The 72,089-nt window shown below is 40.2% G+C and overlaps 1 long non-coding RNA gene and 1 other non-coding gene across 4 annotated transcripts; both read right to left on the bottom strand.

The window, feature by feature from the left end:
- Positions 1-30,052: 30,052 nt before the first annotated feature.
- On the bottom strand, positions 30,053-57,026 carry LOC147361078 (uncharacterized). Of its 3 annotated transcripts, none has more exons than XR_015139718.1 (3): positions 56,806-57,026; positions 34,580-34,689; positions 30,053-32,526 (listed from the first exon to the last, which is right to left on the bottom strand). It is a non-coding gene; the product is annotated as an uncharacterized LOC147361078 (long non-coding RNA). The 3 variants fall into 3 exon arrangements; XR_015139719.1 differs by having other exon boundaries at positions 56,892-57,026; XR_015139720.1 differs by lacking the exon at positions 56,806-57,026 and adding an exon at positions 35,300-35,429.
- Positions 35,789-35,862, bottom strand: TRNAN-GUU (transfer RNA asparagine (anticodon GUU)). Its single transcript has one exon. It is a non-coding gene; the product is annotated as a tRNA-Asn (tRNA).
- Positions 57,027-72,089: the final 15,063 nt, after the last annotated feature.

The following is a 72,089-nucleotide window of genomic DNA, read 5'->3' as shown; positions in this document are numbered from 1 at the left end:
GGGGTGGAAGTCCTTTGGAATCTCTCCCCAGTATGTACTGGATGCCATCCTCACTGAGCAGTCTGATTTCCTGTAGGAAGATTTTACCTAATCTTTCTCCTGCTCCACACGCTGCATTTTTAGAGGTCTCCAAATGCTGTGAATAGTCAATTAGATAAAACAAAATTTAATTAAACCTATGCGTGAAAAATTGAAAGCAGTATCTTAGAGCAGACTCTGCTCTAGTGCCAAAGGCAGTTCTATGGGGAAGCATATCAGGCACAGTGTTTTGAGTTGCTGGAAATTAATATGACAACCAATCAACCATGTAACATAAATAAGAACTCCCCATCACCCTGGGGGGATGGGTCGAGGCAGATTGAAAGGGTAGCGAGTTAGTCACATTTATTTTAGAAGAGTCTGATGAATGAAATGCAGGAATAGAGTTGGAATTTCCTATTTTCTATAATGAAAGTTTCAAGGGTTCCTCAGGAAGAACAAGGAGCTACAGTTTTATGAACACATTTCACAAAACTATAATTGCAATTATAATTTCTTCCTGGTAAAGATCTGGAGAGAGAGCTAGGGAAAAGTTCTCACTAGGTATACAGGCAATGATACTCTTTTTCCTATATATACTCCTGCAACTAATTGAGGGAGTACACCTGCTTAAAGGGAAGGCAATTTAGAATTGAAGGAAAGTCAAACTGCACAGTTTATTCATTAATAATCAGGGATACTACTATTTATCTTTCACACTGTTGAGATTCAATGATACCATGGATGCAAAGTCCTTAGCACAGTGCTTAGCATACAGCAGGAGCTCAGTAAGTGTGCATATATATATCATCCTGATCAAGAGCATCATCAAATGAACCACATCATCTTTGCCATCACACTCTTTTATTTGAGATATTTTATTCACAGAATTGAACAATGTTAATATAAGAAAGGGCTTCCCAGGTGGCTCAGTGGAGCCTGCCGGGCTATAGTCCAGGGACTACAAAGAGTCAGACATGACTGAGTGACTGAATTTGCAGGATTAAGAAATCTTTCAGAATCCAAACCCAAAATTTGTCCCCCAAATAAACTGCATTTTAATCTCCCTGAACTATAGAAAGCATGAGGCCAAACCAGCTTTAACACAGTTCCTCCTCTTCCATGGCACAGTTTCAGAAATTTTTCCAAATAAGTATTAATAATTTTTTTTAATTCAGGAAAATCAACTCCTACCTTAGTTCCTAAATAACTGGGTTTTTCCTATTAATCACCAGATAATTTTAGAGCCGGAAATGAATGATCTAGACCAGATTAGCAGTCATCTCCTGACCAAATGCCAGACTATCCTCAGCACCAGAGATGCATCCAGTTCAAATCCAACTACACAAAAGAGCGTCCCACTTATCATATTAAATAGCATTCTACCAAGGACTGTCCAGGCTTTCCCCCTTAACAAACGTGCTGTCGCTTCAGTTGTTCCCAACTCTTTGCAACCCTATGGACCGTAGCCTGCCAAGCTTCTCTGTCCATGGAATTCTGCAGGCAAGAATACTGGAGTAGATTGCCATGCCCTCCTCCAGAGGATCTTCCCCACACAAGGGTTGAACCCATGTCCCTATGTCTGCTGCATTGCAAGCAAGTTCTTTACCACTAGTGCCACCTGGGAAGCCCAAATACTTTTACACAAAACACTGAATCCTCTGAGCTTCTAATGAACCAAAGAGAGACTAAAAACACTAACTTAGGTATCTGAGTTGAAATATTTCCTATAAAAGAGTTAAAAAGTGTTTTTATATGTAAACACGACTAAGTCACTAAGTATATTTGAAGTATATAAATTATACACATCGGGTGGAAATATTTACTTTAATATTCATTTGTTTTACTGAGAATTCTGCGTACTAAGTCAATGTATTGACTCAGATTCCAAAGAGATACTGTAGGACAAAATTGTCTTTTTCACCAATGACCTAGTTTATTCTGCAAAAGAATTTAAAATAAATATTGTGATGCTTACCCAAGACAATCATTCCCACACTCATCTTCTAGCATCTAAAATACCTGCCCTTTTCCTAAAGTAAATTTACATTTGGAGAAAGGATTTTGACAACAGATTTTTTCTAGCCTGGAATTTGATAAGTTTATTGATTTAAGATAAAAATTCAAACTCCAATTTCACTAACTGGCTATAAAATTCAGTGCCATTCTGAGACAATAATAAATGCCAACTTTATTTGTACCTTCTCTGGTGTTTTTGTTCTTTATATGTAAATGAAAAGAATTCCCTTGATTTACATTGTCTCAGCAGTCAGCTTCCCTTTGTAGAGGAGTCTGTCACATACTGGACGCCTTCCGACCTGGGGGGTAGTGAAGGATAGGGGAGCCTGGCGTGCTGCAGTTCATGGCATCGCAAAGAGTCAAACACGACTTACTTAGCTATTGAACAACAACTATCACACATAGTCAAATTACTTCCTTGAGTAAATTCTGACTTTGCAATTTATCCCATCCACAGCAGAAGCTTCAGTGTAGTATCCTTCTTGTTCTTGTTTGTTTCTCTGTGCTCTCTTTTAAACTTGCTTACCTTGCTTAAATAGAAACATCAGTGAATCTAAGCTTAAAGGAAAAGAATAGCCAGTTATAAACCATAATGATGATTATTCTACAACCCTTCTTCAATTTTCAGAATCAAAAAAAATAATAAACTTCAGATTTTCTAAATTTCTTTCACATGTCAATTTTTTTTTTTGAACAAACACAAAACCTGGCAAGTTACTGTTTTGGTTCTTACAGGCTTCCCTGGTGGCTCAGAGGTTAAAGCGTCTGCCTGGAATGCGGGAGACCCAGGTTCGATCCCTGGGTCAGGAAGATCCCCTGGAGAAGGAAATGGCAACCCACTCCAGTACTCTTGCCTGGAGAATCCCATGGAGGGAGGAGCCTGGTAGTCGCAAAGCCATGGGGTCGCAAACAGTTGGACACGACTGAGCAACTTCACTCACTATGACGAAGAAAACAGAACCAAGCAGAGTAAAAAACAAACAAAATCAAAGAAACCAATAAAATTAAGAAATGGAAGAAAAAAAAGTCTAACCTTTCCAAAGAAGATTCAGTCTGAAGTATTTTTCTCAGTTTCATCCTCAGTTATGTCAAAGTTTAGAATAATACAGATTTTTTTGAAGCAACCGTTTGATTTCTGGTTTTCATACCAAGATGTGTTTTATGGAAAAAAAGATAATAAAACAAAAAATAATTCTTAATTAAAAAATTTTTACAGTTACATTTGAAACTTTACAAGGAGTAAAGCTGAAACTTCCCACTCTGGAATCTCACCCCAGAGGGGTACCACTCTCACCTTTCTGGCTTTCTTCTGTGTCTCCTGCATTGGCTGTTGGATTCTTTACCGGTAGCAGCACCTGGGAAGCCCCTAGTTTACTCTGCTATTCCTTGATTTTTGTTTGCTGTTCTTCATACTGCCTTTTGATTTCTTCCTACAGAAAATGAACTGCTCACCTATCCACCTCCACCAAACAAACGATATGATTACGGGTGGCCTTGGCCTGCCACAGCTTGAAGCCGGGCTTCAGGGCTGCGGCAGTGAGAGCACCAAATCCTAGCCACTAGATCAGCAGTCAGTGACAAGGTCCAGGCTTTGCAGAAAAGAATTCCCACAAAGACGGAAGGTAGTGAATTGAAATATTTATCAGGAGGAAAAGTATAGTATGTGTGGACAGACATAGGCACAGACTCAGAGAGTCCCTGAATCGCACCCTCGTGGCAGTGTGAATTACTTTTATGAGGCATTTCTTCCAGTTTTCCTTTGGCCAATCATTTTGATTTCTTGGTTCAGAGTCAGTACTTAGTAGACCTCAGGGTCCTCTAATGTGTGTGCACACATCTCTTAGCTAAGATGGATCCTACTGAAGAGACCTGTGAGTAGAGCATCCCTTAGCATCTCTTCCCTTTGACTTCCAAGGAGACTTTCTGTGCACGTATAGTCAGGGAAGTCTCCTGATTTTGAGAATGAGAAATATGTGGTCTGGCCAGGGCCCAGCCTTCTCTCGTAATTGTCCAGCCGATCCATAGGGAATAACCTCCTATCTATTTACCCTGGGGAGGGGGTGCCCATCTCCCTCCTGCCTCAAAACCATCTTCCCTCCTCTCAGTGTAGTTACAGCATAATCAATTAACCTTCTATGACTCATTATTAGCATCTTAAATCTAAATATCAAAGCCACACAAGGTTCTATCATACAGATTTTCCCAGATAATTTCCTTTGCTTTGTTTGCCTCTGAATCATCCATACACTGTCCTGAGCAAACAGCCAGTCTTTGGAGAGAGGTGGCTGACCTGCTCCGGAAGTCCAAGTAGAGCCTCTCAAGGAAGTCTGTGAATGTTGGTGCCACTTTGGGACCCCTGTCTGAGAGACTCCTACTTCCTGCCAATTCCTGGGGCTTTCTGGGGTTCTGCAGACAGAAGCTGGCTCTCTACCAGCAGTCTAGGGTTTCCACCTTATTCATACTGCTGAATCAGGTATCACTCCCCAACTTGTTCAGTCTTTGTTGACATCTTTTGTCTGTTGTCATTTCCTCCCATTCTCTTAGTTCTTGTGTGTTTGGTCTTTTTTAATCCTTCAATATCCTTTGAGTATGGTTTACAGAGGGAACACAAATAAATGCATTTACCCAAACCACCATGATTAACAAGAAGGATTTATGCTCATTATTTGTAAAGCATGATTTTCTATTTTTTTTTTAAACATAACTACTCCCATTTCTCTTTTGTCCACTTCAAGTTGTCTGCAGGTAAGTTTGATTAACTACTTGGATGGATTTTTTTTTTAAGTGGAGCAACATTCAGTCCCAAGTAAACTGTAAAGTAGATGAAATTCATGGTCAATGTTTTTGCCATTCTTTCGCCATTTTCCCCACTTGATGGCACCCTTCTTCAAGATCCATTATCTTCATGTTACTCTCCCTCTCTCTGTCTCTCTTACTCAAAAAGAAATTAGATCTTAGGGGCAAGAGAGAAACACATGAACTTATTCATACTAGGGTGTAAATGATTGATATTAAAAAGTGCTTCTTAGAATTTTAATACAATGAAAAATTCTACATTGATGTAAAGGTAAACTGGAATTTCAAAAGATGTAGTTTGGAAACTCTGGAAACAGGAATGTGTTGGGAGAAGAGTGGAGTTGAGCTAAAAATGAGAGAAGGGGAAGAGAAAAGGAAGTAAGAGGGATTGATGAAGAAGAAAAGATTGGTGATAATGTCCAATTTCAACAAATAATTTAACATCTTTTTTCCTAGGTATGCAGATTTGGAAGAAACCAGAATATCTATATTAAGAAAACAAAGTTCTCTATACTGGAAAGACTATGGATGGGAAGATTTGGGAGAATGGCATTGAAACATGTATAATATCATGTATGAAACGAGTTGCCAGTCCAGGTTCGATGCACGATACTGGATGCTTGGGGCTGGTGCACTGGGACGACCCAGAGGGATGGTATGGGGAGGGAGGAGGGTTCAGGATGGGGAACACATGTATACCTGTGGTGAATTCATTTCGATATTTGGCAAAACTAATACAATATTGTAAAGTTTAAAAATAAAATAAAATTAAAAAAAAAAAGAAGCTAGGAAACAAAACAAAACAAAAAAACAACAGACATGGCATTACGAAGATAACAATGTCACAAAAATCCTATTATGTTTTATAACAAAATTATAACAGTGTCCCCAATTCTACTTATACACCAACCTAGTTAATGTGAATACAGGACTTGACTTTTCTGGTTAACGACATCAGGAGCTAGAACAGCGTTCAGGTTTCACATCAGAGAAATAAATTTCTATGCACAACTGCAGTGCAAATGTAAAGGAAAAGAAGCCAGTGTTTACCAGAAAGATAGTACTGTTTTTGACATGATAGCAGGAAACTCTACAAAATACTAGAATTAAACCTTTTAAGATTCATTATCTCTAAGGTAAGGAAGGGGTCAGTATAAGCACAGAAACTGAAGTAGGACCCTCTTGCTTTAAAAAAAGTTTTTAAATAAAGAAAAGAAACAACAAAAACTATTTTGTGAATCAACTTAACTATGCATCTTAAAGGATGTTTGGATTTTTTTAAGGCTTTTTTTTTTTTTTATGTGAACCAACTTTTAAAAGTATTGATTTGTTACAATATTGTTTCTGTTTTGTGTGTGTGTGTGTGTGTATGTTTAGCTGCAAGGCATGTGGGATCTTGGCTCCTCCACCAGGGATTGAACTCACCTCCATTCCCCCTCCAACTCCCCACATTGGAAGGCAAAGTCTTTAACTACTGGACTGCCAGGGAAGTCCCATGTTTGGATTTACTTGGAGAGAAATTTTAATCTTCTCATCTGTAAAATGAAGCGATGGTCCTACATCCGTGGTTACCAATGCAAGTGTGTGAAGCTTGCATTAAATTCCCACCATTCCACAGGATAGTGAGAAAAGGAGCTTCATGAAGCCAGCTCTGCCCAATTTAAATGACTGTCCTTTATTCTGTGTTCCATCTTACGTGAAATAGTGATGACAACAGATGGTTATTTATCTCTTCATCCTCCTTCTCCCCTTCCTGTTCCTACTTCATCTTTGGATTTTTCTTATTAACAAAATTTAAAAGTTGATAAATATCAATTGGTCACCAACAACAAAAAAAAAAAATGGAGAAAAAAATGGAAAACACCTATGTTCAATTATATATATCTAAAGTCTCTTCCAATTTTGATGCAAGGGCTTCCCTGGTGACTCAGATGGTAAAGAATCTGTGTGCAAGGCGGGTGACCTGGGTTTGATCCCTGGGTCAAGAAGATCTCCTGGAGAAGGGAATGGCTACCCACTCCAGTATTCTTGCCTGGAGAATTTCATGGACAGAGGAGGCTGGCGGGCCACAGTCCATGGGGTCGCTAGGAGTCAGACACGACTGAGCGACTTCACTTTCACTTTTCACTTTCATGCATTGGAGAAGGAAATGGCAACCCACTCCAGTGTTCTTGCCTGGAGAATCCCAGGGACAGGGAGCCTAGTGGGCTGCCGTCTATGGGGTCACACAGAGTCAGATACGATTGAAGCGACTTAGCAGCACTGAGGTGCTTTTATTCATTCTGTAAATCAACTGTCCATATCAAAGAATAAGAATAATAATTACGTGAAATCACTTCAATGTGTAAGTTTTTCAAACAACATTGCTCACCTTGATTTTGTTCATATTTTAAGATTATGTATCATTCTCCCTCTCTCTGTCTTGCACGGATATTACAGCAGGTTCTCTCTGGCTGAGTACATCAAGTTAATATCCATTAGGAACTGGCAAATCCAGTACCAGTACCTAACTAGAACACACGTTTTATAATTTTTTATCATAAAGGTGAGTTCTGAGAGATTTAAGCTCCTGCCCTAGCTCTGTATTTCACTTTGGGACTCACTGTCCTGGTCTATAAGTGGGAAGAACATCTCATTAGGTTCTCAGGACACTCTTGTGAGATAGATAACAGTCAGGAAAGTCCTCTGTAAAATACAAAGCACTATAAAAATATTATAAGATATGTTCAAATTTAATAAACACTTACTAATGTGGAACTTCCAGACCTACTCTTATTTACTTACAGCATATAAGTCATATACCACAAATTACTAAAAATTTCCATTCTTCATACACCCACTAGCTTTTCTATTTTCTCCCAGTGGCCTTTATACAAAAAGTCTTTGCCTTCTCAGAACTTCCAGTGAGAGGTCCTTCTTTAGGTGGTCCAGTGGTTAAGATCCTGCACTTCCTATGTAGAGGGTATGGGTTGCATCCCTGGTTGGGGAACTAAGATCCCACATGCCAAATGTGGTGGTATGGTGTGGCCAAATTTTTTTTTTTAAGTCTTTGCCTTCTAAAAATGACTCCATGAAGCAATCTCATTATGGTGGATAATTAAGAGCTCTGTTACCTTATGGAAGCCACCTAAATTTCTTCTTGAACTTTTCTATGGAATTAATTTTCCTATACTTGTTCAGTTTATAGGAAGAAGTCAAGGTCCATAAAACCAAATGAACAGTAGACAGTGGTTAATTTGCTGTTGTTAATTGGTTTGAAGGAATCTTAGCAGCTACAAATCTATTAGTAGGTAGATATAGGGACTTCCGCCAATGGTTTTCCCAATATTTCAAATATAAAAACTCTGAATGTCAAAATACCACCAGAACTGAAAAATGAAAAATGACCAAAAAACTAGAAAATTAGTAACACTTTTAATTCATCTGTACATTCCTAATCATAACAGCATCTGTATACATTTGAGAATTAGCAGAGAGATGATAGTTGGTAAGTATGGAGATTAAGAGGCCTCAGTAATTTCTGACCCACAAGTAGGCAACCACTGACCTACAGCTGACCCTGCCTATGTTCTTCTGTCTTCCAGTAGGTGGCTCAGTGCTAAAGAATCCACCTGCAATGCAGGAGACGCAAGACATGGGTTTAATCCCTGGGTCAGGAAGATATCCTGATCCCTAGAAGTATTCTTGCCAGAGGAACCTGGCGGGCTATGTCCATGGGGTCGCAAAGAGTTGGACAAGACTGAAGTGAATGAGCACAGTAGAGAATAATGAACTTTTCACTTTAAAAAAAAAAAAATGAGAGGAAATAAGAAAAAGTCAGACATGGCTGTGACAAGTTTCTGGCTTATTGGTTCTCTTGTTAAATCCGGGAATTGATAAATTTTTTAATCCAAATTATCTTCAGTTAGAAAATACATTTTTGCAAGTTATTGAATCTTTTAAACATTCTAATTGTAAAGCATTTACTATCTGTGACAGTGATTCTCAACAATATCAGATTTTTAATTAATTAATTAAATTTGCTGTGCCAGGTCTGAGTTGCAGCATGTGAGATTTAGTTCCCTGATCAGGGATTGCATCCAGGCCCCCCTGCATTGGCAGTATGGAGTCTTAGTCACTGGACCCATCAGGGAAATTCCCCAATAGTATCAGATTTAACAACCCTTTTTATAAGGAATATTCCTAATGTCCCCCTTCATAGCCTACTTTGTTTATTTATGACACCAGAACGAACAAGCCCAAACAGCAATTTATTACTTTCATGATTCTGTGGGTTCACATGGCAGTTCTTCTGTTTGGTGTGATGTTAAGTGAGGCTCAGGACAGCTAAGATGTCAAAATCGTCTCACCCACACAACTGGAGTTGGTGCTGGCTGGAAGCTCAGCTGCAGATCAGCGCAGACCGTACCTCTCTTCCAGGTGAGTCCCTCTGCGTGACTTCTCAGGCCTCTTCACAGCATGGCAGCTGGTTCCAATAATCGGGGTACTTGAGACCTCCTTGGGGTCCAATGGTTAGTACTGCACATGTCCACTGCAGGGGGCGCAGGTTGGATCCCCAGTTGGGGAAGTATGATGCTGCATGCCACACGGCACAGTCAAAAAAGAAAAAAAAAAATCTGGCTACCTTACTAGATCTTTAGTGTAGTCATACCTGAGCATTTATATATTGAATACACATTTTATGAATTATTTTCTTCTATTCCTCTGTTAAATTACAGTTGGGGTGCTGCTTTCATTTTTTAAAACATTGGGCCTCAGATTCTATTATGTAAGAATTTCATTTCACGATATGTGATAGATGATGCTTTCAGAGACGGCTACAACAATCTCTCCCATCTCACAGGTTCTTTGACAATATAACCTCGCCACTCCAACACCAACAGATGAGGCTCTTTTGCCTTTCCTTGAATTCGGGCAGAATCCAGTGATCTGTTTTGACCAGTAGAATCCAGCAAAAAGATGCTGTGTAACTTTGGGGGTCTTAAGTTGTGTCATGGCTTAAGAGATTTGCAGTTTCTATCTTTGCTCCAGGGAACAAAAGATTTCATTGCCTTTGCAGTAACTGTACGACTGACTCCATTAATACCTTATTCAACTAACTGTGTACATCAGAGCCAGGACTAGGGTGAAGGGAGAGGGGTACTCACCTTGGGCACAAAATTTAAAAGTCTCCTTAAATTTAAACTCAGTAATCAAGATCAACAATATTTTGATACAATCTTTTAAAACATCCAATTAGTGCCAAAAAAAAACCCTTATGATGAAGAAAGTAACAAAGTTTTAAAGATAAGATACACAGAGTAAGTTTTCCAGTAATTCTGACACAATATCTTTATGTCATTTAATGACATTATGTCCATAACGACTTTTCCTAAATTATGAGTCTTTATGTGTAGCTTCTGATAGAACTTTTCAGTACTACTTTATAGTGAAGGGCCACTGATTTATACCAGTGTTAATGTACTATTAACATATTTGTAGTAGGATATGGCTCAGGGTGTCTTTTCTTTTTTTTTTTTTCCTATTGAAACAGAGTTGACATACAACATTGTGTTAGTTTCAGGTGTACTACATACTGATTTGACATTTGCACACATTAGGAAACAATCATCATGAGAAGTCCAGTAACCATCTATCCTCAGACTAAGTTATTATAGTATCATTGACCATATTCCTTAATTCAGTGCATGTTTTTTAAACTCCAGCAGCAGGGCTCCCCTGCTGGCTCAGTGGTGAAGAATCTGCCTGCCAATCTAGGAGACATGGGTTTGATCCCTGGTCCGGGAAGAACCCATGTGTTGCAGGACGATTAAGCCCATGTACCACAACTACTGAAGGCTCCATGCCCTAGAGCCTGTGAGCCACAAGAGAAGCCACTGCAATGAGAAGCTTGTGCAAGGCAACTAGAGAGTAAACCCCATTCACAGCAACGAGAGAAAAGCCCATGCACCAACGAAGACCCAGCACAACCAAAAATAAATAAAATAATACTTTTTTTAATAAAAGGGTAGGGGTTCCCAGTGGACCCATCTAATTAAAAGAAGAAGAAGAAGAAGAAAAAAAACTCTAGCAGGACTCAAGAGTATTTTTCATTGTGCAGAACAGAGTTAAGTTTGGGGTAACACCAAACAAACTGCCCCCTCTCTAAGGGCCAGTGGCACCCCACATATCAAATCATTCTATCAACCCTAAATGCGCCTCATTTCCAAACTCTCTGGCAGTGCAGGGGCTGCCCTGAGTGAGAACCACTGGAGATGCTCATCAGAGTATGAGTGAATCGTGATTATGATTATGAGTGAATCATACTCTGATGATCAGGCTGTATGTAAGCTGATACATACAGGCTATATGTAAGCGTGTTTTGAAAACTGTCTTGGATACACATTTAAGGTTGATGTGAACTTTAATTAAGTCACACATAAAGGCTCTCTGGGGTTTTTAAAAATTAAAGAGCTTTTAGATATGATAGTGCACGTCCTGCTTTAAAGACTAGACAACGATAAAAGGTTAAAGCTGAAGCAACCACACACTAATCACAATATATTCCATTTAAAGCCCTCCATTGGAAGAGATATAACAACTGTACTGTTATTCATCTCTTTCTTTTGTCTGGCCACAATTAAGGTAATTAAGGGTTATGAAGTTCTATTTAGTTGTGTCTTTCACAATTTTGTTCCAAATTCAGGCTTTTTGATTTGAATGGAATGTCGTGCATCTCAAGCAATTGTTTCCTCTGCGCTAATTCACAATGATATAGGCATACCTTGTTTTATTGTGCTTCACCTTACGGTCTTTCATAGATTTTATTGCACTGTTTACAGAGTGAGGCTTCTGGCAACCCTGCCTTGGGCAAGTCCATTGGGGTCATTTTTCCAAGAGCATTTGCTCACTTTCTATCTCTGCATCACATTATGGTAACTCTCACAGTAACTCGAACTTTTTCATTACTATTGTATGTTAGGTTATCCATGACCAGTAATCTGTGATGTTACCATTATACATTTTTTTAGCATTTTTCAGCAATAAAGTATTTTAAAATTAAGGTGTGTACATTTAGGCATAATGCTAGTGCACACTTAATAGTGTGCTACCACACACTTGAAAGTGTAAACATAACACTTATATGCAATGGAAAACCAAAAATTCATGTGGAATACTTTACTGCAGTAATCTAGAACCAAATGCATGATATCACTGACATATGCCTGTAATCAACTTTTTATTCCCATTTGTACAGAAAAAAAAATTTACAAGAAGAAATGTCCAAAACTCCCGTACATTAAAACAAAGTCCTAAAACTTACAGATTTTGTTATGATTACCAACTCTGAAAGCACATATAAATTCTAAGATGCTTTTATTTTGTTCTGTTTAGGAAATGGCAAAAATCTAATTAAGTCAGATTAACTGAAAACAATTTCAGGTGCACCCCTAAGATTTTCTCCCTCCACGTTAATGGTGGGTTACTTAATGCCACTTAAAGGTACATGCTTTTGAACACATCACTTCTTAACTCCGTGTCCCAAACATTTAATTATGCATTTAATTTAACTAAGGGCTTCCCTGATAGCTCAGTTGGTAAAGAATCTGCTTGAAATGCGGGAGACCTGGGTTCGATCCCTGGGTTGGGAAGATCCTCTGGAGAAGGGAAAGGCTACCCACTCCAGTACTCTGGCCTGGTTGCAAAGAGTCGACCAAGCGACTTTCACTTTCATTTTAATTTAACTAACAGCTATAATCATAATATTCTAGGCACTTCTAATTGCATATAGGTGTCTTAGATTATTAAAACAAAAAGACTTTACTAAAAACATCCCAGAATTCTTGGTTATTTGGATAATTAAGAATCAGGGGTGGTGTTCCCAGGGCCATCAACTATAATGTTCTGCAGACTTGACGGTTCCTTTGAGCTCTGTAGGATTTTGTTTTCCAAAAACTTGTTTCAGTTCCAACAAAGGCAGTTAACTAAGAAATAACTTGAACCGTCTATTTTTTCTGTTGTCCTACAACACCTTACATTAGAATTCAAAGACATTAAAGAATAAGGCAGATTGCCTACTGAGATTCCTAAAACATGTAGTTTTCAGATGGCCTATAAAAATCTGATCCCTTATTTTATAAAATGCTGTAATAGTAGAAAATATATGCCAAATAAACTGTCCTTTTTTTTTCCCTTTGTTTTTTAACTAGAAGTCTCCAGTGAGGCTTTTTAACCTAATTATTGATTTATGATCTCAAGACTCTTTCATTAGGAAGTTTTCTTCCCATTTTGGTAATCTATTTTTGGCACAAGAATCTAGGCCAAATACAAAGTTTCTTGAATAATTTCTGGAATGAAAACTGTTGAATGTTCTCTATAAATATACTCTGAGTTTAGAGCATTAAAATGGTATTAAAAACTCAGTCAATACAAAGTACGCTGTTATACACTCCAATAAAATATGTCTTCAAGGCAAATTTAATGGGACTGTTGGCTACATCCTACAGTATTGCAAAATTTTGTTTCATTTGAAGCATGAAATTTGGTGAGTATCAAATTCATCTTTCTGAGTCCTCTATGAATATAACTTTGGTGTTTATCATCCATCACTAACATTTATTAATTACAATCCTTTCTCTCAAGAAGTTTAAGACATGGGAAAAGGTATAAAAGATAATGTAAAGCCATTGCTATTTGCATACAGTGTGAACATTTATATAGAAATTCCAAATTGGAAAACCAGACGAGTACTTAAAAATATTTTCTAAGTTTGGTAAATGGCTTATTACTACAGGCATTGCTAAGTTGCTTCAGTCTTGTCCAACTCTTTGAGACCCTATGGACCATAGTCCACCAGACTCCTCCATCCATGGGATTCTCCAGGCAAGAATAAAAGAGTGGGTTGCCATGCTCTCCTCCAGGGGATCTTCCCAACCCAGGGATCGAACCTGAGTCTCCTGTGTCTCCTGCATTGGAAGGCAGGTTCTTTACCACTAGCACCGCCTGGGAAGCCCACTAAAGGCATTAATAACATATTAAAATACATAATAATGTGTCCTCATTATTCTCCCTAAAGAATGGCTCCAAAACTGCACAAGCTGCAGCACCCCCCCCAACAAAACCTAGATCCACCCCAGCAAGGAAATAAACAAGACATAATTTCCATGTGAGCTCGATACTTGGCTAAGATATTTCAAAACGCTGTAACCAGAGAGATAGGCAAGATTCCTGGATGACAAAACTCAATCCTATTAAAATGTCAAGTCTCTCAAAATCAAATTAGGCATTTAATGTAAGAGCAGTGCATATTCCAATAGTATTTAGAAAGCATAACATGACTTTGGGAAAATCCAGGAAACATCTGGAAAAAAATAAGAATCGTCAAGAAATTTTTGAAAAAAATAATTCATTAAATGAGATGAAGAAGGGAAAAATGATTGTTTTTCCAGATATGAAACATAAACTTGCAACAATTTAAACCATGTGGCACTACTGTAAAAATGTATATACTGAACAAAATGAATATTAGTATGTTTAAAAAATAATAAATGATAAAGAATATTGGAGTGAGTTTTCATTCCCTTCTCCAGAGGATCTTTCCGACCCAAGGGTTGCCTTGCAGGCAGATTCTTTACCAACTGAGCCACCACGGAAGCTCCACCCCCCCAAAAAATTCATCAGGAGAGGGAAGACGTGTTAGGAAAATGGAGATCGCATACCATTTTCTCAGATAAACTAAATAGATGAAGTCATGAAATTTTTTATAGATCAAATTATAGAAAAATTATAATAAACCTTGATATTTATCAAACTTTACAGAAGAACATTTTTTAAAGCTTAGAAATGAAATAAGTTACAAAATAAGGTATTGACAGAACCAACAATATAAAAATTAAAACTATCTGCACATACACACAAAACATTACAAATGAAAGACAAGCAATCTATGGAGATAAAATAGTTTCTGCAAGTATGCAAGATGAATATTGGCTGTACATAAAAATCTCATACAAATCTAAAAGAAAAATACCAACATCCCAAAAGATAAATATGCAAAAATCATGCACAAACAGTCTGGGAGTTCCTCAAAAGTTCAAATACAGTGTGATCATATGACCCAGCAATTGCATGCCTAGGTATATGCCCAAGAGGAGTGAGAATACATGTCCACACAAAAACCTGTACATTATAGCACACAGAACTCTGCTCAAGGTTGTGTGGAAGCCTGGATATGAGGGGAGTTTGGGGAAAATGAATACATGTATATGTATGGCTGAGTCCCCTTGCTGTTCACCTGAAACCTTCACAACATTGTTAATCAGCTATATTCCAATGTAAAACAAAAAGTTAAAAAAAAACTTATAATGTTCAAGGAGGCACTACTCATGATAATCAAAATCTAGAAATAACCCCAATAGCCATCAACTGATAAGTGGAAATAAAATGTATAAAATCTTTATATGACAATATATTATTGGGCAATAAAAAAAGAATGAAGTACTGATATCTGCTACAACATGGCTGAAGTTTGAAAACTTAAGCTAAGAGAAAGAAGTCAGCCACAGAAGCCCTGAAATACCATATCATATGAAATGTTTGTATGATTCTCTTGAATCCAGAGCAAGTAGACATAGGGAGACAGAGAGTACAGATGAGTGGTTGCCCAGGTCTGGGGTGGGTTTCAAGGAAGATGAGAAATGACTGCCAGTGGGTACCAGATTCCTTGTTTGAGTCATGAAAATGCTCCCAAATTATCCATGGCAATGACTGCACAGCTCTGTGAACATATTAAAAATTACTGAACTGTACACTATAACTGGGTGAATTGTATGTATATGAATTATATCAATTTAGTTGTTGCTCAGTTGCTAAGTCACGTCCGACTCTTTGTGACACCATGGACTGTAGCACACCAGGCTTCTCTGTCCTCCACTATCTCCCAGAGTTTGCTCAAATTCATATCCATTAAGTCAGTGATGCTACCTAACCACCTCATCCTCTGCCACCTTCTTCTTTTGCCTTCAATATTTCCCAGCATCAAGGTCTTTCCAATATATAGTACATTTATTCAATATACTATATATAGTATATTTAATCACCATGCTATGCTATGCTAAGTCACTTCAGTTGTGTCCTACTCTGTGTGACCCCATAGATGGCAGCCCACCAGGCTCTCCCGTCCCTGGGATTCTCCAGGCAAGAACACTGGAGTGGGTTGCCATTTCCTTCTCCAATGCATGCAAGTGAAAAGAGAAAGTGAAGTCGCTCAGTCGTGTCCGACTCTTAGCGACCCCATGGACTGCAGCCCACCAGGCTCCTCCATCCATGGGATTTTCCAGGCAAGAGGACTGGAGTGGGGTGCCATTGCCTTCTCCAATACTACATATTATAGCAATATACAATATTATAAATAGCTTTATTATTATAACACGCACAGTCATATCACAGAAGAGAGAGCAAGTGCACAAACATGAGGAAATTATCAACATCCCCAGTAGCCAAAGACATAAAAACCAGAGCAATAAGGAAACACTCTTCTTACCAATCAAAATATTAGGGGGCTAGTTTTTAAATGATAATTCTCACTGCTGCCAGAAAGATGGCAAAACAAATATTCTCACATATTGTCAGTGAGGCTGCAAAGTGGCCCAGCCCTTGCTAAAGGCAGTTTACCAACACATATCAAGAACTTCAAATATAGTAACACTCTGCCTCAGCAGTGTTGTTCATAAAAATATTACTTGTGAAATTCATTCTAAATATGAGGGAGGAGTCATTATATACAAAGATTCACATTTCGTTATCATGTATAACAGTGAAGAAAGGAAACATTATAAGTGTTCGGTGGTATTGAAATAGTTACATGTGCTGTGGAATACATGCTAAATGTCACTAAAAATGTATTACATACTTGTCTGGGTAAATCACTTTTACATGATATTTACATGTAAAATTACAAGACACAAAGGAAAAGTGACAGCACAGAAATGGATGCACAATATGATTACAACTAAGCCTAACACTTTTCCCTTTTGTTTGTATTCTCAAGTTATCTTTAATAAGCCACATTTTAAAATGTTAAGAAATACCTAAGAGAAAAGATAAAACAGTAGCAATAACTACAATGCAAGTCACTACATGATATAGGGCTTATGGATGCTATAATGAGCACCAGATAGTCAGAGAGGAGTTTCAAACTCAAAGTTTCAATGTTTCATCTGCAAGTGACTTTAAGTTTCAAGGCTTCTCTTCCCCAAAAAAAGTCATTCCATGAACTCTTACTTATGTTAATAGACCCCTCGGCTCTGGCATCTACAAACAAAAAGCAATAAATTCATGATAATGTACACCTCAATCCATTTTGTGAGACATGATGTATTTTCCCTTTAGTCCCAACTCTGCTTCTACAACTGTATTTACAATAAACACTCAAATTATTTTCAATCTAGATTTGTCTGTTTTTAAAGAAAAGATAGTACAACATATAACCTGCTTTAAATTGCTACAAATAGAATCAAATATGACAACAACTTTAAGGAAAAACTACTCACAATAAAAATGGAATCCATTTGATTCTTCAAAAAGATATCCTAGTGGCAATATCCTGGCTGGGGCCTCCTGAGCTGATGGCTCAGTGGTAAAGAATCTGACTGCCAATGCAGGAGATGCGGGTTCAATCCCTGGGTCGGGAGGATCCTGTGGAGGAAGAAATGGCAACCCACTCCAGTATTCTTGCCTGGGAAATCCCATGGACAGAGGAGCCTGGCGGGAGACAGTCCATGGGGTCGCAAAGAGTCGGACATATCTGAGCAGGTAAGTTCATGTTATTTAATTTCAGAAATTTATTTGAAACAAATTCTGGAGCTGGATCACCCACTCTCACTGGCCAGCTGACACTGAAGACCCATCCCTGGTGTAGAATGGGGCGCAGACAGTCTCTGTCATGAGAGGGTGATATAGTTATTAAAATGTGCATGGCATGAACAGGGGTAGCATACTGGTGAAAGGGAATGTACCGGTCATTGCAATATCTCAGGACTTTGAGAAATGAAAAAGCAGTAGTTAGAAGACTTGCTGAGAACTACAGATGCACCAGAGAAAGTCAATGAAAGACTGGGGTTAAGGCCAATTAGAAATGAATGTGAAGTCAGACAGCCTCTTTGGCACCATTTAAGGAGACTCTCATCTCCTATGAGTGGAGAGCAGGAAAGGCTGAGGGTCAAGTCCAAGACTCAATTACTGCAGGAGGAGCCAAGCTTCAGAAGAGGCTGAATGCTCAGGCTTGGCCCATCTGCTGCTTAAGAACAGAGCCTAATGGAAAGGAGTTGACCCTACAGCGTGTGATGGGGACATGCTACTTCCCCCATTCTCCCCAGCCTCTGGGCCTGCAGAAGTAGCCCACCCTACCCCATGAAAGGCCACGCCTCCCTCCTTGTTTCAAGATAATGCAAAGTCTTCTGTCTTGCAAGAATAAACACATTTCCCTCAGACCTACCCCCACCTCCCTTCTGGCCATCAGACAAATAAGTAGGGTTAAGTCTACTTAACCTGTGTAACCCTGCCTGCTAAGAGAAGAGATTATGCCCCCCAAAGGAGCCACAGGACCAAGCTAACATGTACCAGCAAAAACCAAGAGTGTGTGTGTATCTAAGTATTTATTTATTTGGCTGTGCCGGGTCTTAGTTGGAGCATGCAAGATCTTTAGTTGCATGCAGCATGTGAACTCTTATTTGCGGCATGTGGGATCTACAGTTCCCCTACCTGGGATCAAACCTGGGCCCCACCCTCCCCCACTGGCCTCCCTGCATTGACAGCTCAGAGTCAGTCACTGGACCACCAGCAAAGTCCCAAGAGTGTGTTTGAATCAAAGGGTATTGGATCAAAGTGAGTGGAAGACAAAGCTGGATAAAGGAAAGCTGATCAATATGGACAACCCTATGACACAGGATTTAACCCTAAATAAGTATTCTGGAAGATGATGCCAACACACGCTGGGACTCTGAGAAGCTTGTAGGAAACGTGGCTACATTTGATGAAGAGGGAATCCCAGAACTGCCACAGTGGACAGGAAAAAAGAAGTTCAAAACGTTCAGAGGAATGTTCTAGAGTGGATTACTGTGTCAGCTTAGCAAACTCACTCACCAACACTGTTCTGTGGGAGAGCCCAGGGGATGCCCCTGAATAAATAAACACCAGGGTGAGAGGCACCAACGTCACTGTCAAGGTCAGTGTGGCTGTCATCTGTGGGCTGGGCTGACACTGGGGGTGCTCCTACAGAACTGGGCTCCCTGATAGCAACTGGGATAGTACAGTGTTGAACAGAGGGCAGGGTGTGGGCAATTCTTGTAATCACTGGCAAGGTTAGATTGAAGGAGTGGGGAAGAGTGGAGTCTGACCTGCTGACATATGGAGATGCATCACAGAACATGGCATCCTTAGGAACAAGATGGATAAGCAGCCAATAGGCACAGTCCCCAAATAACACAATCAAGAGACTTCAAGGACTGAGAACAATCACCCCAATAAAAGATAACCACAATCTGCCTAGATTCTGGATCTGAGCCATCCCTCAAGCTGGGAACCCACTGATTAAAGCTTGGCTGCATCCTGGGAGGAAGAATCCTACCACATATGGTATTTATGATGAAGATTCTCCCAGTCTTTACCCCAAATGGACACATAACTGTTCACTCCAGTACATAGGGGGAAAGGAATTCCCAGACATTCCAAGAGCAAAGGGTCTGAATTAACACTGATGCCCAAGTGGGCACTTTCACGATTCAGGTAACGAATGGAGTCCTGGTCTCAAAGACCACGCAGCAGTGCTGAAGGCATAGATGCATAATTGATATGGATATACTTGGTAGTTGGCAGAAAGCCCCACACTGTTTCTTTGGTCTGTGGGGCATGAGCTACCTATCCTAGTGGGACTAGTCAGATGGGAAGCTTTGAAAGTGCATCCTTATGCCCCCAACCAGCTAGAAAATAAAAACCATATCATGTCACAAGGAGAAGCGCAGAGACTCCCGCCACTTCAAGCTCTAAAGGATGCAGAGGAAGTCCTCATCATATCTGCGTTGGATTCACTGGCTTTATCTTTCCAAAAATCAGATGGATCCTGGAGGATGATAGTGGACTGCCACAAATTTTATCAAGTGGTGGCCTTGATTGTACCTGCAATTAACAAGGTCCAGGGTATATGCACAGTGGCCATCCCACCAGGAAGGAAGGTCAGAAGCAGTCTGCATTCATGTGGGACAGACACAAGTTATATTTCCAGTCTAGTTCCACGGTCATGTTAATTCTTTCACCCCATTCATTGTATGGTCTGAGCAGCCTGGACTACCTAGACATTCTGCAGGATCGTGAGGTGGTCCACCCTAATGATGACATGACAGACACAGCAGATAAGCAAGAAGGCAAAGTACATCAGAGGCCTTGGTACGATACATGCTGTCCAGAAATGGATCCCATATGCAGAGGCCACCATATTGGTGAAGTTACAAGGAATCCTATGGTTGGGAGACCCCTTCGGAAAGTAACTGGCAGACTACTGCATCTCACACTTCCCATCACTAAGAAAATGGCCAATGCCTGCTAGGGCTCGTCAGGTTCCACATTGACTGTCACTACTTCAACCCATTTATCAGGTGACATGAAGGGCTGAGTGGAGCCCAGAACAGGAAGGGGTACTGCTGTAAGTCTGGACTGTAATGCAAGCAGCCTTGCCAGTAGGGCCATACAACTCAACATATCCCATGGTCTCAGATGTGTCTCTGGTGGAAAAAGGTGCCTTGTGGAGTTAATGGCCATCCCACAAATGAGAATCATAATATAGACCCTTAGAGCTCTGGAACAAGGCCATACCATCTGTAGCCAATAGTTACACACCATCCAAAACCCATCCTTGAACACACTCCAGGGTTGAGGTACAGTGCACCTGACCACAATGTCATTGAGTAATCATGAGACCAGAACCACCATCTTGAGCTGGGCTCTGTCAGACCCACAATGTTATAAAGTCGAGCAGCTCCACAGTCATCCACAATGAGATGGACATGATCCTTCAGGATCAGGGTCAAAGGAGATGTGGGAGCAGTGGGCCTAAAACCCTACCTCACCCACCAGTATTGCCCCAGGCCCTCTCCTTCAGCCAACATCTATGGCCAAACTGGCGGGGGCAGGGAGGGTCTCTTATGAAGAGGTGACAATGGAAGAAAAGAGCTGAATAAAGTCACAAAGGATCAGGTCAGTGCATGGGTGCAAGCCAAAGATTGACACCAATTATCCTGCTGGACAGCAGTGACCCAATTATCCTACTGAGCAGCAGTGAGGACAAAGCTGATCAAGGGGCAGAGTTTCAGGCGGTCCCTCCAGATAGAGAGAAAGGAAGCCCAGGGGAAGAATACAGACAGTGCTTGGCTAGTTAGGTGAAAGATTGGAAGATGGGTGTAGTGGCATGTCCTCAAAAAAGACCCCCAACAATCCCACGGTTCCTTATACATGTCTCTGTTCTCATAAACAACTGGAGTTTGGGGATCTAGGCACAGCCTACAACTCCTCTCATCAGTAAGATGCAGGGAAAGTGACTCATTGAGACTTCCATGCTCATCAAGCAACAAGAAAGCCTAGCATCTTTCACTCTCTCCCTTTTGGAGCCCTGGACTGCCATTTAAAGAAAACCATGCTGGGGAATTCCTTGATTGTCCAGTAGCCTCTGAGCTTTCACTGCCAAGGGCCTGGTTTCATTCCCTGGTCTGGGAACTAAGACTTCTGCAAGCTGTGAGGCGCAGCCAAAAAAAAAAAAAAGAAGAAGAAAACTAGGCTGCCCTGATGGAGAGAGGCCCAGAGAAGCCCTGAAGGGTAAGATGTCTTTTGGAGAGAGAGGCCAGGTGAAGAAGCCAAGCGCCAGGCATCTGGTCCCAGGCCCAATCTGAGTACAACCCCATGAGACCTGACGTCAATCAAGGCATTGCTCAGCTAAGTCCATGAAGTCAAGAGAGATAATAAAAGGGCTGTTTTAAACCACTGAGTTTTATAGTGGTTTATTACACAACAACAGATAACTAAAACAGGACTTGGTACCTGAAAACGGTGTCTGCCTTGACAAAAATCTAAAACATGTGGCATTTGTCTTGGGACCAGGATGGAGTTCCTTCAAGAGATCAAAGTAAAGACTTGAAAGACAGCAATGAAATTGCTCTTGGAGACTGAAGGAAAGGTGACCTGAGTATTATGATGTCATAACAGCACGTTGTGCAAACACACGTATGACACACCCAGTGGTGAAACTCTCACCTGCACTTTGGGAAAGAGAAAAGGGACCTAAGGAACACATGAGTCTGGCTGAGGATATTTACAGGCAGACTGTTGAAAGACCATTTTTGCTTTATTTTGTTTTTGCTTTTAGCTGCCTATGAAGAGTAAAGTAAAAAAGAAAAAAAAAATTTTTTTAAGGAAGTATACAGTTTTTGAGCAGCCTTAAAGGAAATATAAAGCAACCAAGATTACTGGATTTGAAAGCAATTCACAAGGTAAGAAATGGACTCAGAGGGAAAGGGAAAAAAAATAAAATCAGGACACACAAAGAAAAACATACCTCAGTGTCAAGTTCAGATTAAGGGTGGGACCGTGAGACACTTTGTTGAAACCTCAGGAAGATTTTAAGTGATGTGTCATAAAGTCCTTTCAGCCGAACAAAGAGCCTTCTAAGAATCCTCTGGGTGTGCCTCATATGGCCTCTCTCCCAGACAACAGGGCTTCTAAGAATCCCAAGGACGTAGTCCCAGAGGAACTTCACAGGCCCGTTTCAGAAAAATACGTAGCTGTGGCTTTCCTCCAGTGGAGTTGTCCGTGATCTGATATAAACAAAGTGCATGATGTTTTAAATGAACTGTATCCACTTGGACTGAAAGGAATAGTCATTTTATGATGAAAAGAGGTCTCAAGACCCTCAAACTTCTGCAGGCAGTAAGCAGGCTAAGAAAGCTGCTTACCTTCAGAGAGGGGCTATTTATTATGGGAAACGAAGGATGACTCAGGGCAGAGCCAAGACTCTTGGGAACTAATCCTAGAGATCAGGACTGGCCTACAGTGAAGGACCGGGAATGTGTGCCCTGCACGATTTCAGAAGCTCATAAATCATGACTATGGTGTGCCTACTGTTTCCCCATCCCACCCCCGTGGCTATTCCAGTTTTCCTATTCTTGTCTTATCATCTCTAAGCAAGTAACTTCTCTAATTTATAGATCTTTAGAGCAAGAAGAACCATACTAAGGAGCCACATCCAAAGAAACACAACTGAGAAGATCCATCAATGTCCATGCCTGATTTAGATGATAAAATCCTGGGTTCAAGTTGATACCATTATGGGATGAGACTGGTGGTCCTGGGAAAAGGGACGAGCTGTGTTTTGTGTAAGGGAGAAATGTGAATTGTGGGCAGAGGGTGGACTGTGGCAGCTATTCTCCAGGGACAACCCTGAATAATTCTGCCCCTGCCTGCATGCACCTACTGCTACTCCCACCTGAGACAAAGCTTATGTCCCATCGATCTAGGCTGGAGCCCATGACTGCATTGATTAACAGCATGCAAGGAGGTGATATTCTGGGACTTTGGAAGGCAGGCACCAAGGTCAAGCAGCTTCCAGTTCTTTGCAATTTGACACTGAAGACAACATGTAGGAAGTTCTGGCTATTTTGCTGAATGGAGTGGCCACATGGAGGAGCAATGAGGCACCTGGATATCCAGCCCAGCCTCATCTGACTGCAACTGAGTGAAAAATCCCACACAGCACAAGTAGAAGAGACCCCCCAAATGAGCCCAGCCAAACCACAAAGTCATGAGCTATAATTAAATTATAATAACTAAGTTTAGGGGTAGTTTGCTATGCAGCAACAGATAACAAAACAATTGGGGTTAGGAGGCCTGGGGAAGGGGCTTCCCTGGTGGTCCAGTGGTTAAGAATCCACCTTGCATTGTAGGGGACACCAGTGTGATCCCTGGTCTGGGAAGATCCCACAACTAAGCCCATGTGCCACAACTACTGAAGCCTGTACACCCAAGAACCTGTGCTACACAACGAGAAGTAAGTGCAATGAGAAGCACGCATAGTGAAACCAAAGAGGCCCCCACTCTCTGAAACTAGAGAAAGCCTATTAGAAAATAAAGCCATGTCACTGGCAATACAAATAGAAAATACAGTGTACTAGAAGGATTTTTTTTTAAAGGAGGCCTGGGGAAGAGGGATGTGGATGAGCCAATGGCATTGGACATAAAATGTAACGTTCTTTATATTGTGTGTTAATTCCCACAAGGAAGCCAGTTCCCATCAGCCAGCATCTGTGATCCACCGCCCCACAGTGAGTCAGTGAGCTCATGAATGGAACAGCCATGGTGCTAGGGATGAGCCCAACAGCATGGACTGCCATTCACCAAGTCTGAGCCAGTTGCTGCCACTGCTGAAAAGTTCATTCTGCCAATAACAGAGACTAACACCATGCAGTCCTCAACATGGTAACCAGTTAAGGACACCAACTGCTCATGTGATGGCAAATTGATTACACTGGAGCCCTTCCACCCTGACAGGGGCAGGCTTCTGACTGATACATGCTATAGGTACAGGCAGTTCTCTTTGACACCCACACAACCTAAGCTACACCACTATCTAAGAGGTGGTGCTCGATCAGTGATTGGGGCCCACACTGCATCACATCAAGCCACCTTTCTTCAGAGAAGGTGCAGCAATGGGCATATGACCATGAGATCAACTTTTCTTTACTTACATTATTCAGAAGCTGCTGGGCAGAGAGGGCAGTGGGATGGCCACTTGAAGACAACTGAACCAAAGCCAAAGCTGGCTTAGAGGTGATACCCTGGATAGCTGCTCCTTGGGACATGGTATACACCTGAAGTCAATCACCATTACATGATATTGTGTCATAAATAAAATATATGGGAACATAAAATATATGGGAACTAAGGTTTGGATGTAGGAGTAGAACATGTTACCATCACTTCCAATAACGTACTTAAGAAATGTGTGCTTCCTGTATCCACAATTCTTGCTTCCACCAAGAGACACAGCAAGACTGTTAACAAACTTAAAGCACAGCTCCCTCCAAATCACTTCAAGCTCTTTTTGCTGAGAGACCAGCAGGCAAGGAAAGTAATTACCATTCTGTAAAGAGTTCCTGATGAAGAAGGCATGGCGACCCACTCCAATATTCTTGCCTGGAGAATCCCATGGACAGAGGAGCCTGCTGAGTTTTAGTCCACAGAGTAGCACAGAATTGGACATGACTGAAACGACTGAGCACACACAGAGTACCTGACAGTGATCACTGGGGGAGAAAAAGGATTGCTCCTTCCCTGCTAGGAGTGAGAAGAATACAGTGACAGCCCGGTGACTCAGGGTGGCACCTCTTGGGACGCCTTTCTCCAACTCTGATGATAGTGTTGGCTGTTGACAACTCACAGCTTCATCACTCTTCAGGAATTGCCCTTGGCCAAAGAAAGATGTTTTGCCCAAGGCTCCGACCCCTCCCCAAGATTTGTATATATCTAATGACTGGAAAGCATCTGCTTACAATGTGGGAGACCCAGGTTCAATCCCTGGATTGGGAAGATCTCCTGGAGAAGGAAATGGCACCCCACTCCAGTACTCTTGCCTGGAAAATCCCATGGATGGAGGAGCCTGGTAGCCTATAGTCCATGGGGTCACAAAGAGTCGGACACAACTGAGCGATTTAACTTAACTAATGACTGTTTAGTATGGAGGTACAGAGGCTTAGCACCTTTGTCTTGATTTGGGATCTTTTTGAAAGGTCTTCTCAGCTCCAGAGTTTCCTATGGGATTGGTTAGGGTCTCTGTTGTAACTCTAACCCATTTCCACTCCTCCCTCTGTCCAATCTCATTTTTCCTTAGAGTACTTCACCTCTTGTACCCAAATCCCAGCATCTTAGTATGTTTCCCTGGGAACCTGATTTGTGAACCAACTGTCTCAATACCATATATTGAAAATGCAGTCCTCTCCCCACTGTTCTAGAGGGCTACCTTATTTTTTTTTAATAGGCTTTATTTTTTAGAACTTTGTATTTGTTTAAAAAAATTTAAGAGGATAATGCAGAGCACTCACACACCCCACACTCGGTTTCCTCTGTTATTAATCTTACATTAATATAGTACATTTGTTACAATTCTCAAATCTACACTGGCATATCATTATTACTGAAGTCCACAGGTTATTCCAATTTCCTTAGTTTTTGCCTAATGTCTTTATTCCATCCAGGACACCACATCACATTAACTTGTCTCCTTAGACTCCTCTTGGCTGTGACAATTTCTCAGACTTTTCTTGCTTTTGATGACCTTGATCGTTGCAAGGAGTACTAGTCAAACATTCTGTAGGATGACCTTGCACTGACGATGGCCTGATCTTTTTATCAGACTAGAGGTTTGCATCAGAACAGACTGGATTATGAGTTTGGGAGAGGAAGAACCACAGACGTGAAATGTCATCATACCAAGGGTTCAAACTATCAACGTGACTTATCACCCTTGAGGTCCTGATCCTCTGCCGGAGGCAGTGTTTGTCAGATTTCTCCACCGGAACACTACTCTTTCTTCACCCCCAACCTCCAGCCACTTTCCATACTGCTCTCTTTGGAAGAAAAATCACTCTACACAACACATACTTAAGGGGTGGGGAGTTCTGCTCCCCTCCTCCACCTCTCCTTGAGAGACTACCTTCTTCAAAAAATTAAATGTCCTTAAGGATGGTTCTTAAATAAGTAGACCACTAGAAACAACTTCATCAATAACCTATCTTCTTACATGCTTTATAGTAGGTCTTATGGAGAAGGCAATGGCACCCCACTCCAGTACTCTTGCCTGGAAAATCCCATGGATGGCAGAGCCTGATAGGCTGAAGTCCATGGGGCCGCGAAGAGTCGGACACGACTGAGCAACTTCACTTTCATGCATTGGAGAAGGAAATGGCAACCCACTCCAGTGTTCTTGCCTGGAGAATCCCAGGGATGGGGGAGCCTGGTGGACTGCCATCTATGGGGTCGCACAGAGTCAGACACGACTGAAGTGACTTAGCAGCAGCAGCAGTAGGTCTTATATAACAAGGGGAAACAAATCTCCTAAATATCATTTCTAAAACTGTGGCAAATATATAGATTAATTTTACCATCTTAATCCTTTTAAGTGCACAGTTCATAGTATAGGTACATTTAGAATGTTGTACAACCAATCTCCCTAACTCTTTTTATCTTACAAAATTGGAACTCTATACCCATTAAACCACAGGTCCACACTCCCCTGCTTCCCCTACCCTTTGGCAGCCACCATCCATCTTAAATACTTTATTTCTGAATTTGACTACTCTAGGTACCTCCTATGAGTGGCATATACAGTATTTGTATCTTTGTGACAAGCTTGTTTCACATAGTATAATGTCCTTGCACTTCAACCATGTTGTAGTGTGTGTCAGAATGGCTTTCCTTTTCAAGACAAAATAATATTCTACTGTATGCATGTATCACATTTTGCTTATCCATTCACCTGTTGACAATTTGGGCTGCTTCCACATTTTAGCTATTGTCAAATAATTCTACTATGAACATGGGTATACAAATATCTCTTCAACATCCTACTTTCAATCCTTTTGGGTATGTATGCACAAGTCAAATTGCTGGATTTTATAGTAATTCTATTTTTTATTTTTTTAAAAACTGCCATACTATTTTCCATAGTGGCTGCACCATCTTATGTTCCCACCAGCAATGCACCAGCCTTCCTATTTCTCTACATCCTCACCAACACTTGTTATTTTCTGCTTGTTGTTTTTGTCCTTCAGGATAGCCATCCTAATGCATACAAGGTAGTATTTATTGTAGTTTTGATTTGCATTTCCCTAATGGTTAGTGATGTTGAGCTTATTTGCACATAATGGCTATTTGTATACCTTTTTTAGAGAAATTTCTTCTCAAATACTTGTCCACTTTTAAATTGGACTTTTTCCCCATTGTTGAAGTATAGGAGTTCTGTATATATTCTGGACATTAAATCTTTAACAGATACATTATCTGCAAATATTTTGTTCCATTCTATGGGATGCCTTTTCACTCTACTGAGTGTCCTTTGTTTGTAAAGACAGTTTTAACTCCGATGTAGTTTATCAATTTATCTATTTTTGTTCTTGATGTCTGTCCTTTTGATCTCACATCCAATAAACAGAACCAAGTCTAATGTCATAAAGCATTCCCCCTATGTTTTCTTCTAAGAGTTGTATAATTTTAGACCTTGCAGTTAGGTATTTGATCCATTTCAGGTTGATTTTTGTACAGGGTATAAAGTAAGGGCCCAACTTCATTCTTTTGCATGTGGATATTCAGGTTTCCTCACACCGTTTGTTGAAAAGATTTATCTTTTCACATTAAGTGGTCTGGGCACTCTTGTTGAAAATTATTGATCATACACGCAAAGGTTTACATCTGAGCTCCTTATTCACCCTCAATGTTAATTTTAACAGAGAAAAAACAATTCAAAACTTTATATACAGTATGAGTTCAGGCATTATTTTTAAGTTATAAAGATGTTAGTTAACAAATAAAAATAATACATGCTTATTATAGATAATAAACTTACTTTTGGAAAGTAAAGTATAAAAAGAAAAACCACTGATAATCTTATTTTGGTGTATTCTTACTTCAGTGTAATCTTATTTTGGTATAAATCTATGCCAAAATACTGATAGTATTATACCATTAGAGAAAATAGATCAATTCAGTCTCATTACAAAAGTGGTACCATGCTCTTTGGATAGTTTTGAATCTAGCTTTGTATACCTAATGCAATATTTTAACATTGTCCAAAGGCATTTTTCCTGAAAATTTTGTAAATACTTATATAGTATTCCAATGTTTGATATACCATAATTTATTTCACTATTTCCATCAGTGTTGCATATTTCACCTTGCTTGTAATTTTTCACTATTATAAATAATGTTGCAGTAAACCTCACTGTACTTAAATTTATACATATATTTATTATTATAACCTTAGGTATATACTACTTTAATAAATAACAATGAAGAATTTTTCTAAAAGAGGTAAAACTTCTGTGGATTCTTGCATGCTGACTCTTTCTAGAATGGTTTTCCTCAGTCATATTAAAAACTAAACTTTCCACAACTTTAAGCATAGTTTTTGTACAACACAGATCAGATTTTCCTTTATAATTACATATAGTTTCGAAAAAACAGGACCACTATTTGTGTTCCTCCAACAGAGTACTCAAGATCAAAATTCTTAAGATTTTAGAATATATTATTTGGGAGACCAAGAGTCATCATCTCTTATTTCAACTTTTAATCTTAAATCTCATCTTGGTTTTAAAGTTTAAAATGTATTGTCAAAAAGTTAAAAAAAATATTAATTGAAATGCCCTCATGTCTAGAAGGTTGTTTTTGTTTCTTTCTTTCTTTTTTTAATGGGTGGGGTCAATAGAAGAGCACTTTATTTGCTTACAGACAAAATTCAACAGTTCAAATAAATAGTAAATTTTTCATACTTTCTTAATAACACAAATCTATTCTTAGCAAGTTTGTCATAGACGACTAAGTCAAAAGTGAATAAGCATGAAAACAGATTTCTAATTCCTATTGTTTTTCCTAACCTTTATGTGTAAATACTTACCTGATAGGGTTTGGTAGTAAATTTATTTTCGAGTCTGAACTATGACAATTTAAAATTCACACTTCAACTTAATAATCCATATATTTGCAGTTTAAAAGTTACATTTTGGCATCACTGACTCAATGGACACGAGTTTGAGTAAACTTCAGGAGTTGGTGATGGACAGAGAGGCCTGGCATGCTGCAGTCCATGTGGTCGCAAAGAATCGGACACGACTGATTGACTGAACTGAACTGAACTGAACTTTGGTGACTGAAAGAGGAGGTTTATGGGATATTAACATTGTTTCATGTATTGACCAAGATGATTACAAAAGTGTGTGTATTTTGTAAAAATTTCTTCAGTTGTACTCCTAAAGACTTGTGCAAAGTTCTTTATGTATTTAAGCTTAATAGAGTTCCTTTTAAAATTATATTTTAAGAGATTTCTTAAAGATATGAATCTCTACATTTTTTAATTTAAATACTGAACAATTAAAATTTGAATGGCTTTTCTTAAAAATTTAAGCTATGAAAACAATTTAAAACTGAGGTATGTAGTACAATTTTAGAGATACCCTTTATTCTCACATCTTTCTTGTAAGTTCAACAGATGTTTTGGAAAAAGTGGAGTATGATTCACTCTGCTGTTCAGCAGAAACTAACATAGCATTGTAAATCAACCATGATCCAATAAAAATTTTAAAAGACCAAATACATGTAAAACAACACAGACACCATTGTTCTCAATATGCAAAAGCACAAACCACGTAGACACCACCAAAGAGGCTCAACATGAAGCACTTTAAATGAAATGCTGCAGCTGATAAAATTAACATTCTTAATTATCTAAAAGGTTTCAACTTCTTAAACTATTTTCTAGTTGAATGCATTAAGGTTTCTTCTACCACCAATGTATCTCTGCTCTTCTGGGTTCTAACAATCAGTTGAACATTTCAGGCAACAAAGTCCACCAAACTTCAGAGAAACAAAGTTAAAATTAATGTGGGCATTACTCATTAGGATGTGCTATGAATGCAGAAATAAGGCAATTGTGTTTCTTTGGCAGGTTAAAGTTTTTTGCGCCCCCCCCCCAACCTTGTATCTTAGTTTTCTGAATGTTGAGCTTTAAGCCAACTTTTTCACTCTCCTCTTTCACTTTCATCAAGAGACTTTTTAGCTCTTCATTTTCTACCATAAGGGTGGTGTCATCTGCATATCTGAGGTTATTGATATTTCTCCCCGCAATCTTGATTCCAGCTTGTGCTTCTTCTAGCCCAGCGTTTCTCATGATGTACTCTGCATATAAGTTAAATAAGCAGGGTGACAATATACAGCCTTGATGTACTCCTTTTCCTATTTGGAACCAGTCTGTTGTTCCATGTCCAGTTCTAACTGTTGCTTCCTGACTTGCAAACAGGTTTCTCAAGAGGCAGGTCAGGTGGTCTGGTATTCCCATCTCTTTCAGAATTTTCCACAGTTTATTGTGATCCACACAGTCAAAGGCTTTGGCATAGTCAATAAAGCAGAAATAGATATTTTTCTGGAACTCTCTTGCTTTTTTGATGATCCATCAGATGTTGGCAATTTGACCTCTGTTTCCTCTGCCTTTTCTAAATCCAGCCTGAATATCTGGAAGTTCATGGTTTACGTATTGCTGAAGCCTGGCTTGGAGAATTTTAAGCATTACTTTACTAGCATGTGAGATGAGTGCAATTGTGCAGCATATAGATGGGGAAACCGTGGCAGACTTTATTTTTCTGGGCTCCAAAATCACTGCAGATGGTGATTGCAGCCATGAAATTAAAAGACACTTACTCCTTGGAAGGAAAGTTATGACCAACCTAGCTAGCATATTAAAAAGCAGAGACATTACTTTGCCAACAAAGGTCCATCTAGTCAAGGCTATGGTTTTTCCAGTGGTCATGTATGGATGTTGGAGAGGGCAATGGCACTCCACTCCAGTACTCTTGCCTGGAAAATCCCATGGGCGGGGGAACCTGGAAGGCTGCAGGCCATGGGGTCGCTGAGGGTCGGACACGACTGAGCGACTTCACTTTCACTTTTCACTTTCATGCATCGGAGAAGGAAATGACAACCCACTCCAGTGTTCTTGCTTGGAGAATCCCAGGGATGGGGGAGCCTGGTGGGCTGCTGTCTATGGGGTCACACAGAGTTGGACACGACTGAAGTGACTTAGCAGTAGCATGTATGGATGTGAGAGTTGGACTATAAAGAAAGCTGAGTGCCGAAGAATTGATGCTTTTGAACTGTGGTGTTGGAGAAGACTCTTGAGAGTCCCCTGGACTGCAAGAAGATCCAACCAGTCCATCCTAAAGGAGATCAGTCCTGGGTGTTCATTGGAAGGACTGATGTTGAAACTGAAACTCCAATACTTTGGCCACCTGATGCAAAGAGCTGACTCATTTGAAAAGACCCTGATGCTGGGAAAGATTGAGGGCAGGAGGGATGACAGAGGATGAGATGGTTGGATGGCATCATCGACTCGATGGACATGGGTTTGGGTAGACTCCAGGAGTTGGTGATGGATAGGGAGGCCTGGTGTGCTGTGGTTCATGGGGTCACAAAGAGTCACACACGACTGAGAGACTGAACTGAACTGAACTGAAACCTTGTATCACATGGTATCAGATACAGGTGTTACAAATGAAGACAGAAACATATACACAATGGAGTATTACTCAGCCATTAAAAAGAATACATTTGAATCAGTTCTAATGAGGTGGATGAAACTGGAGCCTATTATACAGAGTGAAGTAAGCCAGAAGGAAAAACACCAATACAGTATACTAACGCATATATATGGAATTTAGAAAGATGGTAACGATAACCCTGTATACGAGACAGCAAAAGAGACACTGACGTATAGAACAGTCTTATGGACTCTGTGGGAGAGGGAGAAGATGGGAAGATTTGGGAGAATGGCATTGAAACATGTAAAATGTCATGTATGAAACGAGATGCCAGTCCAGGTTCAATGCACGATACTGGATGCTTGGGGCTGGTGCACTGGGACGACCCAGAGGGATGGTGTGGGGACAGAGGAGGGAGGGGGGTTCAGGATGGGAAAAAAAGAAAAAAAAAAAAAAAAGAAACATATTAGCCATGTGGGACATGCCCAACTTCCATTATGTAAAGAAATGCTACAATACAAAAAAACTCTTTAAATTGTTAATTATTTTAAATCACACAACTATGACTTTCTCTAATAAGTGTGTATAAACCATAGTATTTGATTAACCTTTTATTGCATTATGTCAATGAGTTTACCTCTGATTTGACATACTAAGTTTATCACTGTTCATCAGGAACATACTTACATGCTTAGATGCTCAACAAAGCCTTATAAATCCTTTTCAAACTTTATCTAATGCTCTAAATGATCTTGGCATAACCTGGACTTAGCAGTAGCAGTAGCAGGGCTTTGTTGATATTACAGACCCATGAAACTAGGAATAAAATAACACTCCCCAGAAACACGGAGCAGGCAATGGCAACTCACTCCAGTACTCTTGCCTGGAAAATCCCATGGATGGAGGAGCCTGGTAGGCTACAGTCCATGGGGTCGCTAAGAGTCAGGCACAACTGAGCGACTTCACTTTCACTTTTCACTTTCATGCATTGGAGAACGAAATGGCAACCCACTCCAGTGTTCTTGCCTGGAGAATCCCAGGGATGGGGGAGCCTGATGGGCTGCCGTCTATGGGGTTTGCAGTGTTGGACATGACTGAAGTGACTTAGCAGCAATGAGTTTCCCTCTGATTTGACATAGTAAGTTTAAGTATATCACTGTTCATCAGGAACATACTTACATGCTTAGATGCTCAACAAAGCCTTTCAAATGCTTTTCAAACTTTAACTAATGCTCTAAATGATCTTGGCATAGCCTGGGCTTCGTTGATATTACAGACCCATGAAACTAGGAATAAAATAACACTCCCCAGAAACACAGAGAAGGCAACCCACTCCAGTACTCTTGCCTGGAAAATCCCATGGGTGGAGGAGCCTGGAAGGCTGCAGTCCATGGGGTCGCACAGAGTCGGACACAACTGAAGCGACTTAGCAGCAGCAGCAGCAGCTGCCCCAGAAACATAATTTATACTGTTACTAATATACACGGTACAAAGCCAACATATCCATAAATATTTAAGCAAGTTTTCTAAAATGTTTCTCATCTATCCTATCTGTATGCAACAGCCCAGCACAAAGAAAATCACTAAGCACTTGCCCACATAATAAAATCAACTACTTACATTAGAGAGCAGTTTTGCACTCCTCAGCCCACCTCCCTTCTCATGTAATCCTCTCTCTTTATTTTCTGGCCTCTAAATCCCATTAGCTGCCTGAATAGGGTGAAGTAGAATATACTTAGAAATTTAGGATCAAATTTAAAACCGCCACCTAGGCCCCAGTCAAGTGAAAATCCTGGTAACTCTCTCACAAAAGTGTCCTGAAATAGGGGTCTGACTGGGCACCCCAATGGCCCAACACCAGCCAGGGGTCTGAGAATTCCTAGACACCATGTTAACCCCCTCAGCTTGGCTTGAACCTATTCTTTTTCTTCTTCCATATTTTCTCTGGGTTATTCCAACCCACCTCTATTTCTAACCTTGTCTTCTGGACACAAATGCTATAAAATTGTTTTCTAAAGACACATTTCACAGGATGATTTCATTCCACACAGTTTTCATTTCAGTACAATGAAGCAGCACAATGAATACAAGATTTAACAATGCCCTTTAGTATTTCATGAATGTTCAGTGGGTTGTTTTTTTTTTTCTTTCCTTTGTGAAACTTGGAACAAAATATTAATGAAACTTCAGAAAAACCAATTAAAGTATTACCTTTGGTTTTAAATTAACTAATCAATTAAGTAGTTCTATTTTAGAGGAGAAAACTTCTGAGTAGGTAGTACAGGGTTGAGGAGTGTGGGCTCTGAAGCCTGATAACTGGGGTTTTAATCCGCACTGTGCTAGGAACCAAATGTGACTTTAGGCAAATCACTCAGCACCACATGGAGACTTAGTTGGCTCATCTGTACAATGGGAACCACGGGACATACCTGCGAGCGTTGTTGCAAAGGTCTCACACTTTCACCCAGGAAAGCACTTGGAACAGTGCCTGGCAAGGAGTAACCATGCAGAAAACATTAGCCTTTATTAATATGTTAACCTGGAGGAAATATGAAGAAGAGCATAACTGTATATTCTCAGGGATAAGACATACCACTTTTCTCCAGAATCATCTTTCAAATTAATCTACACCCAAGACAATAATTATCATGATGAACCTGTGATTAAGTCTCAAGGCAGCATATATTTAGAGAACAAAGTACAAGGTAACTATCTTGCGAGAGCTTTGTGAAACGGTAATATGCATATAGAATGTCGAAGTAAAATATAGTAGCAGTTTCATTTTTAATCTTTCTCATTTTTTTTTAATGTGTAACAACAACACAGTTGTAAAATAAAGCTTTCTCCCTTTCCGAATATATGGGACATTTTGCAGGTATATTCTATTGTTTATTAAATTCTAAAACTTTAGTAGAAAAAGTAAAATATACACATACTCTTACAATAGTGTCACAAAGAGTCTTTATTTATGACACATTTCTGAGTTTACCAACGCCAGGCTAAGTTAAATTCTGGGATTATTTGGTGACAGGGAGCAAACAAAATGCTGCACAATTCAACACTGCGGGGGGCGGGGGCGGGGGCGGGGGGACAAACACCTGGAGTGTCTTAAGTCGATGTACAGCTTGAACCTGACATTAAATACGTACGTTCAGTCAACCTCCGACACGGTAAGGGTCCTGAAGGGGAACGCCGGCCCCTCGGCCGCGCGGGAGCCGGGGCGGCGGGTTCGAGGCCGGGACGCGGCTGCCGCCCCGCCTCAGCGCGCGCTCGCGGCGCCGGAGCCCAGCGGGCGGGGCACGAGCCGAGCTGCCCGGGCGACCGGGTGAGGGCCGGAGTCTAGGAACTGAGGGCGTGTAAGTGAAAGGACGCGGGGGCTTTAAGGCGCTGGACGCACACGCCCTGCCCGGGGCTGGCAGGAAGCGCCCACCTGGCCGCACGGGCAGCGAGGCGGCTGGAGGAGGGGCCCCTGCGCGCCCGGAAGCTGAAGAATTCCCCCCTCCGCCTGCCCGCGGACCGCGAAGTGAGACCCGCGGTTGTTCTTCACCGGCTCCGAAAATCCAGCTCAGGGTAGCCCAGAGGCCTCAACCCCATGATTTGTGCAAAACTGCCGGCGACAATCTTGTAAAATAGAAGAGCGTCCCTGGGTGGGCTCGAACCACCAACCTTTCGGTTAACAGCCGAACGCGCTAACCGATTGCGCCACAGAGACTCCGATGTGGTTACCACCTCCAGCCATAACCTTTATGAAGAATAATAAAGGCAGTGCATGAATGTTTCTTTCTTTTCTGCTTACTGATTCCTCTCATTAAAATCCAATTTTTCCAGTTAGCATTTCTAACCCTTTAATTCTATTTTCTACCTTTAAGCATACTGTAAAATTATAAAATACAGCAAGATCGAGCCGAATTTCATATTGCAAGAGAGTTAAAATACTGCTGTTACTCCCCACCCCCCTCCCGTTTGGAACGTTTTGTTTCAGGGAGTTAACTATTTATTATGTTCGTTTTATAGGGAAATAAAAATTTTAATCTTATGAGCTGAGAAACTTTCCTTTTGTTTCAAACTCTATCCGGTGCTTTGTTCACTAATCTTCATAATTTTCTTGTGTAGCATTCCCAAGGTCATCTGAATTGTATCTGCCTTCTTCATTTTTATATTCAGGTATTATTAAAATAATCCGTATATACAATTCCCATTTGTTGTGTACTAATCTCTAAGTGCAATTACTCATCACTTACATTTTGTTATTGGGGAAAAGCTACAGCATTATTCTTTAATCTCTGTACACTGTAGTTAATTGCTAAATTCGCTCCCAAGTCTCCCTGAAATTAGCCTGTACACCTACATTTGAACTATGCCACTGAAAACATACATTTCACAGGATATTTACAACCCAATTTGAGGAAAGAGAAGTTAAAGAAGAAAAAAAAGTATGATTTATGATTAATGCCTGAAAATCCCTAACACAGAAACACCTGTGGCAAACACTACATCCCTGTAAATACACTATATGAAAATCTTACCCTTTGTGTGACTATATCCTGATGCCTTTTGAGATAATCTTCAAAACCCTAGACACTTCCCCCTCTTTCCGCCTCAGAGAATTGCTACTTTCCACTTGACAAATCTATATTTAAATTTTTAACAGTCACTAAATTGCTGTCTAGAATCCCTTGAGGAAGAATTCATATCTTGATTTATAGAAGTTGTATGTGGTGTGCCTTAGTCCAGTCAACATTTTGAGTTCCTGTGGCTTGATAAGACAACTTAAATTGGGTTTGGAACCTATTAGTGAAGTTCCTTGAAAGCACTGAGATATCAAACAGCTGTGGATTCATACCAAGCTGTACCACGCTGCCCTAAAAAAAAAAAAAAAAGATCTTTAAGAAATGCATTTGAAAATTTTGAATTAAAGAAAAATCCAGGAAGTACTTATAAAGAACATATAATGAATCTGCTTTCATTATATGATGCTACATCCATACTTAAACGTTTTATGTACCTGTTAATGTGAGCAAAAACTATGAGACACTGGTTTTTCTTCTCTGAATACCAAAATGAGTATTCTCTCCTTTGCTGTTGTGCTTGTTACTGTTCAGTTAGAACAGACTGCGACTAGTACCTCACCACCCTTTCATTCAATATTTACTCTGCTGCTTGAAATATTAGGGACAGTTCTATTCATGAGATTACCTAAAGCTCCAATCTCTTTTCCTCAGTTCAGTCATCATGCTAACATTCTAACTTTGAAAAAGAGAGATGCTGAAAAGGTTGATGAGAAAAAGAAATAATTGGCTCATCATACACTAATTAATTAGCTCACTGTATCCTAAAATTTTTTTTCTATGTGAAGACAGTTCTTTAAAATTTAGTCTTCAAGCCTAGTTCTGTGGTTGTTAATATTTTTAAGAAAATAAATTGCTATATCCACAGTTCATTAGCTTTGCCATTTTGTCTATTTGTAAATTCTTCAAAAGAACATATATTAAATGGAATATGAACATTTCACTCCCATGATGCATATCAAATGTAACTTCTATGCAAAATGCCCATTTACAAAAATAAGTGCATGTGTTGTCATCTAAATCTTTGTGATTATCTCATTTTAGGCCTTAATATCTATGCCCAGTTTTTAAAGCCAAATTAAGTCCACTGGATTAACTTCAGAAACACACATCATTTTTCCTTAAATTTCAGGATAACCCACAACAAATGATTCTTACAGCTTCATTAATACTTAGGGTCTTTATAATTGCTAAAAGTACAAAGGACTGGGCATTTTGCCCCCTTTTTGTATATTATATACAATGAACTGCAACTTTAACTCTTCCAAGAATGTGCCCTATCAAAGAAGCTGACCTCTGCAGATTAATGGGCCTCTATATTTTATTTCCATCTCAGAGAGGAAAAAAGAGAGAAAAAGAACATCTTGCAAATGGAATCCACCTATCTTGACATACAAGGCAAGATGGCTCACACTGATTTATAGACCTTCCTGGTATCATGATTTCAGTGCTCTCAGAAGCCATGCTTCCAATTTCAAACCAATAGAAGACGCAACCCACAGGATTTTCATGAACACAATTGTGCATGACCTTAATTCTTTTCAATTCCTGTATTTCAAAAGGACAGTGACTGAGTTGTTAAAAATGAAAAATCTTACGGCAAAAACCACCACAATATTGTAGAGCAATTAGCCCCCAATTAAAATAAATAAATTTTAAAAAATTAGAAAAAAGAAAAATCCAGTTAGTTAAAATTTAAAAAGAAATCCAGGGAGTTAGAGAAATCACCTCAATAGGGAGAGGATTGGGACACAAGGAAATCAGTTAAAAGAGAATGTTGAACCAGCAGTCTCTAAAAGCAAGTAAAGAACTATGAGACCCACTTTCAAAACTAACTGAAGTCACATTTTAAAACTGCTATGCAGTAAAAGGGAGTCAGACCAAAGCCCTGGGAATAGCCTCCTCCTTGTGGCTACTATCCTGTAAATGGATTTTTAAACCTTGAATTAAAGTCAACTGAATCACTGTGAAGATTGTAGCTGTTAAAGAGCTGGTATGTAATGAACTGTTCACTCAATGAAACATTGACCATAACATCATTAGAGTTTTCAAAGGCATATAAACATTATACAGGTCATTTTTATTAAAAAAAAAAAAAAAAAAAAGCACAAGCAAGCTCAAATAAATCCATATTTGAAAGATTTGACAATATTTACAAAATGATTCATCCTAGAATATTGTAAATAACAAGTGCTCTTATATATTTAAAGTATGATCCCACCAAAAGGATGTTTTTCAAATATGAGATATCACAAACAAAGCGCAAGCTCAATGTTTATGAGATATGGTAAAGGTAGTTTTCCCCCCCTGTGGCCCTTAAAGGACACTACCACTCTTCTAGAAGCTCAGTTGAAATCCTAGTATCATCCAAGTTCCTTATCTTTTATTTACCTTGGATCATTCAGAAAGTCATAGATTCTACCTTTGCAACAGCTCTAAACTTTGACTTTGTCTCCACTTTTCCACCCCCATTTTCACTGCTTAATATTCACAAGGTATACTCCATGTTCCTATTTCCCTACATAGAACTTAAGCTCCAATAAATGGATACTACTGTTATACCCATTTTATGGATGAAGAAACTAAGGCTTATAATGGTTTTAAATTTAAGTCCTAAATCTATTTAAACTTTAAATAACTTGCCCAAGGTACCACCTGTTGTTCCTTGTTGTTGTACCTTTTTTTTTCTTCTCATGCCTGTTTTTAGAATACCCTTCCCTTGTCATCTTGCCTTTTAAAGCCTATTTCTCCTTCAAGCTCATACAGTGGTCTCATCCTATGAAACCTTTCTTGATCCCTCCAACTAGATCTAATCTTTCCTTCTTGTAACCATCTAGCACTTTTTCCTTGGCCAAACCTCATATTATATTGGCAGCCATCTCTGTACCTATTTAAACCCCTTCTAACTTGTGTACATGCCTAGAGCTCAGAAATGTTATGTCTTTATACCTCCTATAGGACTTGACTTAGTTATGTTAAATGTATTGAACAACTGAAAATGAAAATGAAAGTTATAGTCATATTGTTGTAAAATATTAGTAGAGTTCACAGATTCCTACTATGAAGCTGACTAAAAGACTTAGTACCAGAATTATCAAGGGAAACAACAGTAATCCCAAGTTGACCAAAGATGAGACTAATAAAAGGTCAAATCGACTGTTTCTAAAAAAACTTTAAAATTTTTTAAAAGTTTAAAACACTGCTATTCCTAAAGGTGATTTTGGTACTGCTAAGGCTGAAGTGCTTTTCTAAATTTATTTATTTAACATATAAGACTTTGTTTCAGGCACTGTTCCAAGTCCTTTACCAATGTTTCCCTGTTTAAATTTTACAGTGACCTAGTTAAGTAACTTCCACTATTACCATCCCTGTTTTACAGGTAGAGAAACTAGAGTTAAGAAACTAACCCAAAATCACAGTCAGTGACAGAGCCAGTGTTCAAATCCAGGCATGTTACTCCAGACACTTAAAAAAAAAAATTATGCTTATTTATTTCAGTATTTATGTATTTTTGGCTGCCAAGTGTGGATTTAGTTGCCCTCAGGGCATGAGGGGTCTTAGTTCCTCAGTCAAGGACTGAACCATTGGTTCCCTGCATTGGAAGGCAGATTCTTAACCACTGGGCCACCAGGGAAGTCTCCAGACTACTTTCTTAACCGCTAGGCTATCCTGCCTCTTTTTTTGTTTTGTTTTTGAGAACTGTACATTAGACATGTTTTTAAACAATTTGGAGACTTTAAAAATCTCCCACTAGTTTAAAGTTGTTGTTTTTTTTAACATGATTTCAGACACAAAAGTTGCAAGAATAGTACAAAGAATTTAACCAAATGTCACAAATGTTGTTATCTTACTACACTGTAACTTTTTCTCTTTCTCTCAATATTTAACTTTTTCTGATTTAACAGTAAATTGCAGATGTGATAGCCATTAAATACTTTGGGGTATTTCCTAAAGTGAAGGAATTTCATTACATAACCACAGAATCATGATCAAAATTAGAATCTTAACATTGATACGGCATTATGAGGATTAGGACTTAATCTGTAGATCTTATTCCGATTTCACCAGTTGTTTCACTAAGGTCCCTTATTGCAAAACATAATCCAAGGTCATGATTTGCATGTCATTGAACTGTCTTTCAGTCTTTTAAAATCTGTAACAGTTCCTGAATCTATTTGTTTGTCTCTTACACACCATGACTTGGACATTTCAGCAGCATACAGGCCAGTTACGTTGTAAAATGTCCTTAAATGTCAGGTTGTCTGGTGTTTTCCTCATAAACAGATTCAGGTTGGGTGCTTTTGCTCCCTCTAACACATTTAATAAACTGGATGCTATAACATCCATCTGAAACAATGGTAAAATGGAAAAAAAAAAATGAGGCTAGAACAAGCCCAGGGAGATAGGTGACAATGACCTTGAGTTTGGCAGAACAGACTTCAGTATTCCTCAACATCATACAATGTGAATAATCTCATTTATTTAAACAAATATTCTTGAAATAATAATTAAAATTTTTATTTTAAAATCCCCTAATTACCCCTTCTTTGTTTCAATTTTATATTCACTAAATCACTCTGACCGGACACTTCATCTCCTGAGACATAGCCACCTGAAAGGGGAATAACCATTGCCTACGGTTTTGGGGGTGGGATGGATCATTCACATGATCTGTTGTGATCAGTGAATCATCATTGAGTTTTGTGGTTCAAAAATAAAATCCTTTATCACTTGGTTATGATAACAGTCTTCCTCACCTGTTAACCTCTTGGTGAACAGATGCATATTAATTTCTGAAACTGTGAAGTAAGACTCACATGGAGCTGCTGGGGTTTATCAGGGTTTGGACAAGGGTACCTCTTGTCCTCGATTGGCTGCCACAGAAGTTTGTACTAGTCTTCAGAGAAACAGAAGCAATAGGAGATACATACAAATAGAAAAAGAGATTTTTTCTGAAATGTTTTCTCCTGAGGTTATGAAAGCTAAGAACTACGACCTGCCATCCAGAAGCAGGAGGTCCAACCCAAGCCCAAAGACCTGGGCACCAGAGGAACCAGTGGCATAAGCCCCATCCTGCCCAAGAAAAGGAGCACCAGAGTCTGAGGGCAGAATAAGATGGACGTCCCAGCTCAAACAGAAAGGTCCTTTCTCTGCCTTTTGTTTTACTCAGGCCCCCAGTGGATTGGATGATACCCACCCACTCTGGCCAGGGGGATCTTCTTTGCTCAGTCTATTGATTTAAATGCTAAACTCTTCTAGAAACACTCTCACAGACACTCCCCAAAATAACATTTGACCAGCAATTTGGGCATCCTTTGGCCAAGGCAAGTTGACACATAAAATTAACCATCACAAAATTCTTAAGCATAATCAATAAAATATAGGGAGCAGAGATTTTTCAAGGATTTAGCACTGTCTAAAAAAAAAAAAAAAAAAATCCTCTCAGAGATAATAGGGGATCCACGAACAATTCAACAAGGGATCTCTACAGAAAACTTGTGCCATGGCCCTCCTTTGTCAAGACCAGGAAACAGGTTGTGATCTATTTTACTCAGGGGGACAAAATCCAAATTTTTTTATGAGCTACAGAACCAAATACAACTGTCTATGTCAATCCAAGAGGATTATTTCTTTCCTCAGCATGAAAGTTTCACCTTGCTACCACAGAACTTTTTCCTTGGAAATATTTTTAAACTTTTTTTTCCCCTTTAAGATTTTCAATAACAGAAATACAAAACCAAGAGGTTCTATTGCCTAAAGAAGAGATTTTTCATTTCTAAGAATTCTTACATTTAAAGACCTTTTAATCTGTTTGTCTAATTTTACAAGGTATAACCAAAAAAAATACTTTTTAAACTTAATAACTTGAAGGCTTTTACTGGAAGTTGAACACTAGGTTCTCAATTAATATTCAGCATTCTAACAATAAGAAATTGAATGCCTCAATTCATAATTGACTTTTTAACTGCTTCATAGAATACAGGAGAGATTGCCAAAGCCCATTATCATCAACATAAAAGTAGAATTATATAAAAGGCTCATGTAGGTGAGCATTTAAATTTAGATTTATGCATATATAGTACTTCCCAAGTGGCTCAGGGCTTCCCTGCTGGCTCAGCAGTAAAAGAATCTGCCTGTCATGCAGCAGACACAGGTTCCATCCCTGGGTTGGGAAGATCCTCTGGAGAAGGAAATAACAACCCACTCCAGTATTCTTGCCTGGAGAATCCCATGGACAGAGAAGCCTGGAGGGTTCCAGTCCCTGGGGTTGCAAAGAGTCGGACACGACTGAGCGACTAACACAACACAACAACAACCAGTATTCTTGCCTGGAGAATCCCATGGACAGAGGAGCCTGGTGGGTTATAGTCCATGGACTCGCAAAAGAGCCGGACGTGACTCAGCATCTAAACAACATACACACTACTATGTATAAAATGGATAACTGATGAGAACCTACCATGTAGCACAGGAAACTCTACACAATGCTCTGTGGTGAACTAAATGGGAGGGAAATCTAGAAAAGAAGGGATATATGTATACGTATAGCTGATTCGCTTTACTGTATGGCAGAAATGAATACAACATTGTAAAGCAACTATGTGCGTGCTCAGTCACCCAGTTGTGTCCAACTCTTTGCAACTCCATGGACTGTAGCCTTCCATGTTCCTCTGTCCATGAGATTTCCCAGAAAAGAAATTCCTCCTCCAGGGAGTCTTTCCATCCCAGGGACTGAAAGATCCTGCATTGGCAGGTGGATTCTTTAGCACTGAGCCACCTGGGCAGCCAGCAGCTATACACCAGTAAATATTTGAATAAGTAAATAAATTTAGATTTATGCATGTAATTTAGTTATTTTTAGATGGAAGACTTTGATCCAAAGGCTTCTATTTCAAAAAGGTATGAAAGAAAATTCAGACTGATGTCTCTTGAATTATCAAGTAATTTGGGAAAAAGAATGTCTTCAATACAGTTCACTTTATGGTTTTGGAATTGCAATTATGATACTAGTATAAGGACAGACATAGAGATCAATGGAATAAAATTGAAAGCCCAGATATCTATAACTAACTGAGTCTCAACAGGTAGGCCAAGACAATTTAGTAGGGAAAGAATAGTCTTCAACAAATTGTTCTGGGACAACTATACATCCACATACAAAAGAATGAAGTTGAATCCCTAACAAACATCACATACAAAAATGAACTCAAAATGAATCAAAGACCTAAATGTAAGAACTAAAATCATAAAATTACTAGAAAAGATCATAGGCCTTAAATTCCATGCTTTGAATTAGGCAACAATTAAAAAAAAATACAAGCACAAGAAAGAAAAGAAAAAATAGATAAATTGTATGTCATCAAGATTAAAAACTTTTTGTGCTTTCAAGTTCCCTATCAAGAAAGTGAGGGGGGAAAAAAACACCATAGAAAAAGAGAAAATATTTGCAAATCATATCTCAGATAAGGATCTAATACATAGAATATATATATTAAAAAAAATCTTACACTGCAATAAACTAACCCAATTTAAAAATCGGCAAAGGATCTGCAGACATATTTCAGAAGAAGTCATACAAATGGGTGTCAGACACAGGAAAAACGGCCCAATATCATTAGTTGTTAGGGAAAAGCAACTCAAACCACAATGAGATATCACTTCACATCTGCTGGCATGCAAAAATAAAAAAGATGGACAATAACAAGTGGTGACCAGGATGTGAAGAAATTGGAACCCTTTGACATTGCTGGTGAGAATGCAGAGCATCACAGCTACTTTGGAAAACAGTTACACAGGTCCTCAAAATGTTAAACATAGAGTCATATGACCCAACAATTTCACTCCTAGGCAGTTAAAATTGTAAGGTAAGTCACTTCAGTCGTGTCTGACTCTGTGCGACCCCACAGACAGCAGCCCACCAGGCTCCCTGTCCCTGGGATTCTCCAGGCAAGAACACTGGAGTGGGTTGCCGTTTCCTTCTCCAATGCATGAAAGTGAAAAGTGAAAGTGAAGTCGCTCAGCGACCGACTCTTAGCGACCCCATGGACTGCAGCCTACCAGGCTCCTCTGTCCATGGGATGTTCCAGGCAAGAGTACTGGAGTGGGGTTCCATTGCCTTCTCCGAGTTAAAATCGTAGGGCCACACAAAAACTCAATCATGTTCACAGCAGCATTATTCATAATATCTCAAGATGGAACCAAGTTCATCAGTTGATGATTGGACAAACAAAATGTGCTATGTCCAATTAATGGAATATGATTTAAGGGATCAAATATTTATTTAAGGAATAAAGTATTGACATAAGCTGTGAGATGAATGAACTTTGAAAACTTCATGGTAGGTTGGACCTCTTTTTTTATGCAAAGGCAAAAAAATCAGACTCAAAGACCACATATTGTGGTGGTGTTGTTCAACCACTAAGTCCTGTCTGACTCTTTGTGACCCCATGGACTATATATAGCACACCAGGTTCCTCTGACCTCCACTATCTCCAGGAGTTTGCTCAAATTCACATCCACTGAGTCGGTGATACTATCTAATAGCTCATCCTCTGCTGTCCCCCTTCTCCTGTCCTCAATCTTTTCCAGCATCAGGGTCTTTTCTAATGAGTTGGCTTTTCACATCAAATGGCCAAAGTACTGGAGCTTTAGCTTCAGCAACAGTCCTTCCAATGAATATTTAGGGTTGATTTCCTTTAGGATTGACTGGTTTGATTTCCTTGCTGTCCAAGGGACTCCCAGGCACCACAATTTGAAGGCATCAGTTCTTCAGTGCTCAGCCTACTTTATGGTCCAACTCTCACATTCCTACATGACTACTGGAAAAACCATAGTGTTGACTATACAGACCTTTGTTGGAAAAGTGATTATCTCTGCTTTTTAGTAAGCTGTCTGATTCCTAAGATGTCAACGTTCACTCTTGCAATCTCCTGCTTGACCACATACAATCTACCTTGATTCATGGACCAAACATTCCAGGTTCTTATTCAATATTGTTCTTTATAGCATCAGACTTTACTTTCAATACCAGACACATCCAGACATCCAGACGTCGTTTCAACTTTGGCCCAGTCGCTTCATTCTTGCTGGAGCTATTAGTAATTGCCCTCCACTCTTCCCCAGTAACATACTGGACACTGTCCAACCTGGGGGGGGTGGGGGTGGTGCGCTCATCTTACGGCATCATATCTTTTTCCATTTTCATTCTGTTCATGGAGTTCTCCAGGCAAGAATACTGGAGTGGATTCCATTTCCTTCTCCAGCAGACCACGTTTTATCAGAACTCTTCCCTATGATCCATCTGTCTTACGTGGCCCGGCACAGCATGGCTCATAGCTTCACTGAGTTACGCAGACACCTTCACCACAATAAGGAAGGCTGTGATCCATGAAGGGGCCACATATTGTATGATTCCATTTATATGAAATGTCCAGAATAAGCAAATCTACAGATACAGAGCAGAAGTCAGGGACTAGAGGGTGATTGTTAATGAGAATGGGGTTTCTTTGGGAAGTGATGAAAATGTTCTGGAATTAGACAGTGGTCATGGTTGCACACTCTGTAAATACCCTTAACTGTACACTTTAAAAGGATGAATTTTATGATGCATGAATTATATTTTAATTAAAATAAGAAGCATAATTGTGTCTTTGAATTCTTTTCTAACAGGGAAATAAAGGCAGAGAATTAGCTAAATTGCCCAAAGTTGGCAGTGGAACCTGCACTCTAATTTGCAAATCTGTGTATTCTAGTCCACTACTCACAGTGACTATCCGTATCTAACCCAACTCGCATGTTGAAACTGTCACCTGGTTTCTGGCTAATTATTGACATTTGGTGATAAATCTGGCAGGAAACATTTCCTTATCTACTTATTCTATAATATGTGATGGCTTGATATGTAAATCTATGTCTGTAGACCGTCCATTGATTTAGGATCAACTTTTAAAGCAGTTCACATTGACTGAAAACCTTGCATGTGCCCAGGCTCAGGCACACATTGTTTTGGAGATGCAGAACTCAAGATCAGAAACTCAGGGAATTAGAGATATAGATTGAGAAATCAAGAGTCTAGTGGTGCTGGTTAAAGTCCTAAGCTGGGATGAAACTGCTGGGGAAGAGCAGGTTCGGCGGGTAAAGAATCGGCTGCAATGCAGGAGACATGGGAGACATTGGTTCCATCCTTGGGTCGGGAAGATCCCCTGGAGGAGGAAATTTCAACCCACTCCAGTATTCTTGCTTGAAAAATCCCTTGAACAGAAGAGCCTGGCAGGCTACCATCCAAAGGACCAGCAACAGTGGAACACAACTGAGTGATTAAACACGCACACAGCAAGCAGAGAAGAGAGAAACTCAAATGGAACCCAGGAGCACAGATGTTTCAAAGCAGCAAGTGGTGAGTGAATGACAGAGGCAGGAGAAATCTACACCCTGGATAGGAAACCTTATATCTTATATTCAGTTCAGTTCAGTTCAGTTGCTCAGTTGTGTCCGACTCTTTGCGACCCCATGAATCGCAGCATGCCAGGCCTCCCTGTCCATCACCAACTCCCAGAGTTCACTCAGACTCACGTCCATTGAGTCAGTGATGCCATCCAGCCATCTCATCCTCTGACGTCCCCTTCTCCTCCTGCCCCCAATCCCTCCCAGCATCAGAGTCCTCTCCAATGTGTCAACTCTTCGAATGAGGTGGCCAAAGTACTGGAGCTTCAGCTTTAGCATCATTCCTTCCCAAGAAATCCCAGGGCCGATCTCCTTCAGAATGGACTGGTTGGATCTCCTTGCAGTCCAAGGGACTCTCAAGAGTCTTCTCCAACATCACAGTTCAAAAGCATCAATTCTTTGGCGCTCAGCCTTCTTCACAATCCAACTCTCACATCCATACATGACCACAGGAAAAACCATAGCCTTGACTAGACCGACCTTTGTTGGCAAAGTAATGTCTCTGCTTTTGAATATGCTATCTAGGTTGGTCATAACTTTCCTTCCAAGGAGTAAGCGTCTTTTAATTTTATGGCTGCAGTTACCATCTGCAGTGATTTTGGAACCCAGAAAAATAAAGTCTGACACTGTTTCCACTGTTTCCCCATCTATTTCCCATGAAGTGGTGGGACCGGATGCCATGATCTTTGTTTTCTGAATGTTGAGCTTTAAGTCAACTTTTTCACTCTCCATTTTCACTTTCATCAAGAGGCTTTTTAGTTCCTCTTCACTTTCTGCCATAGGGGTGGTGTCATCTGCATATCTGAGGTTATTGATATTTCTCCTGGCAATCTTGATTCCAGCTTGTGCTTCTTCCAGCCCCGCGTTTCTCATGATGTACTCTACATATAAGTTAAATTAGCAGGGTGACAATATACAGCCTTGATGTACTCCTTTTCCTATTTGGAACCAGTCTGTTGTTCCATGTCCAGTTCTAACTGTTGCTTCCTGACCTGCATACAAATTTCTCAAGAGGCAGATCAGGTGGTCTGGTATTCCCATCTCTTTCAGAATTTTCCACAGTTTATTGTGATCCACACAGTCAAAGGCTTTGGCATAGTCAATAAAGCAGAAGTAGATGTTTTTCTGGAACTCTCTTGCTTTTTCTATGATCCAGCGGATGTTGGCAATTTGATCTCTGGTTCCTCTGCCTTTTCTAAGACCAGCTTGAACATCAGAAGTTCACAGTTCATATATTGCTGAAGCCTGGCTTGGAGAATTTTGAGCATTACTTTACTAGCGTGTGAGATGACTGCAATATTGTTATTATTTGTTTACATGACTGTCTTCCTTGCTATTCTCTGAGCTCCTCGAGTTTGTGTCCCTCTACTGCAGGACACAACTTAGTGACTGGACACACACACACACTGCAGAGAAGTATTTAGATAAGTCACCAAGACCCCTCAAATGGTCAGATTTCATGGACTTTCACCACTCCTTCTTACTTTATCAGCGTATTATCTTTGATACTGTAAACAGACCATTACCTTATTTTTTCTTAAAATGTAGGCACAAAAATGGCACTCCTCTCCTGAGGCTCCAGCAAGGGCAGCTCCTTGGACATAAGGCTGAGTTGCTGCTGCAGAGAGCCCTCCTTGGAGATGGGCCACTCACCTCTCCTGAGCCCCTCCGCCTTCTACTCCACCGTCTCCACTGCAGCATAAGCCCACACAGGGTTCTTTGTGATGCTGCTGCTGCTAGGAAGCTCTACTCAGGGGGTCCCACCCCAGAAGATATGAGACCCAGATGTCTATTGCACAGTACAATGGTTAAGAGTAGAGTCCCGGCTTCATCCAGATGCACTGCCTTGTACAAGCTTCATGACCTCTCTCCTCGTCCTGTCTGCTTTGCAGGATCCTCTTCCCCTGTTGACTCTGAACACAGGGATGCTTCCTCCCTAGTCTACTGTCATGCTGCCAACCCCAATCTCTGGATAAATAACTTGTGAATGTACATTTCTTTATATATATATAATGGTATATATATGGTATCATTATATATATATAATGGTTTTCTTTTTAAAAAAATTATTTAGTTATTTGGCTGCATCAGGTCTTAGTTGTGGCACACGGGATCCTTGTTGCCTCATGCAGGATCTTTTTCCACTGCAGTGTTTGGACTTTTAGTTGTGCTCAGGCTTTGTTTCCCCCCGGCATGTGGAACCTTAGCGCCCCAACCAGGGATTGAACCCATGTCCCTTGCATTGCAGGGCAGATTCTTAACCACTGTACCACCAGGAAAATCCCTGAATTTATAATTCTTTTCCAGACCTGCTCCTGAGGTCCAATACCATGCATCCATCTCATCCTTTCAGATTCAGCATGCCAAGAAAAGGAACTCTTTCTCCCAAGATTTGCCTTTCCTACATTCCTATTATCATGTACCCTTTAACCCAACCCTGCAATCTAGGAATTATCCTATCTCTCCTCTCCCAAAGCCAATTGATAAGGAAATCCTATCCATTCATAAGATAGTTTAGATCCAATAGCATTCTCATTAGTATGCTGCATATTACATCCTCATCACTTCTTCCCTAAATGGCTGCCATTAACTCATAATTTCCCTACCTCGCATCGTATCTTAATTCCAACCAAGCCTCCAGTTCACTGGAAGAATGGTCTTTCTAAAATACAAAATTAAGTATTTAATTTACTAGATGAAAAAGCTTGAATAACCTATAGCATGGTTCCCACACTGTGCACCAAGTCACCCTTGGGCACCACACCGTGACCTCAGATTTGCTGTAGACTATGTATTTATTTATTTATTTATTTTGAGGAAAATGCAGCAACATCTATCAGACACTGCACAAATTACTATTATGGCATTTGGAACTAGCAACTTAATGAATGGAACTGTTAGGTATTTCTCTTGGTCTTGAGCATTGTAAAAAAAATTGCAGAGACACTAAGGGTGCAGTGAACTGGTACCTACCTCTCCAACCCCATCTGTCTCATCATGCCTTGACTTCTTCCCCAGTCCTACCCTGCAATCCAGCAGACAGGCTTGCATCTCCCCAGATATGTCCTTTCTGCCATCCTGAGTGGTTAGGCTCTGACATCTAAGAGAGCAGAAATATGGTCCATCCAGGGTTTAGTGGTGAGAAGTAAATAAACCAGGAAGTCACTCCATAACCTCTACACTGGGTGGATTCTGTATGTGTCAGATGATCTGAAGTTTAAAAAAAGGCTGACTGACTCTTCTCTGGAATTTCACATACATTTGTCAGGCCAAGGGGAGTGGGGAGACCAGCTCTCTGGCCCTCATCTGCTCCCACTTTTATACAAAGGTCTGTGTTTTTCTGGGCTTCCCAGGTGGCTCATTGGTAAAGAATCTCCCTGCCAATGCAGGAGATACAGGAAAAATGGGTTAGATCCCTGGGTCGGGAAGATCCCTGGAGTAGGAAATGGCAACCCACTCCAGTATTCTTGCCTGGGAAATCCCATGGACAGAGGAGCCTGGTGGGCTATAGTCCACGGGAGTCCCAAGAGTCAGATATAACTTAGCAACTAGATAACAACTGTATTCTTCTAGGACAGGAGGCGGAGACCACAGCAAAGCAACAGTAAGACTGTCTTTGTTAATGACTGCACCATCCCTTCCTTCCCTGAAAAGTGGCCTAGCACCTGAGTTATAGAAATGACTGCTCTTTTCTCTGTGCCCAACTTTATCTTATTCCATCACAGCATCTCTAATATTTTTGCATGTATCTGTTCACCTATCTTCTCCACTTGACTATAAGCTTGTGGAGGACCAAGACTATGCCTGATTTAATTCTGTACTCTCACCTATCAGAATGCCTGATACATAGTAAGTGATGAGTGGATAGTTGGTGAATGAATAAATTTCAAGGAGAATGTGGGTAAGTCCCAGAAGACGCTCAGGCAAGTTAGAAAATAAACAGTGTTCACTAGATTAAAAAGTTCAAAAGTCAATGACGATAGCAGTCAAAGGTGTTTCAAGAGTGTGATAGGGACAAACTAGTTTGCAGATGCTGGGTGCAAACTGGGAGATGTGGCAGAGTTTACTGTTTAAGTAAAAGCCACTCCCTCATTTCCTCCTGGCTAAGCAGAATTTCAGTTTTGTTTAGGCATTGAGAAGATTCTCTTTGATGTGGAAAAATGGGCCCAGTTCCTAAACTATATAAAAATTCTGACTGATGAGATGTAAGAGGAAATCCTTTGGTGGGGTGCTTTTGGAAAATATTTTACCTCCTTGACATGAGTCAGGCTGATGAGGAACAGTTTCTGCCTATTTTTTCACTTCTGTACCAAGGTGAAGATGTGATACTTAAAGTGTGGCAGCCATTCTGCAATCATGAGTTAAAGGTCAAGTGAATTGCAGAGCTGTGACATCACTGAAACCCTGAGAAAATACCAGCAAGTCTTTACCTACAGACTTGTTACATAAACAAAAGAATAAAAACCCCAACCTTCTGTTTTAGCTATGTTTTCTAGTACATTCTAATTTATATAGAAAGAAAGAAAAGATAGAGAAGACAGTATAGACACCCTCTTCTAAATAAACATATTACAAATAATAATAGATCAGCAGCTAAAGACAGCTTGTTCAGTAGCCTTTGGAAATGAGGCTAGAAATGCAAACGTAATAATGTTACAGGGGCATTTAATGCCAGAGAGGAGACAGGCTGTAATTTTGTTGGCAATAGAGAGTCATAGAAGGTTTTTGATTAAAGCTCTAGAACTTCCAGAAGTTACTTTAGCAAAATTGGCAGGATCTGTATGTGCCCAAAGAATCATACATTTCAAGTTACTTTTATTTGACATGATTGTATTTGGCACTGCCCACTGCCAATGCAGGAGAGGAAAGAGACATGAGTTTGATCCCTGGGTCGGGAAGATCTCTGGAATAGGAAATGGCAACCCACTCCAGTTTTCCTGCCTGTGAAATCCCACGGACAGAGGAGCCTGGTGGACTATAGTCCATGGGGTCACAAAGAGTCAGACATGACTGAGCACACACACACACACACACACACACCACTGCATATGGCAGAGTTCATACAATGTGTGAACACCCCTCACTCAGTTCACACATGAGTAACCAAAACAGTAACTGTGTTACTTTATCACGATCGTTGGCCTAATACAAACATGAAGTCTCAGAGCAAATGAAGTATTATATTATTTCAGTGTCACCATGATATGAATAGTCTCTGTGAAAGTTACTAGTCCCTGTAAAAGTTACAAGCAAATAAAACTTCTGTTAATGAAAAGTAGCAATGGTAGAAATATACACTGTATGCCTGCCCATCCAGTCATGTCTGACTCTTTGCGACCCTTTGGACTGTAGCCCACCAGGCTCCTCTGTCCATGAGATTTTTCAGGCAAAAATGGAATGGAGTAGGTTGCCATTTCCTCCTCCAGGGGATCTTCCCAACCCAGGGATCAAATCAGAGTCTCCTGTGTCTCCTGCATTACAAACATTCTTCACCAGCTGAGCCATCAGGGAAGCTCCACACCTTATATGAATTTCTGCCATATAAAATGAGAACATGAGGCCACATATGTACTTCCAAAATACCAATTCCTAACACTCAATCTGCATCAAAAAGAAATTAGACATGCCAAAATACTGCCTTACATTCTAGGCCTGAGACTGATTTTTCAAGAGTGTTTTATAATGACGTGGAAAGTTCTCAATTTGCTTGCTTTTAAAAGCATTTTTAATGATTTAGTCATATTAGAATAAACACTCTTATGCTTATTCATAGCTTCAAACAAGTCTCTCTCTCCTACTAAATCTACTCAGAAAACAAGCTTTCAAAAGACAGACACCAAACTAGAGAAATCTCTGATGTGAACATCATATAATAATTGAACATGGTATAGGAAAAACACTGAGGAATGGTGTTTACTTTGTCATCCTATATGTGAACACCATCTTACAATAGTTATTACTAATTAAGATAAAGAAATGTGTCATTTGTTTGTTGGACTAGGAATTAATGCTAGAGATTTTAAATAAATTGTAACAGTCATATCATAAAGTAGAAAGAACAAAAATGTTAACATCTTGCTGTAGTTGCCCTTGATCTTTTTATGAAGAATCACCACCCCCTTTGGATTTCTTCCTATTCCCCTCCTTCCTTTTCTCCAAAAGGAAATCAATTTTTTTTTTAAGTCAATGAGTCCTTCCTGTTAGTAGCACTATATTTCACATGTGTATATCCTTACCCAGTTCTTTCACATATGAAATTATTCATATGTAAATTATTAAATTCTTCATGTAGGTTATTTATGCATTCTGAATATTAATCTTTTGTCAAGTCCATGTCTTGGAAATATTGTCTCCACTTGTCTTTTAACCTTTTATGATGTCTTTTGTCATACGTATACAATTTATTTTAATATAATTCAGTGTATCCTTCCCCCTATGAACTGTGCATCTCAGTGTTTTAAGAAATTGTTCTCTACTCCAAGGTCATAAAGATATTCTCCTATATTTCCTTCTAATATTTTTAAAGTTTTGTTTTTCTTATTTAGGTTTTTAGTCTATCTGAATTTAATTTGTGTGTAGAGTAAGGTAGGGACCTAATTTTATTCTTTTCCATAGGAATGTCTGTTTTTAAATGAGAAAAATAAAGAACTAATCACTCCTTATAATGTGTATTTACTTCAACATCAGATACCATGTCTGATTTATACCCTTCTCCCCAATACACTGACTCAATGGTCTTTGAACATTACTAATAGTATGTATCTATATATTCTAAATAAATGAGACTTTTCTCTAGGCACCCCCCACCCCCTTGCTTAGAGCAGATACAAAGTTGTCCATCTAAAATAAACTTAATTGTGCCTTAATATATCCCCTTTGAGCAGGAAACAACATCTTAATAGGATTAACTTGGTATAAATACTGAATCATTCCAATTAAAATGAAGGGTATTAAAAAATAAAGGGCAGTAATAACTTTTGAAGTTTACCCATTTTTAGAAAGCTTGTCTAGGGGGAAAAAATCTACCTACCCTTTCACTGAGACTCATTTTGCTTATCTATCAAGGGAAAAGCATAAAAAAGAAGTAGGAGTCTGGATTAAACTATTTTTAAAAGACATAAAGTCAGCTGTTTATGTAAAACTCAATTTGATAAACATACCAGGAGGATACCAATTTACAGATTTAGGATCTTAATAAGGCCTAGTTGCACTGGTTTAGCTCTTGCCAAGACTACTTCCTTTCTTTTTTCTTTTATGAAGAAATAGTCTGAAAGTAAGATATGAACATAACCTAACTTTAATCAAAGCAATTCATGAAAACCAAGGAAGGTAAATTTTTAAAGAACCATTCTAAGATTCTTTCAAAGAATACTACCCTGAGACAGTTTTAAAGAGATTCTTCTTATGAAATTTTGAAATCTTTTCAAATAATTCCAGGAGCACTAGAATCTTGTAAGGAATGAGCATGTGTATATTTTTCTCTGTAGGATATGGTTCTGACAGACCACAGAGATCAAACTAGTCAGAAGATATGAAAATAAAGTGAAAGGTAGTTGGTAATAATTACACTGGGAAGCACAATCTTTTTGTTTTCAAATATTGTATAGAGACTAACCTTTTTTTTTACCATGACTAAAAGACACATTCAGGTCAGAAAATGATGTCACTGCTTTCAGAGTTTTGTGTTGCCTGAAGCCCTTCACTTGAAATAGCTTCTATCAGCTGATTCTTTAATAGAACCAAGGCACGTTCTGCCCAAACACTACCACCACCCCCAGCAAAAACAAACCCGAGACTCTACTACTACGATTGAGCACAATCCGGAAATATCACCTTCTGCTTTATCTTTAACGTAGCGACATATTTCTCATTGTTTCACTGAACACCACTTAGAGACTCTGAACTTCAAAATCATAAAAGCGTCTAGAGAAACTGTCCGAGAACCACATTTTGGGGCGTTACGTATTTAAAAGCATCTCTCTTTTTTTAAACAGAGTTCATCCTCATTCTTCAAAAGGATCAAAGTCAACAATGCGTGTAAAAGGAAAAGTAATTTTCAAAAAAGTTCGGCCTGGAGAACACAAGTATCTCAGTGCTTAGGGTTCCCTCGGCTCAAAAGAAAACAAGGGGAAAAAAATTATTAGCATTGCCGTCTTCTCTACACACTTCTCTTAAAATGGTCCTTGGAAGTCCCTTGGGAAAATGAGATCCATCTATCCAAGTATGCCATGCCCGCGAAGATGGCAAAAATGATATTCTAAAGCTTAAAAAATTCAAAAAGGTATTAACTTCTGCGCAAGCCCTGAGTCTCCTCCAGGTCTGTGACGCCCGGCTGGTGGGACGGCGCCGCGCGAGTCCAGGAGCAGAGCCGCGGGGGACGAGGGCGCCGGGCGAGCGCACGACTAATTAAAGGAGCCATCTGAGTTCTAAAAAAAAAAAAAACAAAACCAACCCTGTCTCCACCAAACCAATTCGATACCTAGCCTCACCACCCCCACCACTCCCGCTCCCCGACACGCAGAAAACACCAAGTGAGACGGGCGGGGGAGCGCGAGCCCAGAAAAGGAACTGAGAAGAGAAGCGCCTGTGACACAAAATGGAGAAGGAGGAACCGAGAGGGGAAAGAAAAGAAGGAAAAGCGGGGGAAGGAGATGGTTAAGAAGAAAAGCAAAGGGGTGATGGGGTAGCGATTACGGGGAGAAAAGCCGAGGGGCGGCGGGGCGTTAAAGGACAAGAAACAGAGTTGCCGAAGTAAGAGACGGAGGAGAAAAGAAAGACGTCCTAGAGGCCGAGGCTCCATTTTCAGCAGCGCCATTTCGCTTTTCCTTTCGCCGCGTTTTGTTTGGTTTTGTTTGCAGCGGGTGGACGGGCGCCAACGCGTTTCTGCAGCTTCAGCAGCTTTGCTCCGGCAGACGGGGAGGCACGCAGGGCCCGCGCTGCCCCCTCCCCGCTCCGGACGTCCAGCGCACCTCCCGCTCCTGCTGGTGGCTGGGCGGCCTCCCTCCTCGGTCCCCGGCCCGAGGGGGCCCGACCCAAACCCCCGGGGCCCGCAGATCTCTCCAGTTCCCCCCGCGGGGTTGGCGGCGGGCGCGTGCCGCAGAGGGATGGTGTAATCGAGAAGCGTCGAGGAAAGAAACTGAAAAAGACCGACTGCACCCGAGGCGGGGAGGGAGGGGCGCACAGTGACCGGGGAGCCAGGAGGGGCGCCCGAACCTAGACCTTTCCCAGAATAGCTGGGGGTCCCGCCCGCATTCGGCCTCGGGTCGAGCGACCCACGGAGCACCAACACCTGCACCCTGCGACGGGGAAGGCGCGGCCTCGTTCGCACGCTCCCGCCGGGGCCACGTCCCCGGCCCACCCGGAGCCCCGCTGCCCGAGGCGGCGCCTGGCCCAGGCCTCCAGGCCTGTCCCCGCAGCCGGAAGAATGGCTAAGACCGGGCTCGGCCCGGAACCTCAGGCGGGCCCGGGAGAAACGATGGCCCAGAGCCAGCCTCTGGGCGCCCGTCCGGGAGGCGGCTGGGACGCCGGTCTGCGCGGTGGCAGTCCCAGGGATTTTCGGCGCGGGGATGTCCCTAAGCTCCTGCGGGGTTAAATTCTGGGGCAATGGGAGGCTCTTTAGGAAACAGAAAGTGAGGTTTTCTCACCCCCGACCTTCAACTGCTAGTTTCCGTCGACTGATAGTGTCTATTGTAAGAGTGTCCAACGCGCCCCGGGTAGATTCCCTTCGTACCCCTCTCCTTGTTTCTTCACTTGCACTTGACAGTGTCCTTCGCTCAAAGTGACGTCCTTGCCGGCGCTAGAGGAGCCCCCGGCTCGCCGGCGTCTGCAACCTCAGCGCTAGCTCCACGGACGATCCTCTGGGGACAAAGTCGGCGGCGGGGGGAGACGCCGGGCAGCGAGGCCGCGCGTCGGGAGCTGCGGCCGGCCTCGCCCAACTCCCAGCATTGACCCGTACGGGGCGGCCGAGGAGACACCGCGGCCACACGCGCCGTCGGGTTCCGCGCTGCGCAGCGCTGTGGGCTTCCCGGGCCCTCCTTCCTTCCCGGCGCAAGAGTGTGGTGGCTTGAGTCTGGAAGCGACGGCTTTCACAGGCTTTCACAGGTGGAGCGGAGCCCGTGAAAGTGTGGACTCGGGATCACTGCAATGGTAACCGAACCCCACAGTGTCCCAGGGCGTCTTGGTCAGCGTTTCCCTGGTTTTGCACCTGGAAAAGAAACGTCTTCACTCCTGTGCGCCCCGGTTCACTGCGTCCTCTTTCCGTGGTCAACTCTAACCAGATAGCACTATCCGTGCCACTAGTCCCTGGAATGCTCGTATAACTCAGACCTTGCAGTATATCAGACGCGCCAAACTCCGCGCCTTCGACGATCCTCGGACGCCAGCCGCCGGGCCCTTGAATACGCTCGCTCCGTCTGCCACGCACGCGCAGGCTCACCTGCCGCTTTGCCTAGGACCTTGGAACTCCGCGAATTTCTCACTACTTCTACGTTAGCCGGCCTTTAAATTTTGAAGTAACATTTAGGCTATTTCCAACTGTTGATCCTTCATATAAATATTTTTTTCAGATTACAGATTTCCACAAGGAAAACATCTCTTTCCCAAACGAGGGGTGGGGTTGGGTGGGGTGGGGTTGGGAAATCCATCCAGTTTCTTGTATTCTAGTAGAAAAGTTGCATTAAAATGCAGGCTTAGAATTACTTCAGGATTAAATCCTTTTCCAAAAGAGAAAGCTCGATGGCTAACTTCCAACTTTAGTCTTGGCATCTTTAGGTAAGGTGATCTTCTCCTTCTGTTTTTTGTGACTTTCAAAGACAAGCAGATCAATGCTAAAGTTCAGAGAGCCATCTGTGATGGTTTTAGAAGATTCTACAAAATTAAGAAGTAAAAAGTATAGAAAAGCTATAAGGCCTAGTTCACAAATAACACTGCAGCTTCAATTTCTGAAACAGAAAGGACTGTAGGAGATTTTAAACATTTTAAAAATTAAAGTATTCCAATCTGGAACACATATTTATCATCTGACAGTATATGAAATTTACATTGAGCATTGTCCATAAGTCTCATGTTTATATTGTTTCTTGGATTTACTCAAGTTTTTGTGCTTCCCTCTTTTGTGGGAAAGTTTATAATTTTAACTCACCATGTTTAATTTAATCATGATTTTTCTTTTTAAGTGCAAACTCTAAAGCCATTTAGAAAGGATATTTTATGGCAGCCAAATACAAGAGCAAATAAAACTTAAATAACTCTCTCATTTCTCAAGGATCACTTCCTTCAGAAATAAAAGTTGAAAGTTGTAGCTTAATAGGTACTCTGTCCACTCTTAAATCTAGCCACTGAATGCAACTGATTAGGTATTAAGGCCTACTTTCTGTTTGTTTGTTTGTTCTTTAACATTCCAAAGCATTTATTAAACTCAAGAGAAACCTGGGTTTCTTTTCATAAGTTCAGGTACTAATTAATTTTCATTGCGTTAAGGTACTCATGTGAATTTCATGTGTTAAATGGTACAAAGTAGTGTACCATTCAAAAAGAAAAGCATCTCTATTGGATAGATCTACCCTGTAAAAAAAGCATACAGTCACTGTCTTAGACTTAAAAGAAGAGGCAGATTTGAAGTAGAACTCTTATGTTTGATTCAAAATCCATTTAGAAAGATAGTTAATGTAAATTACCTTCAGAGCAAATTTTTGGCAAGATAGTTCTTAGGAATGAAAAAAACTGAATCCAAAATGTCCAATATATGATAGTCAACTTATACAAAATTTTTGCAAAACTATTTTATTATTCTTAACATTACCTATTGGTCTTTTTCTCTTTCAAAATCTCAATATTGGTAATTTATTGAATACTTTTAAGGCACTTCTTTATGTTTAGAATCACCTGCTTTGTTATAGCATAAGTCATAATTCCTTCAACCCACTGAAATATGTTATACTATTTTAAATGTTGCTTATTTGTTTCATGAATACCTTAAATTTCAAATATATACAATTTTTACATTTTGAAGTACACTTTTAGTACTAGATATTGCACATGGAATACATTCAAGTATTTGATTCTAATAAGAAACAAATGTAAATGCCTAAAATAAGGTATGTACAATCACAGGAAATAGCAAAGAAAATAACTTCATTTTTCTATAATTCTAGTCATTTTAAGAACATTCAGTTAAAAACATGAAGTAAGTTATTTGCTAAGACCTTATTTTTTTACTAAAATATTTAAAAGTTTGCTAAGATCTTATTTTTGTACTAAAATATTAAAAAGTAATACAGTTTATATTCTTTAGCAATCACTTCCCAATCCATTGCTTTGTTAATTACTCTTCTGATTATGTCTACTGGATACCAAGCATGATCAAACACTTAGATAATGAAATATCTTAAAATTTCCCCTGTTAATGTTTAATGTTGTTTCTTAATTGTTTTATGAGAAATGTAGTTAAAAGCTTTTAACAACTTTTTAACATAAAATTAAGATGCACACTTGCACTCATTTATCAAATATGTAGAATTTATTGAAGTTCAAGGTCATCTGAACAATGAATATGTTGAACATAGATATTGAAATACAGCAAGTTCAAAAGTTATAATTCTTTACATTAAGTGGAAATTTAGGAATAGTGTTCCTTTTATTTTACTATGTCTTGCTTTAAGAGGGCTGTATATGATACCAAAATATTCTAAGAAAAGTGTATGTAGTGCTGATGGTGGTTGCAGGGATGGTGATGGGAGTTACTGAGGTAATCTTACTGCTTTTTTAAAATCTACATTTGTTTGAAAACATTTTTGTTTGTTTTCAGCTAAATATTTGGCAATGTGTTCAATGCCTCAATTTCTCAAATAATTGTAAAGATCTAAAAATAACAGAGTAAAAGAATGTTGATCAGCTAAAATGTTACAGTTTTTATGTCACAAATAAAAATTGCATGTAAGCCATTGATCTTAAGTAGTATAATGAAAATTCTACAAGTAATACAGAAAATTTGCATAATTGTTTTACTGAATTAAAAATTATTACTACAATAAATGGAATGTTTTGTAAAACTAAGTAATCTTTTCAGTGGTTTTAACACATTTTCATATATTTTCATTTTCATATATTGTTTTAAATTCTTCACTTTATTATAGTACAAGTATTCTGAACAGAATTGTTTTTAAACATATAGAATACTCAGCTGATTTCATACTTCGAGAATAATCAGAAACTACTAGAATTCTTGATTACTAATGGTCTAAACGCAATGGTAACAGAATTTCATAAATCAATTATATGCTCCATTTGAAGATTATAAAGCATAATTAACTTACTTGACACTAACACAAACAATGTTTTGTTTCTTCACAGAACAGGCTATGAGCTGTTTTCAATTATTGCAGTTAAATGCTGTCCTCTAAAATTAACGAATGAACATTTGCATACTGTACATTGTACTGTAGGCAATTTAGAGTGGGGCTACCAAATTGTTTTTCTAATGATATTTTGCCTACTTACATAATTTATTTTCTGCTGAGGAATTAGAAATTACCTAATTATTTTAAACTAACTAACTTAGTGGGCGGGGGGGGGGGGGTGGAAACTCCTAAAGTATCCTTATGAACACTGTGAAATAAAATCAGTCATTTGAAATGGCATCTAGAGATTGTCATTTTAATTCTTTATTTAGAATATTTAGCATAAGATTTATGTTGTAACTTTCACCATGCTCTTCCTTACAAAGATGCAGGGAAAATAGAAACCAATACATAGATGATTAAGATAAACAGTTTCTGGTTCTATAAAACAAAAGAGTTTTATGAGAAGAGGGGATTGGTGCAGAATTCTTACCTGCCTTTGTCACAGGTGGAGTAGGCAAATTGCCACTTGGTACAATTTCAAGAGCAATTGCAAGGAGTGTATCCTTCTAAAATACTTCTGTTACCCATTTATTGACCCTTTCAGAGTTTTAGCTTAGATGTTACAATGTAGGTAAAATCCAACTAATAGTAACAAAACTCATATTCTCAGATGTTATCAATAATTTATACTTTTGAATGAGTGTCAGAGCTAATGCTGGTACATGGAAGAAAGTCTTATGGCACTGAGTAATTAATATGAATGGAGAGAGAACTTGAGGAGGTGGAAGGGGCAGAAAGAGGGCTAAGGATGGAAAATTGTTGAGGAACAGAGATAAACGTTTTGTCCACAATTTTGCTTGGTCAAAAGTAACTGACAAGTCTAAGTCCCATTTAAAATAGCATTTAATGATCTATAATCTGCTTTGGTTTATACCATTCCTTATATCTGGGCAATTAAGTTATCAGTGTAAGATACATGGGGGAAAATGAATTAATTAGAGACTTCAGGTGCAAACTTAACTTGAATGTAAAATGCTCATATCATTAAAGTCACATGTATAAAATAGAAAATGAAATATTGGTTGGGTTATGTATTTGACAACCAGATAATTTATCTGTCCACATAAATCAAATTAACTAGATGATTGCTAAATTTCAGCTTTACTGTGAGCTGTATTCTTATATATCATGACAAAAGACAGTCTCTTAAATAATTTTTGTAGAGCTTAGGGTTTTTTAAATTGGCTATGTTAATGACGAGTTCCATTCTGTGAAGAAATTAGAATGTGTCAATTCAAAATCAATTGTTAGGAAAGCCAAACAATCATGTAATGATTCAGTTATTTAAAATATAAACTGTACTTGGACATTTTTTTCTCACAGTCTAGTTACAGTCAGTCAAGATTCTATCCTAAAAGCAGTATTTAGCAGTTTTCAGGCAATTTCCGTGGCACCCCACTTCAGTACTCTTGCCTGGAAAATCCCATGGATGGAGGAGCCTGGTGGGCTGCAGTCCATGAGGTCGAGAAGAGTTGGACATGACTGAGCGACTTCACTTTCACTTTTCAGTTTCATGCATTGGAGAAGGAAATGGCAACCCACTCCAGTGTTCTTGCCTGGAGAATCCCAGGGACGGGGGAGCCTGGTGGGCTGCCATCTCTGGGGTCGCACAGAGTCGGACACGACTGAAGTGACTTAGCAGCAGCAGCAGCAGCAGGCAATTTCCAAACAAATGAAGATGAATGAATCATCAATAATTAAGTTTGGCACCCTAATTTAAAGTAAAAAATGAATTGTTGGTCAAAATGCTAATGATATAAAAGTGAAATTCATTGTATCCCTTGTTCTTTAATATTGAACAAATATCAACTAATCACTGAATTATCCAACACCAAAAAATATTAAGATATAATTTCTAGCTGATTTGTCATCCCTATAATTGATTATCCTGCTTTGCCATTCAATAACTTATCCATGATCAAAGATAGTTTCAACAAACTAACTCTTCTTAAGTTTGAACAACTGGAGACCATTTCTCAATGTTGCAGCCTTTCTTATATTAATTCAAGAGACTTGGAGACATGCTGCTGATTTTGGAAGCTGATCTGTGTTGATGTGTGAAAGAATTGTTTAGCTTGTACCCTGGCCTCTGATGAAGGAAGACGCCCTTTCAGACACATGCAGGCATTGCAGACTCCAGCCTTTTCCTAGCTGGTTATCTGATTCCTGAGTCCGATTTGAATTGCCTTTGTCTCCTCCCCGTAACTGACTTGATTTTGTTTTCCTATTTTGTGATTGCTAGCTGAATTTTTTCATTCCCATATTCCTAACTTGGACTTGACCAGTAAACTGTGTTTTGAACTTTCTTAGTGTTTGTTTTTGAAATGGTCTCGATTGGCTTCTCTGATCCCAGAGAATGGGATCACAAACACAGTAGCTCGGCAAGCAGTCAGCGCTGTTTTTCCTGGTATCCTGACCACCCCACCACCTGCCCTTTGCTGAGAAGATGGACCTGTCGTCTGCAGACGAGAGTTTCCTTCTCAGCTGCTCTGGTGTCAGGTGGTCCAGGAATGAGTCCCTGTGTGCTTCCAGAGTCGTTCTAGGGTTTCTTTCCATTTATTCTATTAACTAATTTGATGAGTAATATTTTTTTCATTGGCTGCCAAAGATGACCTTCCACCACATTAGTTTGAAAACCTGATCAATTAGTCCAACTTCGGTTAAAAGGATGGGCTTCCCCAGTGGCTCAGTGGTAAAGAATCTGCCTGCAATGCAGGAAACACAGTTTTGATCCCTGGGTTGGGAAGATCCTCTGGAGGAGGGCATGGCAACCCACTGCAGTATTCTTGCCTGGAGAATCCAATGGACAGAGGAGCCTGGCGGGCTATAGACACGGACTGAACCGACTGAGCACACACACAGTTAAAAGGAATAGAAGAGAGACTTTCCTGGTGATCCACTGGTTAAGACTTTGCCTTTCAATGCAGGAGGTTCAAGTTTGATCTGTGGTCTGGGCGCTAACATTCCACATGCCTCACGGCCAAAAAAAAAACCAAAACATAAAGCAGAAGCAATGTTTTAACAAATTCAACAAAGACTTAAAAAATAATAATAATAAAAAGGAATAGAGGAACTAACTCTAGTACCCACGATGGCTCAGTGCTGGGCCAGCCCCAGCAACCAGTTATACTTGTCTTCTTAGAACTGTACCTCCAGATAAGGAAGATGGAGAAAATGAAGGCCTTGAGCAAGGCCTCACGTTCCTGGACTCGTCTTGGCTTTCGTGCTGAAAAATCTGTGGACAACCCCATGGCTCTGTCTTTCCTGGTATTGGATCCCTTCATCCTGGGCCACTGCCTTTGTTCAGCCCTGTGACAATTTTGGCTAAATCCCAGTGCATCTGCAAGCATCGACATCAGCAATGTAACCATAGGGAGCTAGGCAGATGGTGTTCTTGTAGAGAATGAAAGAAATGGTGCTTTAATTTATCATAATGTTTTCTGCAACATAGCTCTTTTGGTTTTTACTGACATCCAACTACCTCTCTCTAGGATTCTGACATAAGCAAATGGATGATAGTGCCTAACTCTACTATGGAGTCTTTTACTTCCTTGAAGAATGGCTGGGTCATCTTATTCCCAGATGTACTTGGCTAGAATTAATTCAAGTATAGGGATTGTGGAATTATCTGTGGCTTTTTTTTAAAAAGCTAATTTCTTTTTAAAAATCTTTCTTTTAATTTATTAATTATTTTTGGCTGTGCTCCGTCTTTGTTGCAGTGCACAGGCTTCTCATTGCAGTGGCTTCTCTTGTGGAGCATGGGCTCTAGAGTGCACGGGCTTCAGTAGTTATGGCACATGGGCTTAGCTGCCCCACAGCATATGGAATCTTCCCAGACTAGGGATCGAACTTGTGTCTCCTACATTCCCAGGTGGATTCTAAATGACTGGACCACCAGGAAAATCCAAAAAATCTACTTTTAAAAACATATTATTCCTCATAATAAGTTAATGAGGAGAATATTAGTAAACTTATCTTACATAAATGCAAGCATTTGTTCTTAGCTCATGTAACAACTCACATTTAGTTAGACATTATACAAGGGTAGGAAGTGCTTTACACACTTAAAGGCTCTGAGAAGAGGGTACAATTATTATGACATTTTACTGAGGAAACAAGGCTTCAGTTCAGTTCAGTTGCTCAGTCATGTCCGACTCTTTGTGACCCCATGAACCACAGCACGCCAGGCCTCCCTGTTCATCACCAACTCCCAGAGTCCACCCAAACCCATGTCCATCGAGTTGGTGATGCCATCCAACCATCTCATCCTCTGTCGTACCCTTCTCCTCCTGCCCTCAATCTTTCCCAGCATCAGGGTCTTTTCAAATCAGTCAGCTCTTCCCATCAGGTGGCCAAAGTAATGGAGTTGCAGCTTCAAAATCAGTCCTACCAATGAACACCCAGGACTAATCTCCTTCAGAATGGACTGGTTGGATCTCCTTGCAGTCCAAGGGACTCTCAAGAGTCTTCTCCAACACCACAGTTCAAAAGCATCAATTCTTCGGTGCTCAGCTTTCTTCACAGTCCAACTCTCACATCCATACATGACCACTGGAAAAACCATAGCCTTGACTAGATGGACCTTTGTTGGCAAAGTAATGTCTCTGCTTTTGAATATGCTATCTAGGTTGGTCATAACTTTCCTTCCAAAGAGTAAACGTCTTTTAATTTAATGGCTGCAATCACCATCTGCAGTAATTTTGGAGCCCAGAAAAATTAAGTCAGCCACTGTTTCCACTGTTTCCCCATCTATTTCCCATGAAGTGATGGGACCGGATGCCATGATCTTAGTTTTCTGAATGTTGAGCTTTAAGAGAAACAAGGCTTAGAATAGTTAATATGGTGACAGAGATGCTCACCAATGTTATTAATAGCCTTCCATGCTGTCAAATGCAGTGGACCCTTTTCCGTCATCTTTTTCAGCCTCAGCATCAGGCAACCCTCTTAGGCAAACATGATTGCCAGCTCTTTCCCCACCTTATTAGTCCCCTTGGCTGGTTCTTCCTTCTTTACCTTAACTCTCAGTGATGAGGTTCCTTAAGACACAGTCCTGTCCATCTGCTTTACTGTCTCTACTCTTTTCCCTAGGGCTCCCTGGTGGGTCAATGGTAAAGAATCTGCCTGCAAGGCAGGAGACATGAGTTAGATCCCTGGGTCGAGAAGATTCCCTGGAAAAGGGAATGGCTACCCACTCCAGTATTCTTGGCTGGAGAATTCTATGGACAGAGGAGCCTGGTGGGCTAAGATCCATGGGGTCACAAAGAGTCGAACACGACTGAGAGACTAATGCTGTTTTTCTAAATGGTCTCACATATCCTTATAACTCTATTGTCATCTCTATGTCTGCAATGACAGCATTTACACCTCTCTAGAGATCTCTTCTCTGAACACTAATTTATCTACCAGACAGCCTACCTGATATCACCATTTGAATGCTTCACGGGCATCTAAAATCACATAATATATCTGAAGCTAAATCCTTGACCTTTTACCTATAAATCTGCTCCTCCCCATTCTCAGTGAACGGCATCACCCTTTACCTAATTGCTCAAGTCAGGAACCTGGAACTCATTCTTTTTTTAAAAAAAATTCCTATATCTACATCATCATCAAGTTCTATCAGTTTCACTCCAAAATGTCTCCTATCTTTCTCTTCTCTATCTTGACGCTCAGCATATCAGCTCAAGCCACCATGTACTTTTCTCTGTGCTACTGTAATAACTTTCTAAGGGGCCTCCCTTCTGCATTGCTTCTGAAATATGTTCTCTATTCAGATACTGAGAATGTGTGTGTGTGTGTATGTGTATGTTCAAATTTTTACAGAAAAATGCATAAATCATAAATATTCAGCTCAATGAATTTTCACACCCTGAACAGAGCTGCATTACCAATATTCAGCTCAAAAAGTAGAATGTTATTAGTATCCCCCAAACCCTCCATATAATTCCTCCCAGTCATTACCTCCCAGAAGTAACCACTCTCCTGACTTCTATTGCCATAGATGAGTTTTGCCCATTTCTGAACATTGTATAACCAGTATCAACATGTTTGAAACATAAAACATATTATAACAGTACAGCCTAAACTCCTCAAAGGCTTCCTTTATGCTTGGACTAAAATTCAAACCTATTACTGTGGCCTGCAAGTCCCAACACAGTCTGTCCTCTACATATTTCCCCAAGATCAAATCCTGCCATTTCCCACTTGTTCAATATGCTCCAGTTCACTGGCTCTTGTTTTAATTCCTTATGTATCTCAGACTCTTGCCTTGACTTGGGGCCTTTGTGTACGCTGCTTCCTCTGCTAGTTTGCTGGTTCTAGCACCGTTGGGGTTTTTTCTTTTTTCTCGCCCTTAAGTTCTCATTTCTCCATAGAGAAACTTCCCGCGGTCACTATAGGATGAGATTCCTGAAGGCTGACGTGTGTCAGGAATGGTTCAGTATCTCTTACTTAACAAATGAAAGAGGTATAAGAAAACTTTATCTTTGCTTTAGCGACCATGTATGAGTACAGTTTATGGGGGTATTTGAACTGGTTAAATTTGGTTTAAAAGGGAGTGAGAGGAATTAAAAAAAAAAAAAGTGTCAAACAAGAGATGGTGGAATTTGAAAGACCTGTGTTACTATCTTCCAGGAAGCTAGATAAAGCAGCTCCCTTATCACCTGCTTTAGATTAATTGTTGGGGAGAGGAAGGACTATAGCCTTTTCCTTTAAAATGCAAATATGAAGTCCGTTAGTCTGTGACTAACTGGGTACCTGGCAGGTAGAGAAGTGTGTGGGAGAGAAGCAAGGACTCCTGCATATTTGCCTTTGCCGTTTCCCCAGGACCCAGGTGGCAGATTCCTGGCAGAAATGGTGTCCTGTATCAGCAGAAACATTGATCGTTCTATATCAAGTATGTATATCTCAATTTGGATTTCTTGCAATTCCACTTTACCATATTCCCTCAAGCTTCCTCCGACTGTCTGCAAATTTGTTGTTGTTTACTTGCTAAGTCAACTCTTGTCTCCTCTCTCAATGCAAATACTTTCACACTATAAAATGCTGCCTTTGGGCTGGTGAAACCAACATCTGGGGAGAAAGGAAAGAGGAGAGAAGAAGGGGGATGGGGAGTGGGCCCAAGGAGGGGAAAATGATACAAAATTGTCCTACTGGGGTCGGGGTGGAGGGCCACAATCCCACGCTATTTTGAGGGCTGTCAGGCAGGCCCCTGTCTGCCCCCTTCCCTCACACATCACACCCTGCCCAGGCCTGTGGAGTAAGGTGCACAGATGTTTTCTCTGGACATCCTGTTTCACAGAATGCTCCAGTTTGAATGAAATGCCTCCTGTAAGGTTTGGGTTCACCCTTGGATAAAATATTGCTCAGGGGCATTTATATGAAAGCATTCTATGTTCCTATAATCCTTGCAGTTAGGGAGCATGAGCCTGGAGAGACTACAAAGGTGTAATTATTTGTTTACAACAATAATTCTGGCATTATAATTAATTATTATTAATAATTATTATTTACACTGTAAAAGACATTAAACTTTTGTTACTGTTTGGGGTTTAGTTGAGCTGTTTCAAAAGTCAGAGCCTGACTCAAGTTATTTCAGCTCACTGAGAGATAGGGAGGGGGCCTGTGGGTGGAGGCTGTGCAGAAGACACCCTGCTCTGGGGTCACCTACAGGGCTTTGCTCACTTCCTGAGTGTCTCTGTGTCGGTCCTGAGGCTTGTCTTGCCAGGGCTGCAACCTGGTTTCCTTCTGCAGCTTCCCCAGGGTGGGCAGAGGAGGGAGGAGGACTAGGGAATCTTCCACCACCAGGGGCGGGGCGGGGCGGGGGCGGGGGGCTGGCTCTTTTGTCTCTCAGACCAGTAGCGTAACTCTTCATTTCCCTCTCAGGCCCTCCAGGCTGCTCTCAGGGCATCGCCGTACCTCATAACTTTAAGTTTTACCTTCCCAGGCAGATTGCTTCGTTCACTTAAAGTTTTTCATTTCAAATTCCTGACAAGGAGAGAATTTAAGTGGTCCGCTCACCCTTTCAAGCCTAGTCATGCCGTGTCACGCCTGTGAATTTACTGTCCTTTCAGCTGGGGCCAGGACGGGAGTTGAAGGGGGTCATGTGATCCGTGTACCTCAAATCTGCCCTCTTAGGAGGTGTGGGGGGTGATCCATCTTCCTTAGAAGTAACTGGTTTCAGCAGGCAATGTGTTTGACATTCCTAGGATATTCTCATCAGCAAAAGAAAAGCCTTTGCGATGCAAGTAATCAGCAGAAAACATACAAAGTCATCTTTCTTTTTTTCCACCTGATGTTAAAATATAGATATGTAATGATAGTAGACATTTTAAAAAAATACATTCTTTAAAAAAAGAAAAGCTCTGGTTTGGAATGTTTATTTGATCCAGCTGTGGAGCATTATCCTGCTGATTCAAGAAATTAATAATATTCTTTAGAGGTATTAGTATTATGATAGTCTACTCCTGCAAGCAATAAAAACCAGAATACAATGGTTGATGTCAGGATTTAGTTTTGTGTACCTGGACCTCAATGGGGTAAAAAGCTTTGATGATGAGATGGCTTTGGAGAGAATGTGTATGTTCCAGCTACAAGATCCATAATAGATGTTAGGAATTTCCAACCCTTTTCTGCATTATTTAACATGAGTTTAACCCAATTTTCCCTTAGGCTCAATGGAAAACAGGTGTCAGGAGAACAACAGGAAGATGTTTTTATCCAAAAAAAAAAAAAAGATGTTTTTATCTTCCTTAGCTATTTCTGCAGTGATGGGAGAAAGAATTTTCCCATGTTCTGAATGAAAATAAGATTTTACATTTCCATCTGTCATATCTAGACAAAAGGTAGACATCGTCCTAGATTTCTTCCATCCCTTACCATCCCTTTCCAGCCAACCCATCATCAAGTCCTCGTGGTTCTGCTTTCAAAATATATTCTGAGTCTGAATGCTTCTCTCTGCTTTCACACCTATCACTCCTGTGTCTGCCTGGAATACTGTAATAGGTTCTGTCTTAGGAATGCATTCAGTAGCAAACAACAGAAAACTCATCTATGATAACTTTGACAAAGAGAGCTTTATACTTTCTCTCATAAAAGTAGTCCAAGGGTAGGCAATCCAGGTCTGGTGCAACAATGCCATTGAAGACCCAGCTCTATCTTCCTTTTCTATCATCCTTAATATTTTAGCTTTCATTCTCATGCTCGTTATCCCATGTTCTCCAGATGGCTGCTACATTGCCAGCCATTGCATCTGTGTTTCAGATAAGAAGAAAGGTATGGGTGGAGAATGATTTCCTTCACAAGTTTTGTCTTTTGTTCAGAAAAGGAAGCCCCTTGGACCTAGAGATTATCTATTAAGTGAAGTCAGAAAGAGAAAGACAAATATCATATAATATCACTCGTATGTGAAATATAATTTTAAAAAGTTATACAAGTGAACTTATTTATAGAAACAGACATCAAAAACAAACTTATGGGTACCAGAGGGGAAATGTAGGGTGGAGGAATAAATGAGGAGTTTGGGATTAAAATACACATACTACTATATATAAAATAGATAACCAACAAGAACCTGCTAAATAGCACAGGGAACTCTTCTCAATATTCTGTTATAACCTCTATGAGAAAAGAGTCTGAAAAAGAATGGATATATGTAAATCTATGCAATGTAAACTGAATATATTAATGTAAAACTGAGTCACTGTGCCTTACACCTGAAACAGAATGTTGTAAATCACAGCACTGTAATAATAAAATGTTTTTTAAAAAGAAAAAGGGAAGCCCTTGTCAGAAAAATAGCCATCACCATTTCATCAGTGAGAACAGGATTCCATGCCTATTCTTAGACTAATCAGTATCCAGAGGATTAAAATTGCTGAGGTAGATATTGTGAACTTATTTACACAGTATGACTTCTAACCTCCTTCCACTGTGTCTTCCCGTACAGCTGAGACTGGGAGGCTAAAAACTGCAGTTCCCAGATTCTGTGGCAGCTAAGAAAATGGAGTGAAGTGAGGAGAGGCAGATACAAGCTGGCCATTTTGCTGGTGGCCATTAGCAGAGGTAGGGTGGAGCTGGAGTCATTAAATAGGAACTTTCTTGATGGCCCCTTCTTTATAAAATGTCTTAAATCATTATTAACTCCACTTGAGTTTGTCCCTTTTTGGTTTTTGTCTCTAGCTATTTCAGTACAAAATATTACCAAGTTAGGTAACCCACAATAAACTACTTTATAGTCTATTTGGTTTCCTCACAGTTGATGAGCTGTACTTAGAGGATGATAAATTTCTTTGGTCTCACAACCACAAATTGCTAGGCTTCTCCAAAGGCAGGCTGCTGCTGCTGATGGTGATTTTACTGGTGATGTGATCTTTCTAAATCATCTATGCTGTGCATGCTTAGTCACTCAGTCACATCCAACTCTTTGCGACTCCATGGATTGTAGTCCACCAGGCTCCTCTGTCCACGGGATTCTCCAGGCAAGAATACTGGAGTAGGTTGCCATTCCCTTCTCCAGGGGATCTTCCCAACTCAGGGATCAAACCCAAGTCTCCTGTATTTGCCAGCAGATACTGTACCACTGAGATTCTGGGAATGGCGACCAGTGGTGTTGGTTTTTCCCTCTTGACTATTAAAATTAAAAAACTTTAAGGCAGAGCTTCCCTGGTGGTCCAGTGGTTAAGATAGGCTTGCAATGCAAGGGACACTGGTTCAGTCCCTGGTGGGGGAAGATCCCACATACTGCAGAGCAATTAAGTCTGTGTGCACACCACAACTACTGAGCCAGCACTCTAGAGCCGGCAAGCCGAAACTACTGAGCCTATGAGCTTCAAGTACTGAAGCCCACGTGCCTGGAGCCTATGCTCCACAAGAGAAGCCACTGCAATGAGAAGATGTCACTAAAGAGGAGGCCCCACTGGCCGCAACTAGAGAAAGCCCATGCATAGCAATGAAGACCCACCACAGCCAATAAATAAATACATCTTTAACAACAACAATAAAAAAAGCTTTAAGGCAAATGTGTATCCCTCTCCCTAAAAGTGCCATCCTCACTGTATCTATTTTGTATGCTAACCTGACTCCTGATCCTATCTTTTGTACTCTTTTTTTCTCCTTTTTCTTGACTCCTTTACTTTTGTTTTTTCATTCTGTTGCCTCTTTTCTCCTCACAGCAGAATCTTTTTGAAAATAGATAGGATTATGAGAGTATTTCTGCTAAAGAAGAAGAACTACTAAGATATTTGATTTCCCAAATTAGAAAAACTATCAGCAGGGACTTTCCTGGGGATCCAGTGGTTAGGACTCGATGCTTTCACTGCCACGGCCCCAGGTTCAGTCTCTGATCAGCGAACTAAGATCCTGCACAGGGTGCAGCCGACAAACAAATCAACAACAACAACTACCAATGTACTAGATATCAAAAGTAAAAAGTGAGGTTAAGCATTTCACAGCTATAAAATGGCTTTAATAGAATACTTTAGTCCCAAGTATGAGTTTCTGCTTTGTTCCTTGGTAAAAATACGCTATAT

The sequence above is a fragment of the Bos grunniens genome, chromosome 13 (genome assembly GCF_055505025.1).
Source record: "Bos grunniens cultivar Pamir isolate PY7600 chromosome 13, Bosgru_T2T1.0, whole genome shotgun sequence".
Taxonomy (NCBI): domain Eukaryota; kingdom Metazoa; phylum Chordata; class Mammalia; order Artiodactyla; family Bovidae; genus Bos; species Bos grunniens.
This window is presented reverse-complemented; position numbering and strand designations above follow the sequence as displayed.